We start from the raw sequence: 72089 nt of genomic DNA, 5'->3' as shown, positions 1-72089 counted from the left end.
AGATTTCCTTCCCTAAAGGGCATTATTGAACCAGGTGGGTTTTTATAACAATCAGCAATGGTTTCATGATCATCATCAGACTTCTAATTCCAGATATTTACTGAATCCAAATTTCACCTTCTGCTATGTTGGGATTCAAACCTGGGTCCCCAGAGCATTACCCTGGAATATTAGTCAATGATAATACCACTATGCCACCACCTCCTCCTGACTTATAAGCTTATTGGAGCTTTTAGTTGAAGCAGCATTATTGTCAATGAAAGACAAAGTGGCATTGCATGTAAATATGTGAATCATGTAATCAATTATTATTTGTATCATTAACTGTCTTTATTATTTAGAAATATGCCTTAAAATTAATATTGCTCCATGAATACATTGCAAAATATTAAGCTTCTGTAAACATTCTCAATAGTCTCTACTGTTCTTTTCACTGGAACTAGAAACAATAACATAGCAGAAAATTTACTTATTTGGATGCAACTATTCTGTCCAACATATTATGCAAAATTGCCATTAAAATGGAAGAAAACACTTGAATAAGCTTTAAGTTGTTACTCACGTATGGATTAAAGTCTTCTTAGACCTTTGTTTCTCTGTAGTGGTTCCTAAGGAAAGCAAAGTACGTGATGTTATCAAATAGGGTTACATTTCAGGATATAAAATCATAAGCAAAATACTTGAAGTGATTCATAAAAACATGATGCTTGGAAGCATGTTAATAGTATTTGGCAATGCCCTGTTCGATGCACAGTCTTGGATTTGAATGACGCAATTCTTATCCACCATCTGTTGTGATTGATCTGTTACCCACAGTAAATGTACATGGTTCACCTCCTTTCTATTGGAGTGTACGTCAGCAGAGACACAATATTTTGATGTGAGTTTATGGTAATCATGTTGATTTGATATTGCTGTTCCTGCACTGACAGAATATAAATATGATTTAGGTCAAAGCTATTAAACTCAGCCTGCACTGAGGCTTGAAGTCCCTCGTCAGTTATGACTAGCTCTTCAAACAATAAAGCTTACTTTCTGTCAATGTTAAAGGAATTGGTGTAATAAACACTAAAGCTACATGGTTATATTTACAGTACTTGAATCAAGTCATTTGCATGCATCTTGTTTATGTATAAACCTGTCACATCACTCACATTATTTGCAGCTGGAAATGTTGTCCTTTATCCAAGTCGTGCTCTGAAAAATTGAGGATTTCCAAGTATTTTTAATGAATATATAGCTTTCTAATGCATTTTATGCATGAGCTTCACAACTGGTAAGATATTGGGTTTCACAAGTCTGATGTTAAGAAAACAATACTTTTCATATGGCTGAAAAAATATAAAGTTAATTAGTAAAATAATAATGCTTTCTTTTCAATCCATATTACCTTGAATCAAAACAAACATGGCCTACAATACATACCACTAGAAAAATTAGATAAACACCAACAATTTGTACAGTACTTTGACTGTAATCAAACATCTCACTTCACAGGAGCATTATAAAACCAAGTATGACACCAAGCCACATCAGGAGATATTAGGCCTTCTGGTCAAAGAAGTAGGTTTCAAGGAGCGTCAAGAACACAAGAAATAGGAGCTGGGTTAGACCATAGGGCCCACTGAGCCTGCTCTGCCATTCAATATGGTCATGGCTGATCTTGGGCTTCAACTCCACTTTCCTGCCCACTCCCGATACCCTTTAATTTTCCAAGAGACCACAAACCTGTCTATCTCAGCCTTAAATGTACTTAATAATGAAGCATCCACAACACTCTGGGATGGAAAATTCCAAAGATTGACAACCCTTTCAGTGATGTAACTTCTCCTCAGCTCAGTCCTAAATGGTTGGCTCCTTATCCCGAGGTCTGCCCCCATGTTTTAGATTCCCCGGAAAGCAGAAACAGTTTCTTCGCGCCTACCCTATCAAGCCCCTTCAGAATCTTGTATGTTTCAATGAGATTGCCTCTCATTCTTCTAATTCCAGTGAATATAGGCCCAATTTACTCAGCTTCTTACCATAGGACAACCCCTCCATCCCAGGGACCATTTAGTGACGTAAAAGCAGAAAATTCTGGAAAATTTCAGCAGGTCTGGCAGCATCTGTGGAGACAGTAACAGAGTTAATGTTTCGAGTCCGTATGACTCTTCTTCAGAGCTCTGTTTCTCTCTCCACAGATGCTGCCAGACCTGCTGAGTTTTTTCAGCATTTCCTGTTTTTATTTCAGATTTCCAGCATCTGTAGTGTTTTGCTTTTACCAATTTAGTGACATTCATTGTACCGCCTCCAATGCAATTATATCCTTTCTTAAATATGGAGACCAAAACCACACAGTACTTCAGATATGGTTTCACCAAAGCCCTGTACAATTGTAGCAAGGCTTTTTTATTCTTATACTCCAATGACCTTGCAATAAAGGCCAACATGCCATTTGCCTCCCTAACTGCTTTATGCACCTGCATGTGAACTTTCTGCAATCCTTGTATGAGCACAACCAAGTCTCTGAGAACATCAACGTTTGCAAGTTTCACATCTTTCAATAAATATTCTGCTTTTCTATTCCTATGACCAAAGTGGATAATTCACACTTACCCACAATACATTCCATTTGTCATCTTGTTGCCCGCCCATTTAACCTGTCTATATCTCTTTTCAGTCTCTCTCTGTGTCCTCCCCACTGCTTGCCGTTCCACTTAGTTTTGTATCATCATCACCACTTAGATACATTCCTCTATGTCTCCATCTAAGTCATTAGTATAGATTATAAATAGCTGAGGCCTCAGCACTGATCTTTGCAGCACTCCACTAGCCACACCTGTGAATTTGGAAATACCCTGTTTATGCCCACTCTTTGCCTTCTATCTGTTAACCAATCTTCTTTCCATGCTAATATATTACCCCTAACTCCATGAGCCCTTATCTTGCATAGTAACTTCCTGTGTGGCACCTGATAGAATGCCTTTTGGAAATCCAAGTATACTACATCTACTGGTTCCCCATTATATATCCCACTAGTTAGATCCTTAAAAGACTCTAATAACTTTGTCAAACAGGATTCCATTTGTAATACCATGTTGACTTGCTCTAATCATGTTATATTTTCCTAAGTGCATTATAAAGAGTTCCTTAATAATAGATTCCAACATTTTCCCAATTACTTATGTTGGGATAGCTGACCTGGAGCTTCTTGTTTTCTCTCTCCCTCCTTTCTTGAAAAGCACTGTTATATTTTCCAATCTCCAATCTGATGAGACCATTCCCAATTCTAAGGAATTTTGGAAAATCATTGCTAGCACATACATTATCTCTGCAGCTTAAAGGAGGAAAGGGAGGTAGAGAGGTGAAGAGGTTTAGGGGGGGAATTCTGGAGCTTGGCAGCTGAAGGCCTGGCCACCAATGGTAGAGTAGATAATGTGACTTAACGTGTGCAAAAGCAAAATACTGTAGATGCTAGAAAACTGAAATAAAAACAGAAAATGCAGGAAACACCAAGCAGGTCTGACAGTGTCTGTGAAGAGGGAAATCGTGATAATGGACTCAATTTAATTCCTGTGGCACGATTCTTGGCAGTGCAACTGAAAGGGGACACTGTTGCTGATTGGAATGGATGTGGCGTGCCAACCAACACCACGCAATAGCCAACCAATTAACATGATAGAAGCACGGGCTCATTCAATCATGTGGCGGGGTGGTCAGCAATGCTGATCTTGGCATCACCTGACAGAAAGGCAGGTGCTGGCACCATCTTGAAAGGGCTGCCAGGTCTGCATACAGTTCTCCCTTAATCTTCAGGCTTGCCTGAGCTCCCGAGGTGAAGCCCCTATTGGCTCAAGTGCAAGACCCTTTCCCCCACCTTTGGCTTAACTGGCAGACCACCCACACCCCTAGGCTCAACTTGAAGACCCCCTAAGCTCCCTGGCTCATCACAGAAGTGGACCAAAAGGCAGCAAACAACATGTCTGAGGGAAGACACTGGGTGGATCCACAGTTTAGCGATACCTCCCTGCAGGTTCTCTTCCATGCTGCAAGGGAATGGGGGAGCTCTTCTTCCCTAGGAATAGCAAGGAGATACCCTCCCATTACTGTAAGATGTGTGTAGTTCATGAAGAGGCTTTGTGTCTTATATAGTTTAACACTAAGTGTTTATTAACTGCTTATAACTATATACATATATATAGTTTAAGGTCTAAGCCAGGCGCTGTCTCCACGCTTGCCTCTACATCTGTCCATACAAGACTGCCCTCTAGAATCAGGTCATGGGGAGAATTTTCTCCCTGTTGGGCGGGCTGGTCGGGACCAGGCGAGGGTGGGCGCGCAGCCAATCGCCGCCTGTGATCGGCTGCGCACCGCCATTTTACATAGGCGGGCCATTTAAGGCCCACCCAGCGTGACACCTGCCAGGTGGAAGAGTCGGGGCCTGTGCTCTTTCGTGCATGCGCGCGAAAGAGAGCAGGAATCTCCCTGAGGCACGGAGCTGTCTCAGGGAGATTAACTTCAGTGTTCAAGTTGGGAAAAATTAAAAAATAAAATTATCCAGACATGTCCCCTCATGTGACAATGTCACATGAGCTGGGACATGTTTATGAATTTTCATTAAAATTTTTCTTTAATTTATGAAACCTTCATGAAACCTCATCCCGCCCGTGGATGTTTCATGATAAATGCAAAGGCTGCCTGGACTCTTTGTTGGACGGGCAGCTTTCTCAATAGGGCTAATTGGTTTTTAAATGGCCTTAACAGGCCTTTGATAGTTCAGTGGGCGCGCAGCCAACTCCGGTGCGCGCCTGCTGAACGAAAGATTGGAATGACGCACAGTGACGTCGGGATGCACGCCCGACGTCACCGTGTGTCATTTTACACGTCCCCAAGTGCCAAACAGAAAATGCTGGTCCACGTGTTCCTTTTCATCGCACTGTGGGCAATACTGTACCCAGTCCCACATTAACACTTTCTATGTCAGACCCTTATGCTACACCTCCCCTAAGTCTTTATCCAATGTATTTACAATGCATTCCTGTTTATCCAACATATTTACATTACTTCAACTACCCCTTCTTACCCCCCCATCAAGTCTCCGTGTTTACAGGTTCAGGCAGTCTGGAGACTTTATAATTCTTCCAGATCTTGTCTTTACAGCAGTTGGAGGGGTTATAGACTCTGTTGTACTGGTTAAACTTTGATGAAGAGGAGGTTGCTTTATATGTGGGCCTTCTGGCATTTGATCCTCTTCTTCAATTTCTCACCATTATATAATGGAAGGATCAGCTCGTGGGATGAAGAGAAAGTTCCTCTTGTTCCTCCTGACTGTACCTTCCGGAGTACTGACAAGGTATGACCGTGGCTGGTCATCATCTCTCTGAATAATAATGCCATCACTATCGAGGTCCTTAATCCAGACTCTGTTGTCCTTGTGCAAATGTGGCAGGTGTCTGGTGCGGTCCCTTTTGTTCTAGGCGGAAGATTGCTTCTGCCTGTAGGACTGTTCTCTGTCATGGATGTTTTCATAATCTTTGGCTACCAATACTGGTATTACTTTTTTTGGCCAGGTTGGAAGCTGTGTGTGGAGTTTTCTGCCCATCAGCAGTTCAGATGGGGCTAAACTGCATTGTAGTGGGGTAGACCTGTAGGTTAGCAATGCTGTTGGGAAGTCATCGTTCTTCCTCAGGAGAGCTTTTATGGTGTGGACACTTTTTTCTGCCTCCCCATTCAACTGTGGGTATCTTGGGGAACTGGTATGGTGCTGAAAGACATAAGTGATGGCAAATTGGGCAAAGCATTCCGTTGCAAATTGTGAACCATCATCCGACACTATCTGGCCTGGGATGCCTTCAATGCTCTCACCACCACCTCTGTGATTGTTGGGTGTACAATTACTTCACCTCAGTCCATCGGGAGAAGTAGTCCACCACAATGAGGAAGGATCTGCCATTGAAGATGAATAAATTAATGCCCAACTACTCCCATGGCCTAGTTGGGAACTGTGTGGGGATAAGGAACTCCCTCTGGTCCTGTTTGTGTAGTGCACACACCTGGTAGTTCACTGTCATGTCCACAATTGCCCTTGAAATGCCTGGCCACCACACTGCGGATTGGGCCCATGCCCTGCATTTGGTAATGCCCAGTTGTCCCTATTGTACTTCTTGGAGAATCTTCAGTCGAAGGGAAGCTAGAATGACCAGCCCTTCATTGTATATCAGCAGATCGTTGATGATTGTAAAGTGATTCTGCTGTTCAAACCAAATCTTCATGGTACTAATGCTCAGTCTCAGCCGTCGCCGCCCTTGTTGATAGTAACAGTGGATGCTGGCACACTCGTCATCTCGCATTTGTGCCTGGTGGATTTACTGGAGTGTTTTTGCAGTAGCCAGCAGGTGTCTCCTCATCAACTAGGAGTACGATTTGAGCTCTTTGATCAGGTTAACATCATGTTTCACTGGAAGATGCATTGTGGCCCTGGAAAGTGCGTCCACTGTTGTTTGGCTTTTCCCCTGAGTGTATACTGTCACGTATGCAAGCCTCATGAGGTGTAGATGGAATCTCTGAATTATGGGGGGGAGACTTTGCCAGCTCCTCCTCATCTAGCAGTGAGAGCAATGGCTTATGATCTGTTTCAATGGTGACCTTTAGGCTAATAATATAGCCTGAAAACTTCTCATACGCACATGACTGCAAGAGCTTCCTTTTCAGTCATGTCGTATGTTGCCTCTATGTCTGACAGTCCTCTGGATGCATAATATACTGGCCGGCCACATCTGTCCAGTTGTTCCTAAAATAAGACTGCTCCGAGGCCTGTGGACGAAGCATCTGCTACTATAGTGGTGGGAAGGAATGGGTCATAGTGGGCCTGGTTGTCAGTTGAGAGCAGCCTGGCTTTGATTCAATCAAATGCTTGCTCATTGTGCATGTACCAACATCATGCCTTATCTTTCCTGAGAAGGTGCCACAGGGATTCTGTGACCTGTGCCAGATTGTGTAAAAATGTTGCCAACTGTCTCACCATACCCAAAGAATCTCTGGAGGTCTGAAATTGAGGATGGGGTTGGGAATTCGCTGATAGCTTTTGGTTTATGTAGGTTCGCCATGATGCCTTTATTGCTGACGATGTGTCCTAAGAGCCGAATAGATGAATTTGCATTTCTCATTCAGTGTCAGCCCCGCTCCCAGCAAGTGTTCTAGGACCGCTATAAGCCTTTTGTCCTGTTCTTCCACTGTCGTGCCGTGGACCAAAGCATCAGCAATATAGCAGATGACACCCTCTTGGCCTTGCAAAATGGCTGACATCGTGCGTTGAAAGATTTCTGGTGTGGAGATCATTCTGAACGGTAAGCAGTTGAAGCAGAATCTGCCAAAGGAGGTGATGAATGCGGTCAGCAATCTGGACCTCTCGTCTAGTGGAAGTTGCCAAAAGCTGTTGTTGACATCAAACTTTGAAAATACTGTGCTTTCAGAGAGTTTGGCCAAGCTGTCGTCCACTGAGGACATCTGGTGGACTTCCCTGGGCTTTGTTGAGCTGTGTCGGCATAGATATAGATGGAATTGTTCAGATTTGGAGCCAGGACCATCGATTGGCTGAGTGACGGGAGAGATGACACCCATTTTTGTCATCTCATCCAGCTGTTGCTGCACTTTCTTCATGAATGGATGGGGTATGTTTCATGGCGTGAACAGACACATGGGCTTAGCAGCCTCCCTCAGTATAATCTTGTATGCAGTCCTCAGTTTTCCCAATCCGGTAAAGAGTTTCGGCAACTCCTTTTTATTTGGAACCAGGCCCTTGCTGGTTTAGCTCATCAATTTTCTGTAGGTGGTTGAGGTCCACACAGGCTTTTTGGCTTAAAAGGAATGATGCACATGGTCTCTTATATTCTTTTGTCTTTGTACCTTAGTGTCACCTGCAGAGTACCTTTCACCAGGGGTTTGATGCCGCCTGATCAATACAGCTATGTTATGGGTGGCATCAACCTTTGGGTCACCAGCCATGGATTCTGCCAGGAACGCTCAATTGAGGCTCATTACAGCCTTGGTCCAAACATGGACAAAAGAGCTGAATCCCAGAGGTGAGGTGAGAGTGACTGCCCATGACATCAAGGCAGTATTTCAATGACTATGACATCAAGAAACCCCAGCAAAATTGAAGCCAATGGGAATCAGGAGGAAAACTCTCCAATGATTTGAGTGATACCTACACAAAGGAAGATGGTTGTGATTGCTAGAGGCCAATCATCTCAGTCACAGGACATCTCTGCAGGCATTCCCCAGGGTGGTGTCCTAGGCCCAACCATCCTTACCTTCTTCTTCAATGACCTCCCCTCCATCATGAGGTCAAAAGTGGGGAAGTTTGCTGATGATTGCATGATGTTCAGCACCATTCACGACTTCTCAGAATCTGGAGTAGCCCATGCGTGCATGCAGCAAGACCTGGGCAACATTCAGACTTGGGCTGACAAGTGGCAAGTAACATCCTCGCCACACAAGTGCCAGGCAATGACCATCTCCAACAAGAGAGAATCTAACCATTTTCCCTTGACAGTTAATATCACTACCATCGCTGAATCCCCCACTATCAACATCCTGGGGGTTACCATTGACCAGAAACTGAACTGGGCCAGCCTTATAAATACTGTGGCTACAAGAGCAAGTCAGGGGCAGGGAACTCTACAGTGAGCAACTCACTTCCTGACTCCCCAAAGCCTGTCCACCATCTACAGTGCATAAGTCAGGAGCTGCGCTCATCTAGGCAAGTTCCCTCAAAGCCACACACCGTCCTGTCCTGTAACTGTATCACCATTCCTGCACTGTTGCTGGGTCAAATCCCTGGGCCTCCCTTCCAAACAGCACTGTGGGTGTACCTGCACTAGATGGACTGCAGTGGCTCAAGAAAGTAGCTCACCATCACTTCCTGCAAGGCAATTCAGGGTGGACAACAAATGCTGACCTTGCCAGCAATGCTCACATCCCAGGAACTAATAAAAAAACACAGAGTGATAAATCACTCACTGGATTTTTAAATTTTCTACATTTGGTTGGGAATCCCACCCATCAGAAGCACGTCTAAAATTTAAGCGCACTCATGCATGAAGACCTGGAAAGGGATAGCATAAACTTCTAGGTGATCCTATGTTTTCTCTTCAATTATTGCAATGCACTTGTGAGTCTTTGTTAATATTTTTATTGTCCAAGCGTCATGATAGATATAAGAAAAATACTGTGGATGCTGGAGATCTGAAATTCTCTGAAGTTGAAAAATTCAGCAGTTCTGGCAGCATCTGAGGAGAGAGAAACAGAGGGCTGGATTTTCCCAGATTTTCACTAAGTGTGGTAGTGGGGTGTAAAACGATACCCGCTGATGGCAACGGCAGGTTTTTTCGCTGTATCGTCTTGAGTCTGCCTCATTATTTATGCACTCCCGGGGGACATGCTGTTTCCATAGCGGGCAGGTTCCTCATTCGCCTGCCTGCCATTACCCTGCCGTTGCATCATACCGGGCGCCATGTTTAAAGGTCAGCCGCAAGCACAGTGCTCATTGCTTCCAGCTCACCACTGCTGCCCAGGAGACATGGCCCTCAAATTCAAGAAGACTGCAGCCCCCCGGTTTAATGACGGGTCCCTCGAGTGACTGCTGGATGCCATGGAGGCCCGGCGGGATGTCCTTTACCCCTGCCCTGGCTACAGGATGGGCAGCAAAGTGACCAATCCAGGTTGGGAGGCGACGGCAGCGGTTGTCAGCGCCAATGCCCTTCAGAAGAGGACAGCCACCCAGTGCCACAAGAGGATGAATGATCTCTTCAGTTTCATCAGGGTAATTCACTCTTTTCATCACTCTCAACTCACACACTTGCAAACCCAGCACACATCCACAGGGATCTCACTCACTGCCAATTCAAGGGGCATCACCACTCACTCTCTCACACACACCTTCATTGTCCTCAGCCCATCCATGGGACCACTCACCACCCGCACAGGCCAGGCACATTTATCATCTGACCCAGCAGGCATCCTGCTTTCACTTTCTCCATCTCCATCCATGCAGGACAAGCAGGCATACAACAAGATAGAGAGGTTGCAGACCAGTAGCAGAATGCCCGAAATCATGGTCCTCATGGACTGAGAAAACACAGCCATCCAGCTGGCCAGCAAGGATCTGGATCGGTCCTGTGCTGACGGTGAGGTTGGCGCTGCTGTACCAAGTGAGGATCCAGCAGTACAACATCCATCATATAACCATGCCGTGAAGATGTGTCCTCTTTCACAGGCCGCTGCCATGCACTCCAGTCAGGCCCCAAAGAAACCTCCGATGGGGAATATGAAGGCACGCTCCTTGAAGTTCCATCACAGTGCTCACTCACATCCTTCACCAGTGCAGAGACACACACCTCGGTGAGACCTAGCATTAGAGTAGACACAGGATCACAATCTGGTGAGCACTTCGCACTGTCTGATCCACAGCAGGCGGCAACAGGGACTTCCCGGGTACCCGGTATTCGGAGGATTGCTGGAGGCCAGAAATTCGCTGAGTCCGAGTCAGATGATGAGCCTCTGGACTCGATCATGTGACAGTTGCTGGAGCTGCAAAGGCAAGCTTGGGGACAACAGGAAGGGATGTCCAGTGCACTCCTTAGGTTGCAAGGCAGGATGGAGGTGTCCGTTCACCTTCAATCTAAGATGATAGCACTGGCATGCCAATGCACCAAGGTCAACACTGGTAGGATGGTGGCTACCACGGAAACCTTGGTCCAGGACTTCACTCCTGCATTGCTGCGTGGGCTCAACTCTATCGCTGATGCCATAGTTAACCTCCAACAGTATGTACGGGGGAGGGGTGCCGATCAGCCCGCTCTCACTCCAGCTTCCGCTGCTCCTCAAGGAGTTAGCCTGGGGGCCCCGGGCACCCATAGGGAGGAGGATCTGCAGGTGCACACTCTGGGTCATCCATCCAGGTGACTCCAAGAGTGTCCAGCCCATCTGACTCCACTCTTCCTGTGACCTCAGCAGCTCTAGCTCCACAGGCCGAGGAAGGTACCACTGCCACACAGCAGGACTCTGAAAGAAGGCCAGGGCCCTGAAAGCCTTGGCCTTCCAGAGGACACCCGCCAAAGTCACCAGAGACCAGGCATCTGGCAGGCTGCCTCCACCTCTGCTGTGGATGTCTGGGGAACACCAGGACATACCGGCAGATTTAGGACAGTTAAGGAGAATTAGCTGCACAGCCTGGGCATGGGTATAATCACTTGTCCATACTGTTCACTATTGCCAATAAATTCCCAAGAATGTCTCCCTGCCTATGGTTCCTTCTTCTGATGAGCAGTGTTCTTGTCACTCAGATGTGAAACCTTTCTGCACAATATAAAGGCAGGTGTCTCATTCCAGGGACTCTTCCCTGTGCCGCCTTCAGACCAAAGTGATGGTCCAGTCTCACACTCCCTGGAGACATTACTGATGCCTGTACCTCAGTGGTGCTTGTCATTGCTCAGAATGTAGTGGGCAGGCACCACAGAGTTCTCTCATTCTCTTGGTGTGCTCTCAGCACCTTTAAAGAGGGGCTGGCCCCCATCTATCAGCATCTGTGACCACAGATACTGTTCTCCAGTTCCTGAAAGGCTCAGGTGCCGAAGGCAGACAGAGCATCAGATGCTTCTAAAGTTTTATGGCTGCGTTTCTATGATTTGTCCCTGCTCACGGAGCGCAAGCGAGCTGCCCTTGGTCAGACAGGAGTCACGCATTCTCAGAGGCTATGTGAAGATTTATGGAATATCCTCACTGCATGTCATCATCATCCTCCTATAATCGAGTGACTATTAGGGTCTCCACGGCATCCCCATGACAGGAGCATTATCACAGAGGGTATTCACACTGCCATAAGCCAGACTGGAGTCAAACAAATGCGATGTGAGGAACTGTGAAGTCACTCACTGCATGTCATCATCATCCTCCACAAATCTAACAGCTATGAGTGCCTCTCGAGTGCACCTGCCTTGTCTAGCCAGTTCGAGGGCCTCACCCCTGTCATCCTCGCCTGCTAGGACCTCCTCAGTGTCATCCCCATCAGCATCCTCCTCATTGGAGGAGATGTGCAGCTCCTCCATCTACTCCTCAGTGTCATCCCCATCAGCATCCTCCTCATTGGAGGAGATGTGCAGCTCCTCCATCTCCTCCTCAGCCAGCTCGTCTCCTCGTTGAAACATCAGGTTGTAAAGCGCACAGTAGACAACAATAATGAGTGACACCCTCTGCGGACGGTATTTCAGGGATCCACCAGGCTGGTCCAGGCACCAGAGCTTCATTTTCAGCATCCCGATGGTCTGCTCCACCAAGGTGTGAACTGCCGCATGAGCCTCATTATACCGTCACTTTGCTGCAGTCTGAGGCCGCCGCACAGGGGTCATCAGCCACGGCCTTTGCAAGTAGCCCTTGTTCCCAAGGAGCCATCTTTGCAGCTACTGTGGACCCTGGAAAACTCAAGGGATCTGTCTGTGACCGACTGAGGGTATAGGCATCGTGCACACTCCCTGGAAACTGTGCGCACATCTGCAGGATGCGTTTCTGGTGGTCGCACACTGGTCCATCCAGTGAATGGAAGTTCTTGCAATTGATGTAGCCCACCGATGGAGATCTGAGCACCACATGAGTGCAGTCAATCACACCCTGCACCTATGGGAAACCTGAGACCTGGGCAAACCCAATTGCTCTTGCATCCTGGCTGTCCTGGTCCTGGGCAAAATGCACAAAGTTGTGTGCCCTCGCAAAGATGGAATTTGTGACCTCATGAATGCATTTATGGGTGAAAGGAGCCACTGGCATAGAAATTGAGCGCTGCAGTCACTTTCACAGCTACTGGCACTGGATGCCTTCCATGCCTCCGTGACGCCAAATCCTGCAGTAATTGGCAAATGAGAGCGACCAGTTCCCTAGACATGCGCAGTCTTAGGCAACATTGGTTCTTGGTCATCTGCAGGAATGAAATGCGGCGTCTATAGACCCTGGATGTCAGTAGGCGTCAGCCTTCGATGGCTCACTGTGGCTCTTAGGTGGCGTGTGCTAGAGTCCCAGCCACCCCTTCTTCCTGAGGTTGCTGCCAGGAACCTTTATCGCTCTCTCCTCCGTCTTCTTCGCACTCTGTAGGTGATCAGGCATATAGCTAGTTCACCAGGCTGATGCACTCCTCCTGCAGGATGAAAGAGAGAGACACGTGGTTAGCATGGGTGTACTAAGAACCTGTCCTGGTTGAGTATGATGGCCCCTTAATGCTTCCCGGATACTGCTGGCCACCATTTGGAAGGCCAGAGATTAGTGCGCTGCATGGCTTCCCTGTTAGCTTGAATTATGTGGGAGACTGATCCAAACCTGGATGCTGACATTGCAGGGGGCTTTGAGTGCCTCCAGCAGTGACTGCTATATGGCCAGCTTTAGCAAGGAGATTGTACAACGATGCAGTCCAACTGCTCTGCAGTCCACTAAAGTGCTCATGAATTTGCATTCTGTGCCAGGTGGGGGCGAGTTCTGGAGAACTTGGTGGCACTTTGATGCCTCTGCATTGCTTGATTGGGCAGATAAGCTTGGAGCCCAACCCCAATCATATCAATGTGGCTGTGCCTGAACTGTCTCAATTGCAGAGGAATGGTCACTTTCTGCAGGTTTCCAGAATGTGTGGCCACTTCCCTTGCCCACCCTATCCCCCTACCTGGGATGCCTGTGCACTATATTCAATGGCAGGGCTGCCCTTGCACCCCCCTCCCGCCACCAGTTGCCTCAGAAGCAGGGCTTCCCTTAACCACCACTGCCACCCCCCTCAGCCAGTCGCCTCAACAGCAAGGCTGCACTTGCCCCCCGCCCCCCACTCACCCTCACAAGTCACCTCAGAGGCAAGGCTGCACTTGCCGCCCTCACCCTCACCCTCAAAAGTTGCCTCAGGGGCAAGGCAGAACTTAACCCTGACCCCCCTGGCTCCCCTGAAGCCTGCAAAGCAACAGGCAACCCTGGCGAGCTCTGCAGAGCGTTGCTGTGCACTCACCTCCAGTTCATCCAAAGTGAAGGCTGCCAAGTGCATGTCACCTCTGTGCTGTTGTGAAACATGTCAGTGTGCTTTCCCGCCGACGTGGATGGATGATCCAGCAAGAGCCTGGCAGGATGGTCTGATAATGATATGCTGATGTATTACAGTGTGGATCTTGATAACCAATGCTGGGAAACGCAGCCCACCGTTGGCCGGCTGAGCGGACAATCGCGACCTACCTTCACGCAGTCGTGAAACTGATCACGCCATATTGTTCGCTCATGCCACCTATCACACCCGCCGCCAGCAGGCATGGAAAATTCCGCCCAGAGTTAACATTTCAAGCCCAATATGACTCTCCTTCAGAATGGAAGAGAGGTATTATGTGATGGGTTTCATGCTGTTGAAAAAGGGGGAGGGGCGGGTGAATTAAAAGAGAAAGTCAGGGATAGGTCAGAGGGTGGGGGAGATTAAATGATAAAGATGTCATGGAACGGAAGGCAAAAAGAGTGGTCATGGCAGTACCAGTCTAGGTGTTGATAGCAGAATACAGGTCAGCGCTGTCTGAAAGCAAAAACATGAGAACAAGATACAGACTGGCACTAGGGGAAAAGAAAGCAAAATGGAGGGCAGAGTTCATGGCCTGAAGTTGTTGAACTCAATGCTGAGTCCAGAAGGCTGCAAAGTGCCTAATCAGAAGATGAGATGCTGTTCCTCCAGCTTGTACTGAGCTTCACTGGAGCATTGTAGCAGGCTGAGGACAGAAATGAATATGAGAGCAAGTGAGCATAGGTGTGCCATCTTTAACACATTTGTGGTTTTACAAAAAGAATTGAACAATGTCCTGAGTGGATAAAGGATACAACATAGTTCTTGAGGGAAGGGAAACAGTGCCCATATTCCCTGAAATTAGGCCATTGCCTCTCTCCGACTCTTTAACTTTCCAGCTTGGCATGTATTATTCTTTCTCAACATGAAATATCAAACACTTTAAGATGTTACCCTGCACATGAGGAGTGATATAGGGTGTAAGTTGGTGCTGGTATTTTCATAGCAAGGGTGCCTCTGAACATTGGTGATTTTGTGAGAATCAGATATATCCATGTTCCTTGATGATCTATTGAAGAATCTGGCCTTGTACTTGAAGTCTAATTCTCTTGTGGCCTTTGCTTTGTTTTAATAACATCCTGGATTTTGGGTTTTCCAAAACAAATTGCAAGAGAGTGCACTCATTCTCAGTAATTGAAAGACTTGAAGTACTGAATAGTATGCATTTTTTACCATGAAATTAATGCTTGGATTCACATCATTGGGTTGTCTTTGGTTGATTTTATGAAATTGAAAACAGCTTTGGATGAGTTGAATTTAACAATCAAAAGCACCATGAATTTGAATTAATTTAATCATTAAAAATACTATTCAGAAACCTGCATTTTCACCTTTAGAAATATAAGGAATCTTTTCACCAACCAAGATGTCAACTTTACATAACATTCCTGACATGAACATGTCAGTTGTAGAAGTTGCAAGCATGTCAATTTTCACAGCATGTGTGATGTTTGAATAACAGATATATATATATCATATATATTCATTTGTCAACATGTATACCTCTATGTTGTTAACATATCCTATACATGATGATAAAAGCAACGATACCTGACGGTAGCTTTGGAATTTTTAACCCATGCATGAAGAAAGCTGGATAACTCATGAATGACAGAGTTACAAATCACAGAATCACAGTGCAGAAGAAGCCCTTCGGCCCATTGAGTCTGCACTGACACGTGAGAAACGCCTGACCTACATTCCTAATCCCATTTACCAGCACTTGGCCCATAGCTTTGAATGTTATGATGTGCCAAGTGCTCATCCAGGTACTTTTTAAAGGATGTGAGGCAACCCGCCTCCACCACCCTCCCAGGTAGCGCATTCCAGACCGTCACCACCCTCTGGGTAAAAAAGTTTTTCCTCACACCCCACCTAAACATCCTGCACTTTACCTTGAACCTCTCGTGACTGACCCTTCAACTAAGGGGAACAGCTGCTCCCTATCCACCCTGTCCATGCCCCTCATAATCTTGTACACCTCGATAAGGCCGCCCTTCAGTCTTCTCTGCTCCAACGAAAACAACCCAAGTCTATCCAACCTCTCTTCATAACTTAAATGTTTCATCCCAGGCAACATCCTGGTGAATCTCCTCTGCACCCCCTCCAGTGCAATCACATCCTTCCTATAATGTGGCGACCAGAACTGCACACAGTACTCCAGCTGTGGCCTCACCAAGGTTCTATACAACTCCAACATGACCTCTCTACTTTTGTAAACTATGCCTTGATTGATTAAGGCAAGTGTCCCTTATGCCTTTTTCACCAACCCGCTAACATGCCCCTCCGCCTTCAGAGATCTATGGACACACACACCAAGGTCCCTTTGTTCCTCAGATGTAATAATGTAACATTCCCTTCTTAGAAATTAAAGAAACATGCCATTCCATAGTTGCAAACTGTTTCTATTTTTGTAACACATTGTTATCTTAAAATATATTTTCTATTGAATATCACTGGTCTTAAAATAGAAGAATTTAGTGACCTCAAAAAATTCTTTGATTTTTGAGAACAAACAAGAAATCATATAGAATGATAGACTCTACAGCAAAAACATAGGCCATTCAGCCTATCAAGCCTGCACATTCTTTTTTCCACAGACTCAGTGCTTGATTCCCATTCCCTTTAATATTCCTCTTTTCAAACAATTATCTAATTCTATTTTAAAAAGGATTTTGTGAAGTCTGCTTCAGCTATGGTTGGTGGCACAGAATTGCATGCTCTAATCATTCTATGTAAAATAATTCTATGGTGTAAATAATGTTATGAATGGTCTCTTGCTGAACCAATAAATATTAAGTCAGGTTTAACTAAACTTTAGATAGACATGCCCTAAAGGAGCGGATTTCACGATAACCCTGATTTAATGAAGTAACTGATGTGTGCCTCAACAAAATCAATTGGCGATCGCCATCAGCTGATTTTAGATTTTTTTTAGGCAAAGCCAGCATTTGTTCCCCATCCTTAATTGACTTTGAATAGCTGGTGGTGAGCTGTCTTCGTGAACTGCTGCAATTCATCTGGTGTACTTAAACCTACAGTGCTGTTAGGAAGGGAGTTTGAACTGCCATTATCACCAAAAACAGGTATAAAAGCTGACTATAGGATATATACAACGCATAGTGAATTATTTAGCAGCAAATTTCTTGGAAGAGATTTGCAACGACTCAATTTGCAGAGTTTATGATACTCTATTGCTGAGAATTCCAATATCCTGTAACTAAAAATATCAGTTCGTCAGCAAATCTTCTGCTATAAGTTTGCCTTAAAGATGATCTTTACCAAGGAAGAAGATACTGTGCAGATCATGGTGAAAAGGAGGTAGCTCAGACACATGGGGTTTCAAAATTGATAAGGAGGCTGTGAATTGGATAGGCTGCCTGTACTTAAAGTTGATAAAGAACCAGGGACATATGAGTTGCATCCAGGGATACTGAGGGAAGTGTCAGTGAAAATTGTGGAGACACTGGCCATAATTTTCCAACCTTCCTTAGACTCAGGGGTGGTCCCAGAGGATTGGAGAATTGCAAATGTTACATCCTTGTTCAAGAAGGGGTGTAAAGATAAACCCAGCGACTACAGGCCAGTCAGTTTAACCTCGGTGATGGGGAAGCATCTAGAAACGATCATTCGGGACAAAATTAATAGTCACTTTGAAAAATGTGTGTTAATTAAGGGAAGCCAGCATGGATTTGTTAAGGGAAAATCATGTTGAACTTGTTTGAGTTTTTTAAAGAGGTAACTGAGTGGGTTGATGAGGGTTTTGCTGTAGATGTCATGTACATGGGCTTCCAAAAGTAATTTGATAACATGCAGCACAACAGCTTTTTGAGCAAAGTTAAAGCTCATGGAATAAGGGGGACAGTGGCAACATGGGTACAAAATTGGCTGTATGACAGGAAACAGAGAGTAGTGGTGGGTGAATGGTTGTTTTTTGGACTGGAGGAAGGTTTATAGTGGAGTTCCCCAGGGATTGGTGTTAGGACCCCAGCTCTTCCTGATATATATATATATATATATATATATATTAATGACCTAGACCTTGATGTACAGGGCACAATTTCAAAACTTACGGATGATACAAAACTTTGAAGTATTGTGAACAATGAAGAGAATAGTATAGAACATCAAAAGGACAAGGTGATGGAATGAGCAGATGAGTGGCAGATGAAAATTAATGCAGAACAGTGTGAAGTGATTCATTTTGGTAGAAAGAACATAAACAGATAATAGAAAATAAGGGGCGTAATTTTCCGTGCCCACTGGCTTCAGGCATCATGGTGGACATGAGTGGACAATATGGCGGGAAGGCCAAAAATCAATTTCATGACATCCTGAAACCAGTTTGCAATCGTCCGCTCTGCCTGTCAATGGCAGGCCATGTTTCCCGCCGCCACATGTCGGGAACTTCATTTTAATACATCTGCATATCATTATACGCCTTGCTCGCTGGAGTCATCCACCCATGCTGGACCATCCGGGAATGTCAATGTGTTTCACAAAAGCATTTATAAGGTATGCACCCGACGAGTTACACTTCGCGGGGAAATTGAAGGTGTGTGCACAGTAATATTGCGCAGTGCTCGCGAGGGGCGCCTGTTAGATCTCAAGGTGGAGGTACCATGCATTCAGGCGAGGGCATAGGTAAGTCACTTTTCCCGGCTGGCTGACAGTGTGGTGCCGGCACAAGGGCTGCTCTGCGCTTGAGGCGAGTTGGTGGGGAAGTGGGGGCAAGGGCTGCACTGTGGTTGATGGTAGTGCACCAACAGTTCTGGGTTGGGGGAGGATGGAAGCAGCTATGCATTAGGGAAACCTTGTCTAATGTGGCTATTCCTCCGCAGTTGAGACAGTTCAGACACAGCCACATTGACATTCTTGGAGTCGTGCCTCTAGCTTATTTGCCCACTCAAGCAACGCAGAGGCCTGAAAGTGCCACCAAATGCTCCAGAGCTTTTCAGCCCTTGGGCACAGACTGCAAACTAATGAACATTTTAGTGGACTGCAGAACAATTGGACGACTGGGCATGTTGGATAATCTCCTTATGGAAGCTGGCCATGGAGCAGTCACTGGTGGAGGCGCTCACAGCCCCTTTCAATGTCTTTATTAAGGTTTGGACCAGTCTCCCCGATGGTTCAAGCTAACAGTGCAGCCTTGCAGTGTGGGTTAGGAGAATGCCTATGCCTGAGCTGAGAGCACAGCATGCAGCCCAGTGGGCAAAGCTGTTGCTAATCAGTCAGGTGGAGTGGGGCGGAGGTGCATGGCATTTTGAGCAGCCATGTAGCGCATCAAACTCTGGCCATTCAAGTCATGGCCTACACTCTCTGGGATGTGTCAAAGGGCCTTTAGGCTCAACTAAGAGAGGTTCTTAGTACAACCAAGCTAACCCACATGCCTCTCTCTTCCATCCTGCAGGAGGATTGCATCAGGAGCATGGAGTCTGGTGATTGAGCTGTATGCCTAATGGCTTACAGAGAGCGGAGATGAGGAAGAAGAGAGCAACAGAGACATCTTGCTGGGTAGAAGGAGGAGCAGCATTCTCAGGAAGAAGAGGCGGCTGGGGCTCCCATGCATGCCGCTGAAGAACCACAGCGAGCCGCCGCTGGTGGGCATCTAGCTAGACCCAGGGTCTATAGATGGCGCTAATCATTCCTGCAGATGACCGAGAACCAGTGTCGCCGAAGACTGCTCATGTCCAGGGAACTGGTCTGTCACATCTGCCAGCTACTGAAGGATTTGGCACCACGAGGGCATCCACTGCCAGTGCCCATGAAAGTGACCAGTTCACATGAAAGTGAACCCTTTCAGGGTTCCATAGATGACCTCTGTGGGATTTCACAAGCCTCCACACACAAATGCATCCATGAGATCTCGGATGCCATCTTCGCAAAGGCACAGAAATTTGTGCATTTCGCCCGGGACCAGGAATGCCGGGTTGCAAGAGTGCTGGGATTTGCCCAGATCTCAGGTTTCCCACAGGTGTAGGGTGCCATCGACTGCATTCACATAGTGCTCAGATCTCTGTCGCAACAAGTGGTCAACTATGTCAAACAATCTCTGAATGTTCAGCTGGTGTGCAACCACCACAAACACATCCTGCAGGTCTGCGCACGGTTCCCAGGGAGTGTCCATGACTCCTATATTCTCAGTAGACCTCAGATCCATTATATACAAAAACAAACCCTTCAAGGGTCATTGGACTCGAAACGTCAACTCTTTTCTTCTCCACCGATGCTGCCAGACCTGCTGAGTTTTTCCAGGTAATTCTGTTTTTGTTTTTGTTTTGGATTTCCAGCATCCGCAGTAGTTTTTTGTTTTTATCTCAGATCCATTATGTCTTCCAGGATCCACAGAAGCTGCAGGGATGGCTTCTCAGGGACAAGGACTACCCACAGACAACGTGGCTGATGACACCCGTGCGGTGCCTCCGATTGCAGCAGAGAGAAAGTACAACGAGGCTTATGCTGCAACTCACACCTTGGTGGAGAAAACCCTTGGAATGTTGAAAATGAGGCTCCGGTGCCTGGACCGGTCTGGTGGAGGCCTGCAATACAGTCCACAGAGGGTATCATGCATCGTCGTAGCCTGCTGCGCCCTTCACACCCTGGCACTGCAATGGGGAGAGGAGGAGATGGAGGAGCTGCATGTCTCCTGTGGTGAAGAGGACGTCGATGAGGATGAGGGTGAGAAGGTATTAGAAGGCGAGGATGACGGCAATGAGGCCATTACACTGGCCAGATGAAGCAGGCACACACAGGAGGCCCTCATAGCTGCTAGATTCATGGAGGATGATGACGACATGCAGTGAGGAGACACCATGGATCCTCACATTGCATCTATGAATGTTTGACTCCTGCCTGGCTGATGGCACCTCGCTTGCGCTTTGTGAACAGGGACATATCATGGAGATGCAGCGGAGAAACTTCAAATCTGATCCTGTGGCACCCTTCGTGAACTGAGCCCTTCAGAACCACACTACAACCGGACACAGATGCTGATGAGTTGGGGGCCCAGCCGCACCTCAGAGGTGCTGGGAGCACACAGGGAGAATGATGTAAGTCTGTGCAGCTGGCCCAGGACATTCTGGCAGCAATGGTAAGCCCCATCGAGGTGCATGACAGATATGACCAGTGGCAATGAAGGCACACCCCATGTGCTGGGAAGGTTGCACAAAGCACAGGGAAGAGGCCCTGGACTGAGACACCTGCCTTTATCTTATGCAGGGACCAAGGTTTCACATCTGAGTGACATGAACACTGCTCATCAGAACAAGGAGGCACACCCCGTGTGCTGGGAAGGTTGCACAAAGCACAGGGAAGAGGCCCTGGACTGAGACACCTGCCTTTATCTTGTGCAGGGACCAAGGTTTCACATCTGAGTGACATGAACACTGCTCATCAGAAAAAGGAGCCATAGACAAGGAGATATTCTTGGGAGTTTATTAACAAAGTGAACATTATGTACAAGTGATTAATATCTGTGCCCAGGCTATGCAACTACATTTTCTTAACCGTCCTAACCCTGCTGTTATATTTTGGTGCTCGTTCGACATCCACAATGGAGCTGGAGGCAGCCTGCTGACTGCTGCATCCTGTCTATGATGACCTAGATGGGCATCCTATGGAGGGCCAAAGCCTTGAGAGCCCCGGCCTGATTTTGGGGTCCTGCTGTGTGGCAGTGGCACCCTCCTTGGCCTGTAGAGCTGGATTTGCTGGGCTCACAGGAAGAGGGGATTCAGATAGGCTGGAAACTCTCAGAGTAACCTTTGTGCATGGTCCCAGGGTGTGCACCTGCTGATTCCCTTCCCTTTGGGTGTCCGAGGGCCCCTGGATGCCTCTTTGAGGAGAAAGGATAGCTGGAGTGCGATTGAACTGCCCCACACCCCTCTTGCATTGACACTGTTGGAAGCCAACTTTGGCGTTAGCGATGGAATTTAGCCCACATAGCAGTGCAGGACCAATGTCCTGGACCAAGGTCTCCATGCAGCTGCTATCCTACCAGTGTTGACCTCAGCATGTTGGCATACTGGCGCTATCACCGCAGACTGAAGGCGGACAGAATCCTCCATCATGCCTTGCAACCTGAGGAGTGCGAGCTTGCCTTTGCAGTTCCAACAATGGAGGAATAACCGAGTCCAGAGGCTCCTCATCTGACTGGACACCGCAGATTTCTGGTGCCCAGCTGCCCTCTGAGTGCTGGACATCTGGGAAGTCCCTGCCACCACCTGCTGTGGATCAGAGAGTGTGATGTGCTCCCCAGATTGTGACCCCGAGGCTACTCTAAAGCTAGGTCCCACTGAGGTGTGTGTCTCTGCGTTGGTGGAGGGTATGGGTGAGCACTGTGATGGGTCTTCAATGAGAGCTTCAGCAGATTCCTCTTCTGATTCCTCTTTCCTCGGGGCTTGAGTTCAGAACCTGGATCGTGAACTCCCTTGCCTGTTTCCCAGATGTGCCCGCGAAAGCAAGGAGAGATAATTAGTGCACAGCAGTGGCCTGTGAAACAGCACGCATCACTCACAGTATCGTTGTCTGATGGATGTTGCACTGCTGGATCCTCAATTGGTTGAGCACTGCCGACCTCACCGTCAGCACAGGAATGGTCCAGATCTTCGCCAGCCAGTTGGATGACTCTATTTTCAAAGTCCATGAGGATTTCAGGCTCTGTAAGCCATTAGGCATACAGCTCAATACCAGTCTGCGACCTCTCCCCCTTGTTGTGTGTCAGCTTGTCCTGCATGAAGACAGATGGAGAGAGTGTAAGCAAGACGCCTGCCAGGCCAGATGATAAGTATGCCTGGTATGTGTGGGTGGTGGGTGATCCCATGGACAGAATGAGGACAATGAAGGCGTGTGTGAGGGAGTAAATGGTGATGTTCCTTGAACTGGCAGTGAGTGAGGTCCCTGTGGATGTGTGATGGGTTTGTGAGTGTGTGAGTTGAAAGTGATGAGAAGAGTGACTTACCCTGGCAGAAGGGAGGAGATCTTTTGGCACTAGGTGGCTGTCCTCTTTTGCAGGCATTGGCACTGACCACCCCTGCCATTGCCTCCCAAGCCAGATTGATGATGTTGCTGCCCCTCCTGCAGCCAAAGTAGGGGTAGTGGACATCATGGCAGGCCTCCAATATGTCCAAAAGGTGTTCCAGGGATGCATCACTGAACTGGGGGGCTGCAGTCTTCTTACCTTTCAGGGTCATGTCTTCTGTGCAGCAGTCCTAGGCTGGCAGCACTGAGAGGTGTACATGCGGCTACACTTTAAATATGGTGCCCACCGTGAGGAAACGGCGAGGTGATGGTGTGGCAGGTGAATCGGAGGGTGCCCACCAATGAAACAGCATGTTTCCCAGGAATGCATGATTAATGAGGCAGGATTGGGACGATATGGTGTGAACAGCCGCCATTGCAGCCGATGGGTAAAACTTTCTTTTTTCCGCCCGCTTCAGCACTTAGTGCAAATCTGGGATGATTCTGCCCAAGGGGTATAATTCTAAAGCAATTCCAATAGCAGACAGACCTGGGTGTATATGTGCATAAACGATTGAATAAGTTGAGAAAGTGTTTAATAAAGCATTTAGCATCAAAGGCTTTATCAATAGGGTCATAGAGTACAAAAACAAGGAAGGTATGTTAAACTTGTATAAAAAACTGGTTCTGCCCCAATAGGAGTATTGCATCTAGTTCTGGGCACCACTCTTTAGAAAGGATGTGAAGTCGTTAGGGAGAGTGCAGGGAAGATTCACAAGAACGGTTCCAGGGATGAAGAATTTCAGTTATGTGAATAGATTGGAGAAGTTGGGACTGTTTTCCTTGGAGAAGAGAAGGTTGAGAGGAGAGTTGATAGAGGTATTTGAAATCATTACAGGTCTGGACAGAATAGATAGGGAGAAACTGTTCCATTGGTGGAAGGATTGAGGACCAGATGGCACAAGGTTTAAGGTAAATGGCAAAAGAAGCAATAGCAACTTGAGGAAAAACATTTTCATGCAGTGAATGGTTAGGATCTTTAGAATGCCTGAGAGTGTGGTGGAGGCAGGTTCAATCCAGGCATTCAAGAGAGATTGGATTATTAACCAAGAAGGAAGAATATGCAGGGCTATGGGAAGAAGGCAGGGAATGGCACTAAGTGAATTGTTCCTTCAGAGAGGCATTCAGTTAAGATGGGCTGAATGGCCTCTTTCTACACTGTAACTATTCTATGATTTAATGATTCAATGAAATATTCCATTTGACCCCTGACGGTGTTTTCCTGATGAATACTTGTTTGGAATTTTCCTGTGTGCAGGAATTTTTCCTGGCTCTGTTCTCTCTCTTTTTAAAACAAGTGTTCTACTAAGATGTTACCCTTAAACATGCTAACATGGTATTAGAAAGGAAACAATATTCATTAAAAAAAATGTTCTTCTGCAATTTATGAGGCTTTTTAATGTTTAAATTAGTTCAAACATTAAAAATAAACAAGAAATTGTTTCTTCACTTTAGCATCCTTTCTGGAAAAAATGTAGCATAAATATTCTTAAAACATTGGTATGGAAAGTAATGATAAATAGGTTGAGCCTTCAAGGAGTATTTCTGCAGTGCACTGATACAGTTTTGTTCAAAATCGAAATGACTCCATCATTCAGTTTGTCATTTTTTCCAAGAATTAAGTAAACAGCACTTAAGCTTAAAGTACTGTACCTTATAAATCCCTTTAAATACGAATTTATTATTGTGCTGACAAGGTCATGGAATTCTACTGAGGATTCATCATTGAATACCTTTAAGAAATAAGTTGACGGGGGGAGTTGCAGGTTGTCTAGCAAAGTAATTGTCATTAATTTTAAATTGCCTTTTCACATTTTTAATTAAAGAAGCAAACTGTATCTTTTGACCCTTGATCAAATCGGGTCACTGATTTAATTGCTGATGCCTGCATAAATGTAAATAGAGGTTTCCTGGAATATGGACAAGGTAATTACTTGTGCAATGTAAATGTCAGATTACACTTTAGCTATTTTCCTGGAAACTTTGTTTGGTTCCTTACAGACACAAATAGCTTCTCCTGCTAATTGTATTAATCCTGTCTCGGTAGGAACATAGGAATAAAGTTAGGCCATTCAGCCTCTCATGTTTGTTCTGCCATTTAAATTGATCATGGCTGATCTACCTCTCAACTCCATTTAATTCCACACTTTCACAGATGTATGTATATGAACATTTTCTGAATGAAGCATTGTCAATTGTACCAATGAATGTAATATGTAAGTTAATCTTAAAATGTGATTTCAGTCAAATTCTTGAGTTGCAAATATGTCTCCAGAGCAGTAATGGAGATCTTGCAACTTCACTAGGAGGCTCACTTACCTCCCTGTTTGACAGAAACCAAATAACAATAAAGATTTATAGTACTACAGGACACCATTCAGTCAATTGTTGTGCTGCCTCTTTCCTGAACAATCCAAATCTAACCCCACTGCCCCATTCTCCCCCTGTAGCCCATATCATCTTCCCCAGAAGGAAAAAAACAGTTCAGATAATTACTCTTATGCCCCAATTTTTACTAGTGTTCCATTTTAAGGTATACAAAACCTGTTCAGACCAGTACTTTTATTTCCCAGTTTTTACTGGTGTTCCATTTTAAGATCTGCTTTAAATATTTATATACTTTTGTAGAAATTACAGTTTTATTTAGTGTGTAATGTACCTTTAAGAATAATACTTGTTAAGGAAGATCACATGAGCTGTAGTAACCAATAGGAGAGTAGCACAGGCTATCTCAGCAGTTAATGTAGAGAGAGAGTTGGAGTTGAAAGCACACATGTAGTTGCTGCTGAGTATATTGTAAATTAACTTAATGTTTCCACCCAAGAAGTGCCTGCAGTTCAACTCTGTTACTAACAGTACCTCAGCCACCTGACAACAAACTGGCGATGAGGATAAAACAGGATTGAACAGAAAAAATCACGTAAAAAGAAATCGACATTGTACTTCACTCAGTGATTGTAAGTAGCAAGCTCAAGTAGCATTGAAGAAGTTATCCTCTCTCAAAATGCCACAATTTTGGAGAATTGATCCATTCGAAGAGCCACAGAAAATTGGTCTCAAGACATAGAACACCTCACATTCTTTTTTCAAGCAAACAAGATTACGGGGGAAGAGAAGAGATGAGTGATTCTCTTGAGTTCTTGTGGGAGCAAAACCTATGCTTTGATTTGAAGTTTGATGGCACACAGTGCCCCAGATTCAAAAGATTTGATAAATTGGTGGACCTAGTGAAGGGTTACATTCAAACAAAGCGCTCAATCATGATGCAGAGGTTCAGGTTTAATTTGTGAAATAGAGCCCCGGGTGAGACAATTGCATGTTACGTGGCAAATTTAAAGCTGCTAATGGAACATTGTGAATTTGGTATGACTCTGAATGACATACTCAGAGATCATAGAAACATAGAAGCTAGGAACAGGAGTAGGCCATTCAGCCCTTCGAACCTGCTCCGCCATTCATTATGATCATGGCTGATCATCCAACTCAATACCCTGCTCCCGCTGTCTCCCCATACCCATTGGTCCCTTTCGCCCCAAGAGTTATATCTAACTCCTTCTTGAAAACATACAATGTTTTAGTCTCAACTACGTTCTGTGGTAATGAATTCCACAGGCTCACCACTCTCTGGGTTAAGAAATTTCTCCTCATCTCAGTCCTAAATGGTCTACCCTGTATCTTCAGACTGTGACCCCTGGTTCTGGACTCCCCCACCATCGGGAACATCCTTCCTGCATCTACCCTGTCTAGACCTGTTAGAATTTTATAGGTTTCTATGAGATTCCCCCCCATTCTTCTGAACTCCAGCAAATATAATCCTAATTGACTCAATCTCTCCTCATATGTCAGTCCCGCCATCCCAGGAATCAGTCTGGTAAACCTTCGCTGCACTCCCTCTATAGCAAGTACATCCTTCCTCAGATAAGGAGACCAAAACTGCACACAATATTCCAGGTGTGGTCTCACAAAGGCCCTGTACAATTGCAGGAAGACATCCCTGTTCCTGTACTCGAATCCTCTGGCTATGAAGGCCAACATACCATTTGCCTTCTTTACCGCCTGCTGCACCTGCATGCTTACCTTCAGCGACTGGTGTACAAGGACACCCAGGTCTCATTGCACATTCTCCTCTCTCAATTTATAGCCATTCAGATAATAATCTGCCTTCCTGTTTTTGCTACCAAAGTGGATAACCTCACATTTATCCACATTATACTGCATCTGCCATGCATTTGCCCACTCACTCAGCTTGTCCAAATCACACTGAAGCATCTCTGCATCCTCCTCACAGCTCACCCTCCCACCCAGCTTTGTGTCATCTGCAAATTTGGAGATATTACATTGAGTTCCCTCATCTAAATCAATAATATATATTGTGAATAACTGGGGTCCCAGCACCGATCCCTGCGGTACCACACTAGTCACTGCCTGCCATTCGGAAAAAGACCCATTTATTCCTACTCTTTGTTTCCTGTCTGCCAACCAGTTTTCTATCCATCTAAATATACTACCCCCAATCCCATGCGCTTTAATTTTACATGCCAATCTCTTATGTGGGACTTTGTCGTAAGCCTTCTGAAAGTCCAAAGAAACTACATCCACTGGCTCCCCCTCATCAATTCTACTAGTTACATCCGCGAAAAATTCCAGTAGATTTGTCAAGCATGATTTCCCTTTCATAAATCCATGCTGACTCTGTCCGATTCTGCCACTGTTTTCCACATGCTCAGCTATTAAATCTTCTATAATGGACTCTAGAATTTTCCCCACTACTGATGTCAGGCTGCCTGGTCTATAATTCCCTGTTTTCTCTCTGCCTCCCTTGTTAAATAATGGGGTTACCTTAGCTACCCTCCAATCTGTAGGAACTGTTCCAGAGTCCATAGAATCTCAGAAGATGACCACCAATGCATCCACTATTTCTAGGGCCAATTCCTTAAATACTCTGGGATGTAGATAATCAGGCCCTGGGGATTTATCGGTCTTCAATCCCGTCAATTTCCCCAACACCATTTCCCTACTAATACTGATTTCTTTCAGTTCCTCCCTCTCACTAAACCCTGTGTTCCCCAACATTTCTGGTATGTTATTTGTGTCCTCCTTTGTGAAGACAGAACCAAAGTATGTATTTAGTTGGTCAGCCATTTCTTTGTTCCCCATTATAAATTCCCCTGTTTCTGACTGTAAGGGACCTACATTTATCTTCACCAATCTTCTTCTCTTCACATACCTACAGAAACCTTTACAGTCAGTTTTTATGTTCCCTGCAAGTTTACTCTCGTACTCTATTTTCCCGTCCTTAATCAATCCCTTGGTCCTCCTTTGCTGAATTCTAAACTGCTCCCAATCCTCAGGTCTGTTGTTTTTTCTGGCCAATTTGTATGCCTCTTCCTTGCATCTAATACTATCTCTAATTTCCCTTGTAAACAATGGTTTGGCCACTTTTCCTGTTTTACTTTTGCACCAGACAGAAATAAACAATTCAGCAGGCCTGGCAGCATCTGCGGAGAGGAACACAGTTAACGTTTCGAGTCCGTATGACTCTTCAACAGAACTAAGTAAAAATAGAAAAGAGGTGAAATATAAGCTGGTTTAAGGGGGGTGGTGGGACAGGTAGAGCTGGATAGATGGCCAGTGATAGGTGGAGATAGCCAAAAGAGTTCATAGACAAAAGGGCAAAGAGGTGTTGAAGGTGGTGATATTATCTAAGGAATGTGCGAATTAAGGGTAGAAAGCAGGACAAGCAGGTTACAGATAGCCCTAGTGGGGGTGGGGTGGGGTGAAGGGAAGGGATCGAAATAGGCTAAAAGGTAGAGATAAAACAATGGATGGAAATGCATTTAAAAATAATGGAAATAAGTGGGAAAAGAAAAATCTATGTAAATTATTGGGAAAAAAAAGGGGGATCGGAAAAGGGGTGGGGATGGAGGAGAGAGTTCATGATCTAAAATTGTTGAACTCAATATTCAGTCCGGAAGGCTGTAAAGTGCCTAGTCGGAAGATGAGGTGCTGTTCCTCCAGTTTGCGTTGAGCTTCACTGGAACAATGCAGCAGGCCAAGGATGGACATGTGGGCATGAGAGCAGGGTGGAGTGTTGAAATGGCAAGCAACAGGGAGGTCTGGGTCATGCTTGCGGACAGACCGAAGGTGTTCTGCAAAGCGGTCACCCAGTCTGCGTTTGGTCTCTCCAATGTAGAGGAAACCACATTGGGAGCAACAAATGCAGTAGACTAAATTGAGGGAAGTGCAAGTGAAATGCTGCTTCATTTGAAAGGAGTGTTTGGGCCCTTGGACGGTGAGGAGAGGGGAAGTAAAGGGGCAGGTGTTGTACCTTCTGTGGTTGCATGGGAAGGTGCCGTGGGAGGGGGTTGAGGTGTAGGGAGTGATGGAGGAGTGGACCAGGGTGTCCCGGAGGGAACGATCCCTGCGGAATGCCACCGGGGGTGTGAAGGGAAGATGTGTTTGCTGGTGGCATCATGCTGGATTTGGCGGAAATGGCGGATGATGATCCTTTGAATGTGGAGGCTGGTGGGGTGATAAGTGAGGACAAGGGGGACCCTATCATGTTTCTGGGAGGGAGAGGAAGGTGTGATGGTGGATGCGCGGGAGATGGGCCGGACACGGTTGAGGGCCCTGTCAACGACCGTGGGTGGAAACCTCGGTTAAGGAAGAAGGAAGACATGTCAGAGGAACTGTTTTTGAAAGTGGCATCATCAGAACAGTTGCAACGGAGGCGAAGGAACTGAGAGAATGGGATGGAGTCCTTAGGGGAAGCAGAGTGTGAGGAGCTGTAGTCGAGGTAGCTGTGGGAGTTGGTGGCTTGTAATGAATATTGGTGGACAGTCTATCACCAGAAATTGAGACAGAGAGGTCAAGGAAGGGAAGGGAAGTGTCAGAGACGGACCATGTGAAAATGATGGAGGGGTGGAAATTGGAAGCAATATTAATAAATTGTTCCAGGTCCAGACGAGAGCATGAAGCAGCACCGAAGTAATCATCGATGTACCGGAGAAAGAATTGTGGGAGGGGGCCGGAGTAGGACTGGATCAAGGAATGTTCCACATACCCCATAAAGAGACAGACATTACTGGGGCCCATGCGAGTACCCATAGCCACACCTTTTATTTGGAGCAAGTGAGAGGAGTTTAAGGAGAAATTGTTCAGTGTGAGAACAAGTTCAATCAGACAGAGGAGTGTAGTGGTGGATGGGGATTGTTCGGGCCTCTGTTCGAGGAAGAAGCGGAGAGCCCTCAGACTATCCCGGTGGGGGTGGAGGAGTAGAGGGATTGGACGTCCATTGTGAAGAGGAGGCAGTTGAGCTTGTATCTGAGAGAAGTCTGGCCAATAGTGAAGTCAAAAGAAAGGCCAAGATTAAAGTCTGTGCTAGAAAGAAGAAGGCACAAAAAAAGATGCAGAAATACTAATAGGGCCTTAATTCTGCCAGCATACGAATACACTTTCGTACATAGGCCTGGCAATCAAATTGAAACGCCGATGCCCTTAGTCATTTGCGTTTACAAGAAAATGATGAACACGTCCCAGTTCCACAGGAACTTGTTTTACTGTTAAATTTCTTAGATTCCTTAGCTGGGGAAACAACCTCTCAGTGTCAAGCCTCTTCAGAACCTTGCATGTTTCAATGAGATCACCTCTCATTCCTCTGAACTGCAGAGAATATAAACTCAATCTAACCCTGTGGACTTTGCCAGCGAATCAACTCTTGCCACCCCTCTACGCATCTTATTCCAGTATGTCCATTCACTTATGAACAAGGCTCATGAACGTTTTGTGAATGATTGCATGGTCTTAATGGAAACCAGGCTGAGAGGTGATGACATCTTCCCCTTAATGAAAACCATCAGCTTGTTTACATCTTCCACCACTTGCCCTGTCAAGGCCATCACAGTGGTGGTGTGACATTCATCACAAGATCATACCTTGGCTGAGTCTTCCAGGGTGCTTATTTCCAGCTCTTCATTGGAGGAGGTGTCCTCTTGGATGGAGGTGAGGACATGGATGGAGCTGACGGACTGGCTGGCTGAGGGTGTCAGTCGCTTGGCAGAGCTCCCTGTGAACCAAAGTAGAGATAGTTAGTGCATGACAGCAGAGTCAAAAGCAGGAGAGAGAGCACTCGCAGTTGTGCTGAGAGAAGGATGATGTGGTGCAGAATCCTCATGAGGGTGTTCACCGCCGACCTCACCGTTGCCGCAGGCACAGTCCACATCCTCACCAGTCAGCACGATAGCACGCTCCTCAAAGTGAGTGAGGCACCTAATATGAGCCACTCCACCCCCAGCCTGGGACCTCTCTCTCTGTTGTGAGCCAGCTTCTCCTGCATGAAAACAGATGGAGAGAGTGTAAGCAGGACACATGACACTATATGGAATTTTTGTGTGGTGAGCAGAGACAGGGATGGGATGAGGACATGAGCTCCACAGGATATGAGCCTGAGAAAGATGTGAGGGTGTGTGTGAGAGTTGGTGGTGCTGTCCCTTGAGGTGTGAGATCTCTGTGGATGTGTGATGGGTTTGTGAGTGTGTTAGTTGAGGGTAATGAGAAGAGTGGCTTACCGAATATGTTGTGGAAACTTGTAATTACTCTATACTATATGCCTCATATATAAAACCCAAGGGGCAAAAATTTGGATTTGCAGTGCCACTGCAACCAGCACTATGGAAGCTGGATGTTGTCCACGTAAGGCATGCAGTACTTCCAGCACTGCCTGTGGGGCACCCCAAGGGGCAGTCTCGTAAGTGTGCCATGCAGGCACCTGAAGCTTCCCAACTGGCCAGATCGTAATGTCAAACAGATGTATCAACTGATTTGGCACGCATTTTACAAACTTAGATCAAGCAGGTCCATTCAACTTATTTGCTTGTCACTCACCAAAGAACACACTTACAGCTGCTAGCACTAGCATTAAAGGGTCAGACACCCAACTTGCAGGTGAGATAATTTACATAAACTTCTACTGTTGTAAAATGTCTGTAAGTACTCTGGAGTGTTTTTAGAGGTGCTGTGGTGAGTTGCTGGATTTGGGAGGGAGTGCATCCTCATAGGGAGAGCCAAGAATTTGGTGATCTGTCCACACAAAGACTGCAACAGATTTGGGAACTGCAGTTGCAGTGCCTCGGGGTCTGCAACAGAACAAGAAGATGGAGCAGAGGGTGTGGAGAGGGCAACCTCTGTATGATGCCCTCTGCCAAGTTGCAGCCAGACTGCTCCATGGTCCTTGACAATGAAAGGAGGCTGTCTGGCAGGCTTGCCAATGCACCAAGCATCTTGGTGTACATCCTCATTACCCTGTAGGCTGCTCCATCAAAGTCCTCACCTAAGTTCCCTTGTAGAAGAACTCAGCTGTGACTGGGCAGGTGACAGTTCTTGGGTACCTGAAGCAGAAAAACAGAAAGGGAAGGTTGGGGTGAGGGAAGCAGAGTGAGTAGAAACCAAGAGATCCATGGTCACATCATCAGCAACTTGCACATCATGTCAGAGGCTGCATTATGTGTTGAGAAGGGGCTGCATTATATGTTGAGAAGGGGCTGCATTATGTGTTGAGAAGGGCCAAAATGCAGAAACAAACCATCATCCTCAGTGAAAGCGAATGCCACGGGCCCTGTTGCAGCCAGCCCCATGATGCTGAGGACCATCTTCTGCCTCAGGCTCAGGAGATGCTGGCAACTTTCCCAGAAGGTAAAAAATACAGTTCAGACCAGCACTCTTATTTCCTAGTTTTTACTGCTGTTCCATTTTAAGGTATACAAGACCAGTTTGGACCAGTATTCTTATTTCTCAACTTTTACAGTTTTTTTTCCTTCTGGGTTGTTCCTCACTCATTATGCTCTGCTCCCTCCTATTGCATGAGAGAGGGAAAAATGTTAGTGATTGTGTTGCAGTGTTTGGTTGATGAGCCTCCAACAGCTGAATAGCTGGAGGCTTGTGGGAGCAGCAGGAGTTGGGAGTGGGACTGGCATCATTGCCATGTTAGGGTGAGGTCAAGTATTGGGATGTTATGGGTTCCAGGTGCTACTGATGGGTGAGTATTGGAGCTGTGGTGCATTGGTGGAGCAGTGGGTAGGAGGAGATGTCATGTGAAGATGCATTCACTACCCTTGACCACCTACTTGAGGACACTAAGCCTCTTGTGGCATCGCTGCCATGTCCTCAGGCTAGACACCTTGGATTGACCTCCATGGCCACCTGCCTCCATTCTCTTCAGTGGGTGGTCCTTATGGGCCTCCTGGACCCTGTGTGGAAACATAGCTTTCCTTCTGTCTACCTCCACCACTAAGGCCTCCAGCATCATACTCATTAAAACTAAGAGCCCTCTCTCTTTTCTAGTGCTCCATTTGTGCAGCTCCTTCATGCAGCCAGTGTCAATACAGGAAGCCAGGAGCAAGCTCCATTCCATTGAGTACAGTTGCTCCTTAACAGGGGCAGGTTGCCTTTAAGAGGAGCAGGCTGGTGGCACCACATATTGTCAGCACATACTGGGCGGCCCCCTGCTGAGCACTCAGGCATAAGGTCATAAGATCATAAGTAACATGAGCAGCGGTTGGCCATTTGGCTCATTGAGTCTGCTCAGCCATTCAATATGATCATGGCCTTAAGAGGCGATCTCATTGAAACAAGCAAGATTATGAAGGGGCTTGACAGGGTAGACACTAAGAGATTGTTTGCCTGGTTGGGGAACACTGGGGCACAGCCTCAGGCTAACATGCCAATTATTTATCACTGAGATGAGGAGGAATTTTTTTTTATTCGTTCATGGGATGTAGGCATCGCTGGCTAGGCCAACATTTATTACCCATCCCTAATTGCCATTGTTCAGGGGGCATTTAAGAGTCAACCACATTGCTGTGGATCTGGAGTCACATGAAGTCCAGACCAGGGTAAGGACAGCAGATTTCCTGTCCAAAAGGACATGAGTGAACCAGATGGGTTTTTACAATAAAGATCAGGCAATGTTTTTGTGATCTTCATTAGACTTTTAATTCCAGATTTCTATTAAATTCAAACTTCATCATCTACTATGGTGGGATTTGAACCTAGGTCCTCAAAACATCACCCCAGGTCTTTAGAATATTAGTCCAGTTACAACACCACTATGCTGCTGCCCCCAGATCTTTAGAGGGCTGTGAATCTTTGGAAAGGTTGTGGATGGTCCATCGTTGAAAATGTTCAAGACTGAAATTGACATATTTTTGATCTCTCAGGGAAACAAGAGGAATGGGGAGCAAACAGGAAGATGAAGTTGAGGCAGGACATAAACCTTGATCAAATTAAATGGTGGAGCAGGTTGAGGGGCCATATGGTTTACTCCTCCTCCTATTCGTTATGCTCTTATGTTTTTACATTTTTATTTGTGCAAAGGGTTGACCAGGATTGAAGTCTTCTAGCTACAGGTATGGTGAAACAAGTCTCCATAGAACTCAGCAAGGCTGCAACAGCACATTGCCCTTTGACTCAGTCCAGCTCACCTTACAAAAACATGCCTCATCCTAGCTGAACACACCATAGGGCATTCCAATAAGTAGTCATAAAGAATTCTGCAGCATGGACCAAAAGGTTACCCACCTCTTAGGGAAAGGTGAATGCAAACCATAGATAGACCTGTACGTCTAGACAAGAAACGAAACTGTTTTGCTGCAGTGCAGCATTTGCATACATCACAGCACCATCTTCAGGTAGTGTCTTGCATATGCTCCTATGGCATTTGCTTTAATGTGACCTATGTAGCTTGTTTTTAACATAGATAAAAACACTAACCTTAGATTTGAATTAAAATCTTAAATTAAGTCCTGTGCTGAAAATGACAAAGAAATTAATTCTAGATTACTTTGTATAAAACTAATTGATTAATAGTTTCAAGATATTCAGTTACCTATTTACCTGCAAACACCATGAAGACAAAAGCAATGTGAAAAAGGTTGTTAAATCAATTACTTAATTTGTAATTAATAACCTAATTTCATTCATAAAGAGCGTTACAGACATACATTGTAGAATACAGAGCTTTTGTTGGGGACAGATTGCAGACTTGTTAAAACCATGTTTTTTTATATACTATTTGGCCAAATAAAGGTTCATATCTTCATATCATTGTGGTTTAAATCACAGTCAGGTTACTAATAAATGATATCGTACATTTATGTTTCAAAGGAGTTGTCAGTGTTACCAAGCCAAATGGCCAAAGGTCATGATTGGTCATGAGGGCTTCTGTTGTCCCTTATACTGAGAGGGAGGCTCTCTGTTGCTGCTGCTGAGAGGGATGCTCTCTGTTGCTGATACTGAGGGGAGTGTTTCTCTTGTTGGAGCTGCTGAGAGGGAGGCTTTCTGTTGTTGCTGATACTTAGTGGGTGGGTTCTATTGTTGCTGATACTGAGAGGAAGGGTTTCTGTTGTTGCTGATACTGAGAGGGAGTGTTTCTCTTGTTGGAGCTGCTGAGAGGGAGGCTCTCTGTTGCTGATACTGGAGGGGGGGGTTTCTGTAGTCACTGATACTGACAGGGAGGCTTTCTGTTGTTGCTGATACTTAGTGGGTGGGTTCTATTGTTGCTGATACTGAGAGGAAGGGTTTCTGTTGTTGCTGATCCTGAGAGGAGCGTTTCTTTGGTGGAGCTGCTGAGGGGGAGAGTTTCTGTTGTTGCTGGTACTGAGAGGGGGGTTTTTGTTGCTGATGATATTCGGATGGAGAATTTCTGTTGCTGATATGAGAGGGAGGGTTTCTTGATGCTGCTAATGAGAGAGAGGATTTCTGTGGTCGGTGCTGCTGAGAGATGTTTTCTGTTGCTGATATTGGAGCGGGAAGTTCTGTAGTCACTGATACTGAGAGGGAGGCATTCTGTTGTTGCTGATACTGAGAGGGAGGGTTTTCTTGATGCTGATACTGAGAGGGAGGGTTTCTGTTGTTGGAGCTGCTGAAAGGGACCGTTTCTGTTGCTGCTGATACTGAGAGAGATTTGGGCTCCCCCTGCACCAGCAGGGGGAATGGGCTGTCTCTTATTCAGACCCAGCAACCTTGGAGCCACTGTTTCTCATCTGATCGGACTGTAATTCTCGCACCGGAATCTAACTTAAAATTGGTTAGATGGCCGTTCACTGAGATGTCTGCATGCCAGAAGGAAGAGCTGCCTCACCTGACTCAGCTTCATGGCTGGCTCTCGAGTTGTCTGTGTGGTGCTGAGCTCATGACTGGCACAGCTTACTGAAGTGCCCCTGTCCGTGGCAGTGGAAGCGTTTGGCAACACTTGCAGGACATTGGTCCTTCCCGTGAGTGCGTTTCACACTGCAGTGCCGGTGCGTCATTCAGCTGGGTGGGTGGGGATTGGCTTACTCTGGCTCAGACAGTCCCTGTGCTTGTGTGGTATGATGCGGTGGACCGAGGTGTGGCTTCTGCCCTATAAAGCCCCTTCCCCTCTGTGAATGTTTTTATGTTGGCATCAGAGCTCAAACAGTCTAACTAGCTGGACAACCTTAGAATCATAGAAAAGTAACAGCATAGAACGAGGCCGTTCAGCCCATCATGTCTGCACTGACCGAAAGAGAATAAAATAAAAAAAGATAGCTGTCAATTGTAATCCCACTTTCCAGCACCTGGTCTGTAGCCTTGCAGGTTACAGCACTTTAGGTGCAGATCCATGTACCTTTTAAATGAGTTGAGGGTTTCTGCCTCCACCACCAAACCAGGCAGCGAATTCCAAACACCCACCACCCTCTGGGTGAAGACGTTTTTCCTCATGTCCCCTCTAATCCTTCTTTCAATCGCCTTAAATCTGTGCCCCCTGGTAATTGACCTGTCTGCTCGGGGAATCAGGGCACCCCTATCTACAACGTCGTCTAGAGTAAGATCATCTTTGGATTGGAGAAGGTCGGAAAATGAATCGTCCGTGACACCCACCACAATTCTGCCTCGGATGAGTTCAGATTTCAGATCTCCATATTCGCGTTCTTCTGCCATGTGGCAAAGGTCATTGATAAAGGAATCGAGAGGCTCCCCAGGCTGCTGAAATCTCCTGTTAAATTCGGTGCATTCCAAGATCTTGTTAAATCTCAAGTTGAAGAAAAGGTTGAAAGATTTTAAAACATTGTCAAATTTAGTAAATGATTCATCCATGGCTTGCCTGGCAATGATATCGTCTGCAATCGGCCCAGTGGAATAAAGTAATGTGCTAACTTGTTCTGCCTCTGACTTTTTATTTAATCCTGCAGCATATTCACTTGCATTGCCATAGCCTCCAGGGCTATAGGCCAAACACTGGAAAATGGGATTAGTGTAGCCAAATCTTTGTTGACCTGCACAAAGACAAAGGGCCAAATGGCTTCCTTTTGTGCTGCAAATGTCTATGAGAGTATGAGTCTATGAGTCAGTGCTATACTCCAGGAACCTTTTCCTCCAATAACTCCACTTGTGAAATTGGTCAGGGCCATAGTTGAGGTAAGGGAGGAATAGTTTTCCATCTTTAAAATATTTTAATGTGCAGGTCTCCCTTTAAGAGTGAAGGGGATTTCAAGATGGCGTCGCTGGTATTGATCAAGAAGGGCTTTCGCATGCTTCATATTTCGGTGTGAAATTAAAAATGGCTGTGGTGATCCGCTGGGGAAAAAGGAGCCTCAAAATGGCTACGGGTCAGGGACGCATTGGGAGGGCAGAATTCTCGCTGACTGGGAGGCCAAAGAATCGCAAGGTATGTTTTTTTTTTAATTCTCGTGTTTAATATCTTTTTTTGATTTTTTTTGTGATGTTCCATACTTGGGCCACCACATGGGTAGGATGCTGAGTCAGAGTTCAGGCTGGCAACGAAATGCACAATGGAGTTTCTGCCTGACTGGATTTTTAAAAAATGATTCACACAACTGGCAAGAAGTGAAGGTCAGCTAATGACAGAGGCACCTTCGTAGTCTCGTCATTCCCATCCTGCCCATTCCATAGAAGCTGAGGGCAGAAGATCACATAGTGCAAGGGCTTGGAAAGAGTGAATGGAAATGGGGCAGGAGTGTACATGGACAGCTGCACAGTTCTTGATGACCTCCTGTGAACCCTCCTCCAAGCTGCCAGTGAAAGGCAAGGTGTTTTCCTCCGATGGGATGGCCAGAGGAGATCCCCTTATCTGAGGAAGAAAGGCTGGACGACAATAGCAGAGGTGGTCAGTACCCATGGCATCATGGGGAGGACCTGGCTGCAATGCAGGAAGAGGGTGACTGACCTCCTGCGATCTGCAAGGGTGTGTGATGACCCGCACTGATAATGTGCTCGCAACAATATGCGAGCATTTGCATGTTGTCACGACTCACTGGGGATAGTGTGCTGTAATATCAAGCCCCACTGTTCCCCAAGCTGCGACAAATGTGAAAAGGTTTGATCAAACCACCAGATTGCCCCAATTCTACCCAACTGTTTAATTTAGATTAACAGAATATGAGCACCAGATTGGAAACGTAATAAGTAAGTAACTCTTTTTTGAACAAACTGTGGTTAACCAGAGGCACTATGAACTGCTAATTTTTAACTCAATAACCTAAACTTTACCCCTTCTTAAATCCTTATAAACACACATATAAGTTACATAAGACACACACAAACATGGATTTTAAGGGTGGGATAAAACAGTTCAATCGCACCAATTCTAGTGTATAGGTTTTGATCGGTTGATTTTGATCGATAGCTTCCGAAGTCCTTTCAGTTCTTGTTGATGACGCGAGGTGGTCTTCCAGCACTTTCAGTATTTAATTCACTGGTTGAGCACTTGCCTTTCAATGTCTCTAACAGTGATTTTCCCCTTTGTCTCTTGACAGGGGTTTTCAGAGAGCGATAGCAGGTTATAGAGATATGAGATAAAAAGCCAGATAGCTATTATTGTGGAATTATTGGAATCTTCCAAACACAGGAGAAAGAGGTTTTAGGTCTTGTTCTTTTCAGGCTCTGAGCTATTCTACTGCTTCTCACACAAAACCTGGTCACCTGGTCAGGAGCCAATTAGAACATTGTTGCCAGGCAGCTCCCTTTCCGACACCATCCTGTCTTTCATGGCACACTCTGTTCCAGGACTGCAACATTGTATATATCTCTCATCCTGTTCCAGTGGACATGTCTTTCAACCTGCAGCCATTGTAATTCTAATCCACAGTCCAACAGAAAATTAAAAGATATGTTCTTTACAACAGTCCAACAGAAATAAAAAGATATGTTCCTTACAATGTGGACCACGTGGTAGTAGTCCATCAGGGAAGTGGTTGTGTGGTCCCCAGTCTCTCACAATGCTAACTAAACGTTCTGCGCCCTGCAAGGCTCTGGAGGGCTGAAGTGTAATGGCTAGATTGTTCACTTACAAGGGACATATGCATCCATGCGCAGGGCAGAAGGTCCAGAGATCAAGGGTCTCGTTATTTCCTCAGAGGAAGAGGGCCCACAATGCCCGAGAGATTCGCTGACAGGTGGGGGTGTCCCAGTCTTGGCACTGTTCATCAAGATGAAAGAGGACAACTTGGATCTAATACGTCACCAGGAGGCCAGATCAGTTGGCAAAGGAGAGTCCGGAGTCACTTCTGGGTGTGGTGAGTTTCATGGAGGTTTTCTCTCAGTGAGGGTGGCAAGGGAGTCTGATAAGAACAGGGACTGGAATGTATTTATATGTTTCAATAGTTGAAGGTTGCCACATCTGCGCCCTGCATGTTTGTGTTCAAGATGAAGCAAATGTCACTCATTGTCCTTCCTCATTGTTGAGGTGCACTCATCTATCTTATTCCCTCAACAGGTCACCCAGCGACCTGAACAACTTTGACCCCAAGGGACCACCATTAACTTCTGAGGAAGATGAAAGAGCCTCTGTGGATGCACCATCTCATTCTTGCTCTGCACTTAATACCAGCTCAGATACTAGCACCTCAGTGGGTTTGGGCATATCGATGTTGAATGTTCAGCTGGAGGAGTGTGAATATCTGGCAAAACATAAGGAATAGGAGCAGGAGTAAGTCATTTGGCTCTTTGACCCTACTCCACCATTCAATATGATCATGGCTGATCCTTGTCTCAACGCCAAACTCCAGCTCTCTCCCCATACCCCTTGACGCCTTTAGAATCTAGAAATCTATTTCCTTCTTAAATATACTCAGTGACTTGCCCTCCACAGTGGCAGAGAATTCCATAGGTTCACCATTCTCTGAGTGAAGAAGTTTCTCCTCATCTCGGTCCTGATGGCGTATTTTGTATCCTTACACTGTGACTCCTTGCTCTAGACCTCCCAGCCAGAGGAAACATCATCCCTGCATCCAGTCTGTCCAGCTCTGTCAGAATTTTATACTTTTCAATGAGATCCTCTCTCATTCTTCTAAACTCCAGTGATTACAGGCCTAGTCGACCCAATCTCTCCTCATACGACAATCCTGCCATCCCAGGAATCAGCCTGGTGAACCTTTGCTGAACTCTCTCTATGGCAAGTATACCCTTTCATGGGTAAGGAGACCAAAACTACACAGAATACTCCAGGTGTGGTCTCACCAAGGCCCTGTACAGCTGCAGCAAGACATCCTTGCTCCTGTACTCAAATCCTCTTGCAATGAAGGGCAACATACCATTTGCCTTCTAACTGCTTGCTGCAACTGCATGCTTGTTTTCAGTGACTGGTGTACAAGGACATCCATGTCCCTTTTTACATCAACATTACCCAATCTATCACCATTTAAATAATACTCTCCCATTCTGATTTTCCTACTGAAGTGGATAACTTCACATTTATCCATATTATACTGCATCTGTCATGTATAAATTGCCTTGAAGCCTCTTTACATACTCCTCATCACTCAAATTCCTACCTAGTTTTGTGTCTTCAGCAAAATTGGAAATATTACATTTGGTTCCCTCATCCAAATCATTGATATATATTATGAACAGCTGGGCCCAAGCACTGATCCCTGCGGTGCCCCACTAGTCACCACCTGCTACTCTGAAAAAGATCCATTTGTTACTACTCTCTGTTTCCTGTCAGTTAGCCAATTGTCAATCCATACCAATATTTTACCCCCAATCCCATGTGCTTTAATTTTGCGCACTAACTCTTGTGTGGTACTTTATAAAAAGCTTTCTGAAAATCCAAATTTGCCACATCCACTTGTTTTCCCTTATCTATCCTACTAGTTATGTCCTCAAAAAATCCCCAGAAGGTTTGTCAAATATGATTTCCCTTTCATAAATCCATGCTGACTTTGACTAATTCTGTTGATATTTTCTAAGTGACCTGTTATCACATCTTTTATAATAGACTCTAGCATTTTTCCTACTACTAATGTTAGGCTAACCGGTCTGTAATTCCCTGTTTCCTCTCTCCCTCCTTTTTAAATAATGGGGTTACATTTGCCACCCTCCAATTTGCTAGGTCTGTTCCAGAATCTACAGAATTTTGGAAGATGACAACCAATGCATCCACCATTTCCATAGCTACCTCCTTTAGTGCCCTGGGATGTTGATTATCAGGCCCTGGGGATTTATCAGCTTTCAGTCACATTAATTTCTGCAGCAGTATTTTTTTAGTAATATTAATTTCCTTCAATTCCTCCTGCTCACTAGACCCTTGGTCCTCAGCATTTCTGTGAAGTTATTTGTGTTTTTCTCCGTGAAGACAGAACTAAAATAGATGTTTAATTGCTCTGCCTCATACACATTCCAGGAATTCATCCACCACTGCATTATTGTCAATTTGGTTTGCCCAATCAATATATAGGATAAAGACGTCCATGATTATTGTCGCACCCTTGTTACATGCATCTCTAATTTCCTATTTAATGCTGTCCCCTACCTTATTACTACTTTTTGGAGGCCTATAGGTAACTCCTACTATTTTTTTCCACCCTTTGCCACTTCTTAGCTCTCCCCAGACTGATTCTACATCTAGATTTTCTGAGCCAATATCCTTTCTCACTATTGCACTGATTTCATCCTTAACTAACAATGCCACCTCACCTCCTTTTATTTTTTGCCTGTCCTTCCTAAATATCGAATACCCTCGGATATTCAGTTCCCAGCCTCGGTCACCCTGCAGCCATGTCTCCGTAATGGCAATCATATCGTACCCGTTATCATCTATTTGTGCTGTTCATTCATCTACCTTATTGCAAATGCTCCGTGCATTCAAATACAGTGCCTTTAGCCTTGTCTTTTTAACATTTTTACACATCTCTTTTTGTTCTGTGGCCCTATTTGCTATTAGCCCTTGTTTCCTTTGCCTTCCAATTTTGCTTTCTACTTTTCTGTCTTTCATTTCTATCTTTGTTTCACTCTCTTGTGTCTCCCTGCTCAGGTTCCCATTCCCCCTACCACTCTAGTTTAAACCCTCCCCCACAGTACTAGTGATTAACCCTGCGAAGATATTGGTCCCAGTCCTGCTGGGGTGCAACCTGTCCAGCTGTACAAGTCCCATCTTCCCCAGAATTGGTCCCAATGCCTCAGGGATCTAAATCCCTTCCTCCTACATCATCTCTCCAGCCACACATTCACCTGATCTATTCCCCTATTCCTGAACTCACTAGCATGAGGCACTGGGAGTATTCCTGAGATTATTACTTTTCAGGCTTTCTAATTTATTTCTTAGCTCCCTATATTCTGCTTTCAGGACCTTATCCCTCTTTTTGCCTATTTAGTTGGCACTGATATGAACCATGACCTCTGGCTGTTCACCCTCCCCATTCAGAATATCCTGTAGCCACTAAGTGAAATCCTTGACCCTGACACCAGGGATGCAACAAACCATCCTGGTGTCACATCTACGGCCCCAGAAACAACTATCTGTTCCCCTTACGATAGAATCCCCTATTGGTATTGGTCTCTCACTCTTTTTTACCGTGTTCCCCCCCCACACCTGTGCAGCTGAGCCACTCATGGTGCCACGGACTTGACCCTTGCTGCATTCCCTGAGGAATCATCTCCCCCAGCGAAATGGAAAATCTGTTAGAGAGGGAGATGGACCCAGGGGACTCCTGCACTATCTGCCTAATGCTTTTTCTCTGCCTGGCAGTCACCCACTCCCTTTCTGCTTGTGCACTCTTTACCTGCGCTATGATCACCTCACTGTATGTGCTATCCACGAAGATCTTAGCCTTGCAGATGCTCCACTGTGACTCCAGCCGCAGCTCCAGCGCCAAAATGTAGATTTCCAGTAGCTGCAGCTGGAGACACTTCCTGCGTATGTTGTTGTCCTGGACACTGGAAGTGTCCCTGACTTCCCACATCGCAGAGGAGGAGCATTCCACGTGACCAAGCTGCACTGCCATGAGTTACCCATAAATTACGCCCTTACTTTTACTTCCTCTAGTTTAAGGAATATTAAATGTACACTAGGGACCTTACTACTTATACTTTAAACACTACTAAATCTAAACTAAAGACCAATTTTTATTTTAATAACTGCACAGTAGAAATACTCATCAGGTCCTACTTACTAAGGCTGCCGCTCCTCTCCCCCTGTCTCTCGGTCCCATTCTGGCCTCAGGCCTGTTTCCCTCGTTCTTTAAGGCTCTTGCTTTATCAAATGCCAAAAGCCAAAACAAAGGAGCACCTCTTTCACTTCATCCCCTAACTCCCTTAATCACCCATATCTCAGTCCTCTATTATAAGTCACACTCAAGTGTTAAGTTGTACTAAGTTGGCTGGCTTTATGTGCTCCTAAGACAAAGGCTAGCCGACCCAATCACCCAGAAGAACCAGTTTCAGCTGCTTCTTTAACTAAGCCCAACTGCTCACCCAATGGAGACCTTCTTAAAACCCTGCTTAAGGCTGGGAACTTTAGAATTTAAACTGTAGATTTCAGTTAAATGCTAACTACAAACAAAATTAGATTTTTACAAAAATATTTTTAAAAATAATTAAGACTCCTTACTCACCATCCAGCATCCAGTCACAGAAGCTTCCAGGGAGTATGTGCTCCTGGGCATGGGCAGTGGAGGAACCTATCCAGGCAATGATTGTGCCATCACCCTTTCTTCTGAATGTGCAACTTACTCCATTTAGAGATTGGTAACTCTCATGGAGAACCACACCCAACAGCTCAACCAGGGATTGCTGGGTGTATGTTTGAACCTGCAAGCCCACACATCATCAATAACCCCAGGTAGGCATTGCCAGTGCGAGAGGTAGACAAGGCACCTGGTGTCCCAACAAGTTTCAGGTTCAGGCAGGGAGAACCGTGTGGACCTCACATTGACAGATGTGCAACAGCTGTCTGAATCTAGAGGCTCCTCTCAGGGCACTCCTGATGGTGACAGCCTCTCCTCTACCCGACTGCCAGTGACACCAGCACTTCAGGATGATGTGGTGATAGAAGAGGCTCCTGCCGCTGTCGAGTGGAGAAGACATTGAGGATGAGAACATAAAGGCATGCCATGCATCATCAGATGAAAAGTCCAACATTGACTCTGAGGAGGACCTTGAGGAGCACTATGGCAATGTGGAGCAACATGATGGCACCAAACTCTCACAATGCCTAGCCCTTCATGGTCTCAGGCGACCAGAGAACAACCATCAAGGTCACCCAGGCCAACGGGACATGAGCACTTGGAAAAAATCTTTTTAAAGCACTTAGATTCACAAGGACCATCACAGTGCTAGATGTATAACCTGAGTATTGTGTTGTTCATCTGCTATTTATTAAATTGTTCATTCTCTCTATCTGTTTGCTGGATGTGCATGAGTGGGCTATTGGCTATTTTCTTTATAAAATGCAATGTCATCCCCATGGCGGACATTCAAGGCCTTTGTGACAAATTTGTGCAAAGGTGATGCCTCAGAATGTGTCATTTGAGTGTTATAGAGGTCTGGGCAGAGGTCATATAGCACCTCATCTCTGATGTCTGGGAGAGGCATGTGAAGCCTCTGTGGAAACATCTTATCAGGGCCTCCCTCATCTCCCTTGCACCCAAAATTTGGTGCCATCTTGTTGTTCCACATTGCCATAGTGCTCCTCAAGGTCCTCCTCAGAGTCAATGTTGGACTCTTCATCTGATGATGCATGGCATGCCTTCATGTCCCCATCCTCAATGTCTTCTCCATTCGACAGAGCCAAATTGTGCAGAGGTCAGCACATGACAATGATCAATGATACTTGATCTGGAGCCTATTGCAAAGCGCTTACAGATTGGTCAAGACAACAAAATCTCATTTTCAGAATGACTATGGTCCTCCTGATGGTTGCCATTGTGGAGATAGGGCTGGCAATGAACCTCTCTTCTGCAGGATGCCTGATAGGCCTCATAAGTCACATCTTTAATGGTTAACTTTGTCTCCTACCAACCATCCATCCAGTGTCGCAGTGGGTGTTGTTATGAGAATCTAGCTTGCCTTATTGTTGAGTGCGGAGGTCGGGAACTTCAACTACCTACTGGCCTCAGAGCTTTTGTGCATGCACAAGACCGGGAGAGGGCTGCACATACACATATTGGCATTTTTACGCTCTTTGGCTCAGCGCGCCTGTGCCATAAGAAAACCGGCATGAAAACCTGGCTCAGGTGACTGGGAGTGGAGCACCATCAAGAAGAAAATTCCCAGGCAGGGAACAGGGAGAAGGAGCAGGGAGAGATCCCAAAGGGAAAGGGAACATGGAGAGGTCCCAAAAAAAGAGTCCCCGAGAGGGGGCAAGGACAGGAAAACGTCTTAGTTCAGTTATAAGAGAGAGGTCCGGAGAAACAAGCTTCAAACAGGAAAAGGGCTGCAGGGAGCAGACTTTAAGTGTAGAATGCAGCGAAAGGTTGGTGACTCCATGCTGTGGAGTCATTGGGGCAGTAGTGTCCTGCTTGGCACAGCCGAAGAACTGAAATTTTGCTTCTGAGTTGATGTTTGAATGTATACTTGGGAATCCAGGGGAACAGAATCTCAGGAGGCGAGGTTGAAACACTGCGAAGTGGCCTGTCCTTGAAGCTATCTGCGTTGGAACGAATTTTGGACAGAATTCCAAGGCGAGATGTCCAAAGGTAAAGATTGGAAACCTTTGTGAAAGAAACAGAGGGTGGAATCGTCCCAGATTTGCACTAAGTGCTGTAGCAGGCCAATAAAACGATGTTTTGCCCACCGGCTGCAATGGTGGATTTTCACGCCGTATCATCCCAAACCCGCCACATTATTTATGCATTCCCAGGAAACATGCTGTTTCCAAGGTGGGCAGGTTCGCATTCGCCCGCCCACCATCACCTCACCGCTTCATCATGATGGGCTACATATTTAAAGTCTAGCTGCGTGCACTATTTCTCAGTGCTTCTAGTCCATGACTGCTGCAGGGAAGATGTCCATGAAAGGCAAGAAGACTGCAGCCCCCAGGTTTAGCGAGGCGTCACTGGAACACCTTTTGGATGCTGTGGTGGCCTGCCAGGATGTCATCTACCCCCACTCTGGCCGCAGGATGGACAGCAGCATGACCAACCAGGCTTGGGAGGCAGTGGCAGCGGTGGTCAGTGCCAATGCTGTTCAAAAGAGGGCAGCCACGCAATGCTACCAGAGGATGAATGATCTCCACCATTCTGCCAGGGTAAGTCACTCTTCTCATTATTCACAACTGTCTCACTCACAAACCCATCACACATCCATAGGGATCTCACTCACTGCCAGTTGAAGGGACATCACCAATTCAATCTCTCACACTCACCGTCATTGTCCTCATTCCATCCATGGGACCACTCACCACCCACATATGCCAGGCACACTTATCATCTGGCCTGGCAGGCATCCTGTCCCTGTCCATGCTCCATCTCTATTCATGCAGAGCAAGCTTGCACACAACAACAGGGAGATGTCACAGACCAGTGAAGTAATGCCTGAAATTAAGTTTCTCACGGACTTTGAAAACAGAGCCATCCAGCTGGATGGTGAAGATCTGGACCGGTCCTGTGCTGATGGTGATGTCGGCAGTGCTCCATGAAGTGAGTATCCAGCAGTGCAACATCCATCAGCCAACCATGCTGTGAGTGATGTGTTCTGTTTCACAGGCCACTGCCATGCACTAATTATCTCCCCTTGCTTCCGCAGGCACATCTGGGAAACAGCCAAGGGGGTCCATGACCCAGGGCATCCAATCAAGCCCCGAAGAAACCTCTGAAGAGGAATCTGGAGGCACCCTCCTTGAAGACCCATCACAGCGTTCACCCACACCCTCCACCAGCGCAGACACACATATCAGTGGGACCTAGCTTTAGAATAGCCTTGGGAACATAATCTGGTGAGTACATCGCACAGTCTGATCCATAGTAGGTGGCAGCAGAGACTTCTTAGGTGTCCAGCATGCAGAGGACTGCTGGAGGCCAGAAATTTGCTGAGTCCAAGTCAGATGACGAGCCTCTGGGCTCGGTCATGTCACAGTTGCTGGAGCTGCAAAGGCAAGCTCGGGAACATCAGGAAGGGATGCCCGCTGCACCCCTCAGATTGCAAGGCACGTTGGAGAAGTCCGTCTGCCTTCAATCTGAGGTGATAGTGCCAGCATGCCAATGCACTGAGGTCAACACTGGTAGGATAGCAGCCACCATGGAGACCTTGGTCCAGGACGTCGCTCCTGCACTGCTGCGTGGGCTCAACTCCATCTCTGATGCCATAGTTGAACTCCAACAGTGTGTACGCGAAAGGGGTGCCGAGCAGCTCAATCTCACTCCAGCTTCCCCTGCTCCTCAAGGAGTCAGCCTGGGGCCCCCAGGCACCCATGGGGAGGAGGATCAGCAGGTGAATATCCCCCTGGGGCCATCCAGGTGACTCCAGGTGTGTCCGACCCATCCAAATCCCCTCTTCCTGCGACCTCAGCAGCTCCAGCTCCACAGGCCAAGGAGGGTGCCATTGCTACCCAGTAGGACACTGAAAGCAGGCCGGGCCCTCCAGAGGACGCCCGCCAAGGTCATCACAGACAGGGCGTTGCAGTCAGCAGACTGCTTCCACGTCTGCTGTGGATGTCCGGGGAGCACCAAGACATAGCGGCAGGGTTAGGAAAGTTAAGAAGAATTAATTGCACAACCTGGGCATGGGTGTTAATCACTTGTACACAATGTTCACTATTGTAAGTAAGCTCCCAAGAATGTCTCCCTGCCTATGGCTCCTTGTTCTGATGAGCAGAGTTTGTGTCACTCAGATGTGAAACCTTTCTACACAAGATAAAGACAGGTGTCTCAGTTGAGGGCCTCTTCCCTCTGCTTTGTGCAGCCTTCAGACCAAAGTGATGGTCCAGCCCCACACTCCCTTGACACATCAGTGATGCCTGTACCTCAACGGTGTTCATCATTGCTGCCAGAATGTAGTGGGCAGACGTCACAGATTTCTGTCATTCTCTCTCTGTGTGCTCTCAGCACCTTTAGGGTGGGGCTGGCCCCCATCTCTTCTGCATCTGTGACCAGTGACGCTGTGCTCCTGAAGGGGTCAGGTGCTGAAGGTGGACAAAGGATCAGATGCTTTTAAAGTTTCATGGCTGTGTCTGTATGATATAGAGTCAGGAGTCAGACATTCTCAGAGGCTATGTGAAGATCTATGGAGTGTCCTCACTACATGTCGTCATCATCCTCCTGCAATTGAGCGACTATTAGGGCCCCCACTGCCTCTCCATGACAAGAGCATTCTCACAGAAGGTATGTGCATTGTCATAAGCCAGACAAGTCAAACATTCACAGATGCAATGTGAGGGTCTATGGGGTCTCCTCACTGCACGTCCTCATCATCGTCCACAAATCTAGCAGCTATGAGGGTCTCCCAAACACGCCTGCCTCATCGAGCCAGTGTGAGGGCCTCATCCCCATCATTGTCGCCTTCGAGGACCTCCTCACCTCATCCTTGTCGGCGGCATTCTCATCAGAGGAGACCTCCAACTCCTGCATCTCCTCCTCAGCCAGCTCCTCTCTCCATTGCAGTGCCAGGTTGTAAAGGACACAGCAGACAATGACGATGTGTGACACCCTCTCCGGACTATATTGCACAGCTCCACAAGACCCACCCCGGCACCACCAAGTTGCGGGTCGCAGTATGAGCCTTATTATACCTTCACTCTGCTGCATCTGAGTCCGCCACACGGGCGACATCAGCCACGGCCTCTGCGGGTAGTCCTTGCCTCCAAGGAGCCATCCCTGCAGCTTCTGTGGACCCTGGAAGACTTCAGGGATCTATGACTGACGGAGGATATAGGAGTCGTGCACACTCCCTGGAAACCATGTGCACACCTGCAGGATGTGTTTGTGGTGGTTGCACACCAACTGCACACTCAGTGAATGGAATCCCGTGTGGTTGATGTAGTTGACCATGTGTTGCGATGGAGACCTGAGCTGTGAGTGCAGTCGATCACACCCTGCACCTGTGGGAAACATGAGATCTGGGCGAATCCAATCGCTATTGCATCCTGGCTGTCCTGATCCCCTGCGAAATGCACAAAGTTGTATGCCCTTGCATGACCTCATGAATGCATTTGGGGGTGGAGGCTCGTGAGATCCCACAGGGGTTACCTGTGGAGCCCTGAAAGGAGTCACTGGCATAGAAATTGAGTGCTGTGGTCACTTTCACAGCCACCGACAGTGGATGCCCTTCATGTCCCCGTCACGCCAAATCCTGCAGCAGGTGGCAGATGTGATCGACCAGTTCCCTAGACATAGGCTGCTTTCGGTGATACTGGTTCTCGGTCATCTGCAGGCATGAACGGTGGCGTCTATAGACCACAGGCGTTGCTTGGCGCCGACCAGCGATGGCTCGCTGTGGTTCTTCAGTGACTTGTGTGGGAGCCCCAGCCGCCCCTTCTTCCAGAGGATGCTGCTTCTCCCTCTGAACAGCCAGGAGCCTCAGTCGCTCTCTCCTCCATTGTCTTCGCTCTCTGTAATCCATCAGGCATGCAACTAATTTACCAGGCTTCATGCTCCTGATGTACTCCTCCTGCAGGATGAAAAAGAGAGACATGTGGTTAGTACACCCATGCTAAGAACCTGTCCTGGTTTAGTATGAAGGCCCCTTAATGCTTCCTAAAGAGGGTTGGCTACTACTTGGATGGCCAGAGGCTAGTGCGCTACATGGCTGCCCGAGACCACACCCATTTCTGCCCCTTTCCACCCGACGGTTTGGCTGCAGCTTTGCCCATTGGACTGCATGCTGTGCTTTCTGCTCAGGCGCAGACATTCTCTTAACCCGCACTGCAAGTCAGCACTGTTAGCTTGAACCATCGAAGAGACTGGTCCAAACCAGGATGCTGAGATTGCAAGGGGCTATGAGTGCCTCTAGCAGTGACTGCTCCATGGCTAGCTTTAGCAAGGAGATTGTACAATGTGTGTAGTCGTACCACTGTTTTGCAGTCCACTAAAATGCTTATGACGTTGTGCTGGGAGGGGTGACAAGTTCTGGAGCACTTGCGGCACTTTAATGCCTCTACATTGCTTGAGTGGGCAGATAAGCTAGAAGCCCAACTCCAATCATATCAATGGCTGTCTCAGTTGCAGAGGAATGGCCACTCTATATAAGGTGTAATGCGTGGCCACTTGCCTCACCCACCCTACCCCTCACCCCAAATGCTTGTGCGATATATTCAACCACAATGCAGCCCTTGCCACCCCACCACGTGTCACCTCAACTGCAGGACAGCCTTTGCACCCCCCCACAAGTCGCCTCAATAGCAGGGCCGCCCTTAACCCCCCAAGTTGCCTCAACCGCACGGCAGCCCTTGACACCCACCCCAACAACGCGCCTCAGGCTTGAAGTCCAACAGGCGACCCCGGCGAGCACTGCATATCACTCCTGTGTACTCGCCTCCAAGTTTCCCTCAAAGTTCAGCCCGCCAACTGCGTGCCTTTTATATGTTGTTGTGAAACACATCAGCGTGGGGGCACAGTGGATGGGAATGGTTCTGGCAGGCTGGCCTAATAATGATAAGCAGATAAATTACAATGAAGTTCCTGATGTCTGATGGCGGGAAACGCAGCTTGTTGTCAGCAGGCTGAGCAGACGATCGCAAACTGGTTTCATGCCATCGTGAAACCGATCGCGCCATATTGTCTGCTTACGCCATCGAACACACCCGGCACCGGCGGCATGGAAAATCCCAGCCAGAGTTCCATTGAGATTGGTTGATTCACAGTGTTACTGGCATCTGATTGGATTGTTGAGAATTCCATGGACTCTTTTTTTTTGGTCACATCTGCAATTTTTTGTTTTCGACCACAGTTGGCTTGTTAATTCACATGTACCTCATACTTACCCTGAATGTATAAGATAGATACTGTAAATTGTTTTATCTTTCTGACCTTCTATAGGAAAGTTTATTTGTGTTTGTTCAAAACCCATGGGATCTGGTGGCTTTATTCCCTAAGCAAGTGTCTTGAATGGCAAACTTTGTCTGCTTTAAACAAATCGTTATTGGTCCCTAACCGGATCTTACCAACAACTTGGGGGTCTGGCCAAAGATTATAACTGTGAGAACACCTGTGGCACCTGGGAGTGCCTTAGGGTGTAGGCAACATAGCAGCTCCCAGGATACTATGCACACATCTGCAGGATGGGCTGATGGTGATCATATTGTCGTGAAAATCTAATTCAAAATTCATATGTTTTAGAATATAACTTTTAGTTTGCGGAATTAAAGTTTTACAGAACCACAGGATCTTTACAGTGCAGAAGGAGGCCATTCAGCCCATCAAGTCTGCACTGGCTCTCTGAAAGAGCATTCCACCGAGTCCCACTCCCCTCCCTTATTCCGTAACCTTGCACATTACTTCTTTTCAGGTAGTAATCCAATTCCCTTTTGAATACCTCAATTGAACTTGCCTCCACCATCCTTTCAGAAAGTTCGTTCCAGACTCCAACCACCCTCTGGGTGAAAAAAATATCCCTCTCATCACATTTACTCCTTTTGCTAATTATTTTGAATCTTTGCCCTCTAGTTCTTGATACTCTCTTGGGTGGGAACAGTTTCTCACCATTTATCCTGTCCAGACATCTCAGAATCTTGAATAAATATATCAAGTCTCCACTCAGCCTTCTTTTCTCCAAAGAAAAGGGTCCCAAACTCGCCAATTTATCCTCATAGCTACAGTTCTTTATCCCTGGAATCATTCTTGTGAATCTCCTCTGTACTTTCTCCAATGCCTTCACATCCGTCCTCAAGTATGGCACCCAAAACTGGACACAGTATTCCAGATGAGGCCTAACTAGTGCCTCATACAAGTTCAACATGATCTCCTTACCCTTGTACTCAATGCTACTATTAATAAAGCCTAAGATACTATGTGCTTTATTAACGGTTCTCTCAACATGCCCTGCCATCTTCAATGACCTATGTACATATACACCGAGGTCCTTCTGTTCCTGAGTCTCTCCCTTTATTTTATACTGTCTCACCTTATTCTTCCTGCCAAAATGGATCAACTCACACTTTTCTGCATTGAATTTCATGTGCCACTTGTCTGCCCAATCCACCAGCATATTTATGTCCTTTTGAAGTTCAGGGCTATCTTCATCACAGTTGACAATATTTCCAATCTTCGTTTCATCTGCAAATTTTGAATCAGGCCTGCACACCACAGCCTAGGCCATTAATATATATCAGGAAAAGCAAGGGCCCCAACACTGACCCTGGGGAACTCCACCACAAACCTTCCTCCAATCTGAAAAACAACCATTTATCACTATTCAGTTTCCAATTTCTTATCCAAATGCCTACTTTCTCTTTTATTCCATGACCTAGAATTTTGCTCACAAGTCTGTTGTGTGGCACTGTATCAAATGCCTTTTGAAAATCCGTATCCACCACATCAACAGCATTTCCCTTATCAACCTTCTCTGTTACCTCCTCAAAAAACTCCAACAAGTTAATTAACCATGATTTTCCCTTAATGAATCCATGCTGGCTTTCCATAACTATCCCACACTTGTCAAAGTGACTATTGATTTTATCCCAAACTATAGTTTCCAGAAGTTTCCCTGCCACTGAGGTCAAACTGACTGGTCTGCAGTTGCCAGCTTTATCCTTGCACCCCTTTTTGAACAAGGGTGTAACGTTCACAATTCCCCAGTCCTCTGGAACCTCCCCTGTGTTTAAGGAAGACTGGAAGATTATCACTAGTGTCTCTGCAATTTCCATTCTCACTTCCCTCAGTACCCTTGGATGCATCTCATCTGGTCCTGGTACCTTATCTATTTTAAGTGTACCTTATCTATTTTAACTGTAAGTAAATGGAGGCATCTGATTGAGAAACTGGCAAACACAACCCTGATGCAACTCAAACAAGCCTGGGTTTATAATACTTGAAAAGCAACCTGTGTTTATTCAATAAGATCAGAGTTGACAGTAGAAATGCTTAAACAATGGGTGAACTATTGTTAGGCTCTGATGCAGCCAGATTTAAATTATGTATGCAGTTCCCAGGTGAAAAGAGGTTGGGGGCAATTGGTCAATAAGGAAATTCCTTGATAGGGTCAGAAATTCTGGAGAAAGGGTCATAAACTCTATTAGAATTATAAATTATTCATCTATTTATACAGAATCAAAGAGTTAGTTGAAGGTAAAATAATTAGTTTACATCTCTGTTTGAGAACATCACAAAGCATGTCACATTGTCATGTAATTCACTACCTCAGAGACTTTTGCAGACTAGATCAATGAGGTATTTAAAGAGGATGTCGATAGTTTTCTGATATATCAGGGAGTTGGGGGCTATGAGGAGCTGGCATGAAAGAGGAGTTGAGGCCTGGGGCAGATCAGCCATGATCTTATTGAATAGCGGGGCAGGTTTGAGGGGCCGAGTGGCCTACTGCTGCTCCAATTTGTTATGTTCTTAGGACAAGGTTTCCCTAATGCGTGGCCGCTTCCCTCCCATCTTCCCCTCCGCAATGCACGTGCTTGTGCACTACCATCAGCCGAAGGGCAGCCTTTCCTCCACCCCCAACTCACCTCAACCGCAGTGCAGTCCTTGCCCCGGCACCCCACTGTCAGCCAGCCAGGAAAATTGCCTGTGCCCACACTGAATGTGCAGCGCCTCAAGCTTAAGGTCCAACAGGTGACCCTCGCGAGCACTGTGCAACGTTACTGTGCACTCACCTCCGTGTTCCCCTCGCAGTGCAGCTCGCCAGCTGCACGCCCGATAAATGCTGATGTGAAACACGTCGGCATGATTGCACGCCGACATACCCGGATGATCCAGCATGGTGGAGGGACTGATTCTGGTGAGCAGAGCTTATAATGAGATGCAGATGTATTACAATGAAGTTCCCGACATGTGGCAGCGGGAAACGCGGCCCGCCATTGAAGGGCAGAGGAGACAATTGCAAACTGGTTTCATGATGTTGTAAAACCAATTTTTGGCCTTCCTGCCAAATTGTCTGTTCATGCCTACCATGATGCCCGACGCCAATGGGCATAGAAAATTCTGCCCAGAGACACCCCTCACCATCCTGCCCCCTCCCCCCCAAAGCTTCAAGTGAACTCCCACCCTTTATTATGTTTAGCCCATTTACAGGCTGCAGATGGCTCCCCTGACCATGACCATTCCATCTGCAGCCCAGTACCGAGCCATCCGCCCCCAGGACAATCATGCATGAGGCACTGACTAGCCCTGCACACCAAGCGGCGCCTGACCCCCATTGAGCACAATGACCTTGCCCCTCCCTGATGTGTGTGCCATGCATAGCCCTGTAGTATGGTCCACAAAACCCCAGGGTGGCCTTTAATCTTTCAACCTGACCTCTGGCCTCAGTCCCAGGACTATGAATATGACTGTGTGCCACCCAGCCCCCCAGTTTCCTTCAGGACTGAACATACCGCCCTTTGCCCACCATCCCAGCACCCCCATCATAAGTCTCTGTGCAACCCTTCCCTCTTCTGCAAGCCTCAAACTCCCCAACCAGTATTGAGTCGGCACGCAACGTCTTATGCTACACTAACTCCCAGCCCCGCTTTCCCTAATATTGAGTCTGTGTGCACATCTTCGATGTCGGGCTCCAGCTCCCCCATCCCCAATCATCCTTCTGCCTGCCATCTTCCACCCCCTCCCCCAAACCTGCCCTGTTCCTGTCACCCCCATGTCTCTGGCAACCACCCCAGCAACTCTCCATGCTAGTCCTTGTTAGCAGAGTGCAGCCCTGCCTGCAAAGCGCAGCTGCCACTACAAACGGCCTTGCCAGAGACCCGAAGCACCCATTGCAAACGGGCCTGCCCGAGACCGGCAGCGGCCATTGCAAATGGGCCTTCCTGAGCCTCGCCTTACATGGCTGCTTTGGCATCGGTGATGACTTGGAACAGTGCTGTGGCAAGTAAGCTTTGAATGTTGCACTCGCCTCGAAATCACAAGTGAAGTGAGGGTGGCCAGCTGCACACCATTTTTATCCGGTTGTGAATCAAACTGGTCTAATTTTCAACTGGTGTGGCACATAATTAGGAGGAATAACATGATTCCAGCAACTTGCATTTTTTAATGAATATTCTTGACATGCTAATGCATGAAAATAGGGTTCCTGACATGGATCAACAGTAAAGTCACCCCAACATTAGGCCACCATGAGAGTGCCGAAGGGAAAATTCCAACTTGTTTTCTCGCTGGAGGAAATTCGACTTTTGGCCTCCGCATTTTCCATTCTCATCTGCCACTATTCCCACTGCTGGTGGGACCGGAAAATTCTGTCCAATATCTCAATATCTACTCTGTCGAGCCCCTTCATCATCTTGAATATTTCAATGAAACCCTTTAAACTCCAGAGAATATAGACCTAATTTAATCAGCCTCTCATTAAGGGAATCTCATCTCTCCTCCCGGGGGCCTATGTGTACATTCACTACACCACCTGCAATGCAAGTATATCCCTCCTTAAATATGGATACCAAAATTGCACATAGTATTCTAGTTTTAATCATATTATTCTTTTCTAAGTGCATTGTTAAGACTTTCATAATAGATCCCAGCACTTTCCTGACTACTGATATTAGGCTAACTAGCTTAGGCTAACTAACTAGCTGTTATGTCTCTCCCTCCTTTCTTGAAAAGTGGTGTTACATTTACCAACTTCTAATCTGCTAGGACTGTTAAAGAATCTAGGGAATATTGGAAAATCATAGCCAGAACATCCACTATATCTTTTAGAATCCTTATTACATCTTGGGGATTTTTCAGATTTTAGCCTTTCAAGTTTCCTCCAGTACATTTTCTCTGATGTTAATTACCTTAATTTCCTTATTCCTATTAGCCCCTAGATTAACGTCTATTTCTGGTATGTAACTTGTGTCTTTTACTGTGGAGATAGACACTAAATATTTATTCAGTGTCTCTGCCATTTCCTGATCCCCATGATAATTTCTCCTGCCTCTGCTTCTGAGGGACCAATGTCTACTTTAGCTACTCTCTTCCTTTTTACATATTTGTAAAAACTTTTGCAATCTGTTTTTATATTCCTGGCTAGTTTACTCTCATATTCTACTTTTCCCTTTATATCAACTTTTTGAAGGCCCTTTGCTGGTTTCTGAAACATTTCCAATTCTCAGACTTACTACTATTTATTGCAATATGGAAGTCTCTTCTTCTAATTTAATAATATCCTTAACCTCCTTAGTAAGCCATGGGTGAATCGTTTTCAGTGAGTTTTTGTTTTTCAATGGATTGTATTTTTGATGAAAATTTTGGGCAGAATTTTCCATGCCTGCTGGCGTCGGGCATGTTTGGCAGTGTGAGCGGACAATATGGCGAGAAGGCCAAAATTCAGTTTCACAACATGGTGAAACCAGTTTGCAATCGTCTGCTCAGCCTGTCAATGACAGGAAATACGATCCGCCATCGGGCGTCAGGAACCTCCTTTTAATATATCTGCATATCATTATAAGGTTAGCCCGCCGAAATCATCCCTTCCCGCTGATTGCATGCCGATGTGTTTCACAGAAGTATATATAAGGCGTGCACTTGATGGGCTTCACTTTGAGGGGAACTCAGAGGTGAGTAAGGGTAACGTTGCACATTGCTTGCGAGGATCACCCGTTGGACTTCAAGGGTGAGGCAACTTGGGAGTTCGGGGGAGGGGGGGCAAGGGACTGCTCTGCGTTTGAAGGTAGTGCACAAGCATGTGCGGGGTGGCGGGGGGGGAGGGCGGGGGAGGGAAACGGTCACGCATTAGGGGAACCTTTTATAGAAGTATCATTCCTCTGCAGCTGAGACAGATCAGACACAGCCACATTGACATGTGTGGAGTCGGGTCTTTAGCTTACCTGCCCACTCAAGCAAAGCAGAGGCATCAAACTGCCCCCAAGTGCTCCAGGGCTTTTCACCCCTAGGGCTCAGACTGCACACTAATGAGCATTTTAGTGGGCTGCAGAAGAGTTGGACGACTGGGCACATTGTACAATCCCCTTGCTGAAGCTGGCCATGGAGCAGTCACTGGTGGAGGTGCTCACAGCTCCTTGCAATGTCATCATTCAGTATGCCCTATGATTCAAGCTGACAGCGCAGCCTTGCAGTGTGGGATAGGAGAATGCCTGCACCTGAGCTGAGAGCGCAACTTGGAGTCCAGTGGGCAAAGCTGCTGCTAATCAGTCAGGTGGAGTGTGGAGTGGGGTGGAGGTGAGTGGGATTTCGGGCAGCCATGCAGCGCACTCATCTCTGGCCATCCAAGTGGTGGCCAGCACTCTCTGGGATGCATTAAGGGGCCTTCAGACTTCACTTAAGAGAGGTTCTTGGAACAGTCAAGCTAACCCAGACACCCTTCTCTTTCATCCTGCAGGAGAAGTACAGCAGGACCATGGAGCCTGGTGAACAAGCCGTAGGCCTCGTGACTTACAGAGATCAAAGACAATGGAGAAGAGAGCGACTGAGGTGCCTGGCTGTGCAGAGGGAGGAGCAGCACCCTCAGGAAGAAGGGGCAGCTGAGGCTCCCGCACAGGCCGTAGAGCTATAGCGGGCCATCGCTACTCAGCACCTCACTAGATCCAGGGCCTATGGACGCCGCCTTTCATTCCTGCAGATGACCAAGAACCAGTGTCGCTGAAGACTGCACGTCTAAGGAACTGGTTGGTCATGTCTGGCAGTAATGTAGGGTTTGGCACCATGGGGACATGGAGGGTATCCACTACCAGTGGCCGTGAAAAGAGCTCAATTTTTACGCCCATGGTGCTCAATTTTTACACCCGTGGCTCCTTTCAGGGCTCCACAGGTGAGCTCTGAGGGATATCACAAGCCTCCACCCACAAATGCATCCGTGAGGTCACGGATGCCATCTTCACGAGTACAACTTTATGCATTTTGCCTAGGACCAGGAAAGCCAGGATGCAAGAGTGATTGGATTTGCCCAGATTTTGGATTTCCCACAGTTGCAGGGTGTGATCAACTGCATTTATGTGGCACTCAGATCTCCATCGCAACAAGCAGTCAACTTTATCAGCCGCAAGGACTTTCATCCGCTCAATGTGCAGCTGGTGCGCGACCACCACAAACGCATCCTGCAGGTCTGCACACATTTTCCAGGGAGTGTCCACGACTCCTTCATTCCCAGTCGTTCACAGATCTCTGACATCTTCCAGGGTCCACAGAGGCTGCAGGGATGGCTCCGCGGAAACAAGGGCTACAAGCAGAGGACGTGGCTGATGACACCCGCGCGGCAGCCTCAGACTGCAGCAGAGTTAAGGTATAACATAGCTCATGCTGCAACTCGCAGCTTGGTGGAGCAAACCATCTGGATACTGAAAATGAGGTTGGGGTGCCTGGACAGGTCTGGTGTAGTCCTGCAATATATATAGTCCGCAGAGAGTGCCACACATCATCGTCACCTGCTGTGCCCTCCACAACCTGGCACTACAACGGGGAGAGGAGCTGGCTGAGGAGGAGCTGGAGGTCTCCTCTGATAAGGAGGACATCGATGGGGATGAAGGTGAGGAGGTCCTCCAAGGTGCTGATGAGGCCCTCACACTGGCCAGATGAAGCAGGCGCGCTCAGAAGGCCGTCATAGATGCTAGATTTGTGGAGGGTCTTGATGACATGCAGTGAGGAGACAGTTTAAAACAGCGAGAGGAGACCCGGGAGTTTCACAGTTTAAAACAGCGAGAGGAGATCTGGGATTTTCACAGTTTAAAACAGCGAGAGGAGAGCCAGGAGTTTCACAGTTTAAAACAACACGAGGAGAGCCAGGATTTTCACAGTTTAAAACAGCGAGAGGAGAGCCGGGAGTTTCACAGTTTAAAACAGCGAGAAGAGATCTGGGATTTTCACAGTTTAAAACAGCGAGAGGAGAGCCGGGAGTTTCACAGTTTAAAACAGCGAGAGGAGAGCCGGGAGTTTCACAGTTTAAAACAGCGAGAAGAGATCTGGGATTTTCACAGTTTAAAATGGCGAGAAGAGATCTGGGAGTTTCACAGTTTAAAACGGCGAGAGGAGAGCCGGGAGTTTCATAGTTTAAAACAGCGAGAGGAGAGCCGGGAGTTTCACAGTTTAAAACAGCGAGAGGAGAGCCGGGAGTTTCACAGTTTAAAACAGCGAGAGGAGAGCCGGGAGTTTCACAGTTTAAAACAGCGAGAGGAGAGCCGGGAGTTTCACAGTTTAAAACAGCGAGAGGAGAGCCAGGAGTTTCACAGTTTAAAACAGCGGTTCAAACCAACACTGAAAAAACAAAGAGTGACATCACAGGAGAGCAGGCAGGTGATTGGCTGGTGTATATTTTAGCTTTTAGCTTCGTTTTAGGTTTAAATTAGCAGCTGAGTAACTATCACTTGTTGATTATCAAATTAGTAACTTAAGGATAGAGGGAAATTAAATAAATAATAGAGGTGAAACAACAAAAAGAGCAAGAGCGGAGCGGCTGTCTGAAGAGTGGGAGTTTACCTGTGAGGGAGCAGAGCGGCTGTTTAAATAGTGGAGCGGAGTTTACCTGCAAGGGAGCCGGTTCTCGTCCAGATACTCGGCAGTGTTGGAATTCGAACGGAGTGACGTCAGGACAAGGGAGAGAACTGACTGGTAGGTAGTGGGTAAGTTTTTTTTCCACTTTAAAGTGACATTGCACAAGGCAAGAGTCTCAGCATTTGTTTTTTTTAAGAAAAACTAAATAGTTTTCTACTTGGTTTAAATTTAAGGAAATAGTCTTTTAATTAAAAACGAACAATAAGTATGGCAAGGGAGCTCAATCCCACATGTTGTACGGCCTGCAGCATGTGGAATTCTTAGACACTCCTTGCAGTCTGGATGACCACATGTGTAGGAAGTGCCACCGGCTTGACCAGTTGAGCAATGGGTTTCGGAGCTTGAGCGTCATCTGGAGACACAGCGGTGCATCCGCAAGGCTGAGGGTTATGTGAATAGCACATTTTTAGATGTGGTCACTCCGCAGCTTAAGGAAGTGCAGACAGAGAGGAAATGGGTGACCACCAGTCAGAAGAAGGGAGGCAGGCAGGCAGGTAGTCAGGAAAGCCCCAGAGTGCATCTCACTCAAGAACCGTTTATCTGTGTTGGAAAATGGTGAGGGTGAAGGTTCCTCTGGAGAGTGCAGCAAGAGCCAAGTTCACGGCGCTGTAGGTGGCTCAGCTGCACAAGGGGGTTGGAGTAAGAGTGTAAGAGCAATAGTGGTAGGAGACTCAATAGTAAGGGGTGCAGACAGGCACTTCTGCAGCCATAGGTGTGACTCCAGGGTGGTGTGTTGCCTCCTTGGTGCCAGGGTCAAGGATGTCACCGAACAGCTGCAGGGCATTCTGAAGGGGGAGGGCGAATAGTTTGAGGTTGTGGTTCACATTGGTACCAACGACATAGGTAGAAAGAGGGATGAGGTCCATAAGACCATAAAACATAGGAGCCTAAATTAGGCCATTCGGCCCATTGAGTCTGCTCCGCCATTCAATCATGACTGATAAGTTTCTCAACCCCATTCTCCTGCTTTCTCCCCATAACCTTTGATCCCCTTACCAATCAAGAACCTATCTATCTCGGTCTTAAATACATTCAATGACCTGGCCTCCACAGCCTTCTATGGCAATGAATTCCATAGATTCACCACTCTCTGGCTAAAGAAGTTTCTCCTCATCTCTGTTCTAAAAGGTCTTCCCTTTACTCTGAGGCTGTGCCTGCGGGTCCTAGTCTCTCCTACTAATGGAAACATCTTCCCCACTTCCACTCTATCCAGGCTTTTCAGTATTCTGTAAGTTCCAATCAGATCCCCCCTCATCCTTCTAAACTCCATTGAGTATAGACCCAGAGTCCTCAAACATTCCTCATATGTTAAGCCTTTCATTCCTGGGATCATTCTCGTGAACCTCCTCTGGACCCTCTTTAGGGCCAGCACATCTTCCTGAGATACGGGGCCCAAAATTGCTCACAATATTCTAAATGTGGTCTGACCAGAGCCTTATAAAGCCTCATCCCTGCTTTTATATTCTAGTCCTCTCGAAATAAATGCCAACATTGCATTTGCCTTCCTAACTACCGACTCAACCTGCAAGTTAACCTTAAGAGAATCCTGGACTAGGACTCCCAAGTCCCTTTGCACTCCAGATTTCTGAATTCTCTCCCCATTTAGAAAATAGCATATGCCTCTATTCTTCCTACCAAAGTGCATGACCTCACACTGTCCCACGTTGTATTCCATCTGCCACTTCTTTGCCCATTCTCCTAACCTGTCCAAATCCTTCTGCCCGCCTCCTCAATACTACCTGTCCCGCCACCTATCTTTGTATCATCTGCAAACTTAGCCAGAATGCCCTCAGTTCCTTCATCTAGATCATTAATGTATAAAGTGAAAAGCTGTGGTTCCAACACTGACCCCTGCGGAACTCCACTAGTCACTGGCCGCCATCCTGAGAAGGACCCCCTTATCCCCACTCTCTGCCTCCTGCCAGACAGCCAATCTTCTATCCATGCTAGTACCTTGCCTCTAACACCATGGGCTCTTATCTTACTGAGCAGCCTCCTGTGCGGCACCTTGTCAAAGGCCTTCTGGAAGTCCAAGTAGATAACATCCATTGGCTCTCCTTTGTCTAACCTACTCGTTACCTCCTCAAAGAATTCTAACAGATTTGTTAGGCATGACCTCCCCTTGATGAAACCATGCTGACTTTGCCCTATTTTACCATGCACTTCCAAGTATTCTGAAATCTCATCCTTAATAATGAACTCTAAAATCTTACCAACGACCGAGGTCAGGCTAATCGGCCTGTAATTTCCTGTCTTTTGCCTCACTCCCTTCTTAAACAGGGGGATTACATTAGTGATTTTCCAGTCCTCTGGGACCCTCCCTGACTCCAGTGATTCCTGAAAGATCACCACTAATGCCTCCACTATCTCTTCAGCCATCTCCTTCAGAACTCTGGAGTGTAATCCATCTGGTCCAGGTAATTTATCCACCTTCAGACCTTTCAGTTTTCCTAGCACCTTCTCCTTGGTAATGGCCACCATACTCACCTCTGCCCTCTGACTCTCTTGAACTATGGGGATGTCACTCATGTCTTCCACCGTGAAGACTGACGCAAAGTACCTATTCAGTTCCTCCGACATTTCTTTGTTCCCCACTACCACTTCTCCAGCGTCATTTTCCAGCGGCCCAATCTCCACTTTTGCCTCTCTCTTACCCTTTATATATCTAAAAAAACTCTTGCAATCTTCTTTTATATTACTGGCTAGTTTGCCCTCATATTTAATCTTCTCCCTCCTTATTTCTTTTTTAGTTGTCCTCTGTTGGTCTTTGTAGGCTTCCCAATCCCCTGGCTTCCCACTGCTCTTCGCCGCATTGTATGCTTTCTCTTTAGCTTTTATGCTGTCCCTGACTTCCCTTGTCAGCCATGGTTGCCTCGTCCTCCCTTTAGTATGCTTCTTCTTCCTAGGGATGAATTTTTGCTGTGTCTCCCAAATTACTCCCAGAAACTCCTGCCATTGCTGTTCCACTGTCTTTCCTGCTAGGCTCATCTCCCAGTCAATTCTGGCCAGCTCCTCCCTCATGCCTCTGTAGTTGCCTTTATTCAACTGTAATACCATTACATCTGATTCCAGCTTTTTCCTCTCAAATTACAGGATAAATTCTATCATATTCCCTATGCCAATTTGCACATGGCTTGGGTAGTAATCCGGAGATTATAACCCTTGAGGACCTGTTCTTTAATTTAGTTCCTAGGTCCTGCAACAAGAATTTAGGGAGTTAGGTAACAGATTAAAAAGCAGGACCTCAAGGGTTGTAACCTCTGGATTACTCCCTGTGCTACGTGCTAGTGAGAATAGGAATAGGATGATAGAGAGAATGAATTTGTGGCTGAAGAGATGGTGCAGGAGGGAGGGCTTTAGTTTTCTGGATCACTGGATCTGTTTCTGGCGAAGGTGGGGCCTGTACAAATTGGACGGGTTGCACCTGAACTAGCACGGGACCAACATCCTTGTGGGGAGGTTTGCTGGCGCTGTTGGGGGATGGGGTTTAAACTAATTTGGCAGGGGGATACAGAGTGCAGATACAGTAGGGGGTGATGCACAGCCAAATAAAGAAGAGAAACTAAGTCAGTCTGGATGGCAGAGCAAATATAGACCTGTTAAGGCACAAGGGAATAATGCAAGGCTGGATTGCATCTAATTTAATGCAAGGAGTCTTACAAGTAAGGCAGATGAATTGAGGGCATTGATTAACACATGGGAATATGATATTGTTGCTACCACAGATGCATGGTTGAGTAAAGGGCAGGACTGGCAACTCAATATTCCAGGGTATAGAATCTTCAGGCGTGATGGGGGCAGGGGGTGTAAAAGAGGAGGTGGCATTGTCCTATTGATCAATGAGTCAATTACTGTTGTAAGGAGGGACGGTATCTCAGAAAGTTCCTCAAATGAGGCCATATGGGTAGAATTTAAAAACAAAAAGGGGACAATCACTTTGCTGGGGGTGTACTATAAGCCTCCAAACAGTCAGGGGGAGATAGAGGAGCAGATATGTAGGCAAATCTCAGAGGAGTTTAAAAATAATAGGGTAATAGTAGTAGGTGATTTCTACTTCCCCAATATTAACTGGGATAGTCTTAGTGTGAAAGGCTTAGAGGGGACGAAATTATTAAAGTACATCCAGGAGAGCTTTTTGAGCCAGCACGTAGAAAGTCTTATAAGAGAAGAGGCGGTACTGGACCTAATCTTAGGGAATGAAGCTGGGCAAATGGTAGAAGTGTCAGTGGGGGAGCATTTCGGGGATAGTGACCAAAACTCTGTAGGATAGTTATGGAAAAGGACAAAGATGGACCGGAAATAAAGGTCCTGAATTGGGGGAAGGCCAATTTCAATATGATAAGGCAGGATCTGGCCAAAGTGGACTGGGAGCAGCTAATTGCCGGAAAGCCTACGTCAGACCAGTGGGAGTCATTCAAAAAGGAAACAGTGAGAGTAAAAGGACAACATATTCCCGTAAAGGTGAAAGGTACGACCAACAAGTCCAGGGAACCCTGGATGTCAAGGAATAGAGGATTGGATAAGGAAAAAAAAGGAGGCTTATGAAAGATACAGAGGGCTGAAAACAGTGGAAGCCCTCGAACAGTATAGAAAGTGTTGGGAGGTACTTAAAAAAGTAATTAGGAGAGCGAAGAGGGGACATGAAAAAACACTGCCGGGCAAGATAAAGGAAAATCCCAAGGCATTTTATAAATATATTAAGGACAAAAGGATAATCAGGGAAAGGGTGGAGCCCATTAGGGACCAAAGTGGCAATCTGTGCATGGAGCCAGAGGACGTAGGTGAGGTTTTAAATGATTACTTTTCATCTGTGTTCACTATGGAGAAGGATGATATAGGTGTAGAAATCAGGGAGGGAGACTGAGATATATTTCAAAAAATTAGCATTGAAAGGGAGGAGGTATTAACAGTTTTAGCAGGCTTAAAAGTGGATAAATCCCCAGGCCCAGATGAGATGTATCCCAGGCTACTATTTGAGGGAAGGGAGGAGATTGCAGGGGCTCTGACACTAATTTTCAAATCCTCTCTGGCCACAGGAGAGGTGCCAGAGGACTGGAGGGCAGCAAATGTGGTACCATTATTCAAGAATGGTGTAGGGATAAACCAGGTAATTACAGGCCTGTGAATCTAACATCAGTGGTAGGGAAACCATTGGAAATAATTCTGAGGGACAGGATTAATCTACACTTGGAGAGGCAATGATTAATCAGGGATAGTCAGTATGGCTTTGTCAGGGGGAGATCGTGTCTAACAAATTTGATTGAATTTTTCGAGGGGGTGACTAGTTGTGTAGATGAGGGTAGTGCAATTGATGTACTGCATAGGAGAATGGTCAAGAAGGTAAGAGCCCATGGGATCGAGGGAAATTTGGCAAATTGGACCCAAAATTGGCTTAATGGCAGGAGGCAGGGGGTGATGGCCGAAGGTTCTTTTTGCAATTGGAAGCCTGTGATGAGTGGTGTCCCGCAGGGATCAGTGCTGGGGCCCTTGTTGTTTGTAATGTACATTAATGATTTAGACATGAATATAGGAGGTATGATCAGTGAGTTCACAGATGACACGAAATTGGTGGTGTAGTAAATAGTGAGGAGGAAAGCCTTAGATTACAGGATGATATAGATGGGCTGGTAAAATGGGCAGAGCAGTGGTAAATGGAATTTAATCCTGAGAAGTGTGAGGTGATGCATTTTTGGAGGACTAACATGGCAATGGAATACACAATGAATGATGGGACCCTAGGAAGTACAGAGAATCAAAGGGACTTTGGTGTACATGTCCATCGATCCCTGAAGGCAGCAACACAGGTAGATAAGGTGGTTAAGAAGGCATATGGGATACTTGCCTTTTTCAGATGAGGCATAGAATATAAGAGCAGGGAGCTGTATAAAACGGTTGTTAGGCCACAGCTGGAGTACTGTGTGCAGTTCTGGTCGCCACACTATAGGAAGGATGTGATTGCACTGGAGAGGGTGCAGAGGAGATTCACCAGGATGTTGCCTGGGCAGGTGCGTTTTAGCTATGAAGAGAGACCGGATAGGCTTGGATTGTTTTCCTTAGAGCAGAGAAGGCTGAGAGGGGACCTAATAGAGGTATACAAAATTATGAGGGGCATAGATAGGAAGAAACCTTTCCCCTTAGCAGGGGTGTCAATAACGAGGAGGCATAGATTTAAATAAAAGCAAAAATTCATTACAAGCCCACTGACTTCCACAGCTACCTCGGCTACATCTCCTCACACCCTGCTTCCTGTAAGGACTCCATCCCATTCTCTCAGTTCCTTTGCCTCCGTTTCATCTGTTCCAATGATGCCACTTTCCAAAAACGGCGCTTCTGACATGTCTTCCTTCTTCCTTAACCGAGGTTTCCACCAACTGTGGTTGACTGGGCCCTCAACCATGTCTGACCCATCTCCCGCACCTCTGACCTCACACCTTCCTCTCCCTCCCAGAACCATGATAGGGTCCCCCTAGTCCTCACTTCTCAACCAGCGTCTGCATTTGAAGGATCATTATCCGCCATTTCCGCCAACTTCAGCATGACGCCACCATCAAGCACATCTTCCCCTCAAACCCCCATTGGCATTCCATGGGGACCGTTCATTCCGGGACACCCTGGTCCACTCCTTCATCACCCCCAACACCTCATCCCCCTCCCATGGCACGTTCCTATGCAGTTGCAGAAGGTGCAACACCTGCCCCTTTACCTCCTTCCTCCTCAGTGTCCAGGGGCCCAAACACTCCTTTCAGATGAAGCAGCGCTTCACTTGCAGCTCCTTCAATTTGCTCTACTGCATTCGCTGCTCCCAATGCAGTCTCCGCTACATTGGAGAGACCAAATGCAGACTGGGTCAAAGTGACCAGTCGGTACCACAACATGGCAGCAATCAGCTGGTTTATGACCAGAACTCGACACCGGTAAGACAGCACTCGGAGCAGTCCTGTCCAGCGCCGCAGGCGAGTGGTGACTTTGGCCTCCAGCAACTGCCAGTTCGCCAGCCAGGATTCCTCAGCAGGGCAGAGATGGACCCAGGTAGAGGAAGCTGGTCCTGCTCCAGGTGAAAGGCCTGAGCTGTTCGGGTAGGGGATCCATCTGCCACTGACCGACCAGGAGTCCAGAACACATGCCCCAGTTGATCCTGGCAGAGGACGTGGCGGAGTAGACCTCCTGGCTTTCGCACATCCTCCGCAGGTCAGTCAGGTCAGTGAACATGAGGAGCACGTCATCGGTGTAAGTCAAGGGGACCACCCTGAACCAATCCCAACAACCTCCTCTGCAAAAGATACAAGAAAGGTTCCACGCATATAGAATACAATTGGTCAGACGGGGGCAGCCCTGACGCACTCCTCTCCCAAAGTGGAGGGAGTGAAAGAAGGGTTAGGGACCCGTTAACCTTAACTAGACACTCTGCAGCAGTTTACAGAAGTCGGATCCGGGTGACGAAATGCGCCCCGAACCTAAATGCTTACAGGGTCCCGAATAAACATTCGTGATCCACCCTGTTGAATGCCTTCTCCTGGTCAAGAGACAGGAAGGCGCTCGATGGACCAGCCCTGGGAATAGTGGATAATGTCCCGGACCAGATGAATGTTATCATAGATGGTACAGCCCGGGACGGTGTGGGACTGGTCAGGGTAGATCATGTGGTCCAGCACGGTGCCAAGCCAAGAAGACATTGCCCTGGCAAAGATTTTATAATCCGTGCTGAGGAAGGAGACCAAGCTCCAGTTCTTAAGGTAGCAGAGATCCCCCTTCTTAGGCAGCAGGGCAATCACAGCCCTGTGCCACGAGAGGGGCATTTCCCGGGTCACGATACTCTCCCCCAGAACGCCCTGAAGACCTCCACTATCAGCCCATCCAGTCCTGGGGATTTGCCCCTGGAGAGGCTGTCAAGGGGGCTGGTCAGCTCCCCCAGGATTATAGGGGAGTCAAGCTTTCCGGTGCCCTCCGGGCCAACCTCCAGCAGGTCCTCCCACAAAACTCTACGAGCATCCTCGCTGGATGGATCCGGAGAGAACAGGGCAGTGTAGTAGGATTTAACAATGGCCCTAATGCCCTCCAGATTTGAGACAAGGGATCTGTCTTCGGCCAGCAGCGTAAGGAGCTGCTGACGGATCCCGTGCCTTTTCTCCAGTGAGTAGAAGAAGGGGAGCCGCGGACCAGGTCCTGGAGGAACTGGATCCCTGACCTCACATACGTGCCCCGGGACCCGACGAGTTGCAGGTCCCGCAGCGCGCCCTTCTTCTCATCGTACACCGGTCGCAGGGCCGGGTCCATGTCGGGCTGACGGAGACATGCCTCCAGGTCGAGCGCCTCCTTCTCCAACTCCTCGACCCTGGATTTCCGCCTCTTTGTTGACCCCCTCACGTACTCCTGACAGAAGATGCGGACGTCAACCTTGCCCACATCCCACCAGAGCCTCAAGGAGGGGAAGCCTCCTCACTTCCTTCTCCAGTCGGCCCAGAAATGACAGAACGAGTCCAGGAACCGCTTGTCGCCAGCAGCAGGTTGTTAAAGTGCCAGTAAGCAGACTCTGTCTGAGCGCAGAACAGAGTGAGCTCCGCCCACACCAGACGGTGGTCCAAGCATGGCGCCTGCTTACAGAACGCAGGACTTGCCCTCGAAACATAAAGGCGGTCGAGTCTGGATGCTCCGACTCCAGGTGCCACAAAGGTGAAAACACGAGTCAGGATGGGGATTTTGCCAGATGTCCACCAAGTCGAAGGACCCAACCAGGTCCCTCAACTTACTCACACCTAGCGAGCGGTGCTGGGTATCAAGACGGTCCCTGGCCCCGAGGGTACAGTTGAAATCTGCACCCCCCCCGAGGACGATGCACTCACCCACGTCGATGGAGCCAAGATGAGTGGACACTTCACCAAAGAAGCTCGCTTGCTGCTGTGCGCCCAGGGGAGCGTACACATTCCCAAAGTGAAGCGCCGTGCCCCCTAGGCGCACAGTATGGTGCAGCAACCGGCCTGGAACCAGCTCCTTGATCTCCGGCTGAAAATGTGGGGCCAACAAGATAGCCACCCCGCCAGAATTGGAGGCTAGGTGACTCATGTAGACCCCCCCTCACCACTCCAGGAGCCACGTAACTTTGTCTCCCGGAATGGTTTGGGTTTCCTGCAGGAAGCACACCGCATACTTGCCATCCCTGAGGACCGAGAAGTTCTAGAAACTACGCTGTGCGTCCCTGCTGCCATGGATGTTGAGGCTGGATATGGTAGTCTTCATTTTCGGAAGCATGTGCTACCATCACCTAGTGCAAAGTGTAAGAAGGAGAGGACTGTTTTATTCCTTCAGGAGCCCAGTGAGAAACGTGTGGACTCTCCTCCTAGCGTTCCGGTCCAGCCCAGGGGCCTTGGGGGCCTCGCGGACAGACCAGAACACAAGAGGAAAAAAATGCCATCGGTCCAGGGCTGGCTGGAGCCTGTCTCAGCGACTGCGATTATTCGCTGAAAAATCCTGGAGCTCCCGTAAAGGGATGAGGGGAGAATCGGTGGGGGGAACCAGGGGATCCACCACCTCACCTGACAGCGACAAAGTCGTCCCCGGAGCTCACCACCGAAGCTCCGTCCTCCCCCAGGTCGTCGCCTCCAGCTTCCAACCCCTCCCCCCTATTGAGTACGGGGGCTGGTTCGGAGCTGCCAGTCGGCTCCACCTCCACCTCGATCCCACCCCCAGGATCAAGGGCAGGCGGGTCCTCTCTTGGGGATATGGGCCAAAGGGTGGCGGTGGCTCAAAGCCCCGCTCTGCCTCAGGCACCAAGTCGCCCGAAGAGTCTGGAAAAAGCTCCGGACCTAGGACAGAGACGCCCAGCATTGAAGGTTGGGACGGAGCCGGGAGGCCCTCCACGCCACCACCGCCTGATGACCCAGTAGTCAGGGTCATGAAGGGGCTGCTGCAGTCCCCTGGCAGGCCAGATGGCATCTCAGGGGTACAAGGTGGGTCGGGGTGGGGCACCACCATGGGTGATACCCTCACCAACCCCCGAGGGGCCCTGTTCAGGGGACCGCAGCGAGGGAACGGGTTTGGGCTCCTCCCAGAGGGCAGGGCGAGGACTTGCAGGGCGGAGATGCCACCACCTCTCCAATGGGGGAAGGGACACATCCGACCTGGCAAGTCACGAGGTCCTCCCCCTCTAAGGGGCGGCGTCTCTTTTGGGGTAGGCTGGGGTCTGGGGAGACCCCCATCTGTGAGGCCCCCGCCGCCTCGTCTAGTTCTTCCGGATGCTGCACCCTCTGGGGTTTGAGCAGGTCCACCCTCTTTAGTAAGATCGCCGGCTCAGGGTCGTGTGCCCCACCGCCGCCGGACCCAGGAACCCTCGCGGGGACAATGCCAGGCCCAGCACATGGCGCTGAAGCACACCTTAGCCCGGGGGCACGCGCAGACACGTCGCCAGGGCTAGATGATGATTTTACCCCCCGCCAGCCAGTGTTTTCAGGGGTCTGGGGATTAGGGCGGGTTTGGGCAGTCTGGGGTGCCGCCTCCAGTTGGCAGGTCTTCCTCCGCACCTTCTTACGGTGCAGGGTCTCTCCCCTTGTCTCGCCAGCAGCCGAGATGGTGATGGCTACCGGCGGCACCTCCTCTTGCAGTAAGGGAGATAGAGTGGTGGCAGGGGGAGGAGCGGCAGTGCCAGCCGTGGCCACCTGGATGGTGCTGGCTGCCTTGGAGGCGGGGCAGTTCCACCTCACATGCCCCACCTCCCTACAGGCATGGCACCACATGCAATCTGCAGTCCAGAAAACTCTGTAGGCGGCCCCCTCATATTCCACATTAAGGCCCCCCTCCACGCACTCCTCCCGGGCCAGGCGAATGAAAGCCTGGTGTCAGAAGGACTACATTGTGTCAGAGGGCCGCATCCTTGAGGCCGAGAGGGATCGGTGCAACCCCTGACCTGACCTCCCCAGTTAATGGAGGTGGGAGATGAGCTCACTGAGGACAAAGGGCAGGACATTGGAAATGATGAACCACTGGGCAGTGGCCTCTAAGGGGTCCATCGCCAGAAACGCCCACAGTGAGCCCCTTTTCTAGGGCAAGGTGCACCGCCCACTCTGACCTCAAGAAAATTACGGCCCTACTTTTGAGGCCGTGACGATGGCCGTGGGGCCGACAATCCCAGCCATTGCCTTACTGCAGGCCTCGATCGTCATGTCGGGGTGGGTGTAACTCTTCACCCCCAGGGCCTTGGTGAGGAGGCAGAAAGGTGACGGGGCTACAGAAGCAGCAGAGATTGCAGAAGCATAAGATTTTTTGGGGGCCCTGCCACTGGTGTCAGCATCACCTCCACATTCGCCCAGGAAGGCCCAGCTACAGGCGACCCTTTCACAGCCATAGGGGCTGAGCCACACCCAGCCCGAGCTCCATATTCCACAATATCCCAGCCTGGGGAGAGAGGGAAAGGATGGTGTAACCTTACCCTCTGGGATGGCAAAAACAGAGAGGAGAGGAGGGAGAGGGGTAAAGGACAGGGAGACACAGGAGGGAAAGGGTAAAGGGTAGGTGGCTGTCACTCAGTGGAGTGGAGTGTGAGTGGGGGCCTTGATGTTCTTCCCGTAAGGGGAGGGTGATGTCTCTACCAGACAGCCGGTACTGCTTGGCCAGGCAGCACCAGCTACCTGGACTCAGACATGGTCAGAGCAAGGGGTGGGGGGTGGCAAGATTTTAAACAATCCACACACACACACCCTTTCTCCACAAAGTCTTTGCAGTGGTCTTCTCCCTTCCTCCTACAAAACACACCGTTTTCTTCAGCCCCCACCGACCAAATGTCTAGACACTCACCTCGGATGTTAAACCAAATATTCCTTGCCTCCTGGCCTCCCTGTCCTGCTGTAGCAGCACCTCCTCTCTCTCTTTCCCCCCCATCTCTCTCCTCCAGGCCTCAGGCATCAGGCCCTGCAGGCTCCAGGTCCCCAGCAATGCAGGGGATGGAAGAAGGCCTGAGGGTAGGCAGCAACACAATAATAGGAACAGCCACAGGAAATCCCACAGCCACAGCAACAGCACACAGCTCAGGCAGTAGCAAGCTGCAGTTGAGACCAATCAGGAAGCTGTAAGCTGCTCAGCCTGGGCACGTGTGTTGATCACTTTTACAATAGTGAACATTATATACATAGGGCAGAATTTTCCCATTGGCA

This window comes from Cetorhinus maximus, chromosome 18 (genome assembly GCF_964194155.1).
Source record: "Cetorhinus maximus chromosome 18, sCetMax3.hap1.1, whole genome shotgun sequence".
NCBI lineage: Eukaryota > Metazoa > Chordata > Chondrichthyes > Lamniformes > Cetorhinidae > Cetorhinus > Cetorhinus maximus.
The sequence above is the reverse complement of the archived record's forward strand: the minus strand, read 5'-3'. Positions refer to the sequence as shown.